Genomic DNA, 69324 nt, shown 5'->3' with positions numbered 1-69324 from the left:
GCGTGCACATGGGCACTATATGCAGAGCTGGCACACGTGTTCACACGCGTGCACACGGGCACTAATGCAGAGCTGGCGCACGCATGCACAGGCGCACTAATGCAGAGCTGGCGCACGCATGCACACGCGTGCACACGGGCACTATATGCAGAGCTAGCGCACGCATGCACATGCGTGCACACAGGCACTATATGCAGAGCTGGCACACGCGTTCACACGCATGCACACGGGCACTATATGCAGAGCTGGCACACGCATGCACACGCGTGCACATGGGCATTATATGCAGAGCTGGCGCACGCATGCACACGCGTGCACACGGGCACTATATGCAGAACTGGAGCACACATGCACACGCGTGCACACGGGCACTATATGCAGAGCTAGCGCACGCATGCACACGCGTGCACACGGGCACTATATGCAGAGCTGGCGCACACATGCACACGCGTCCACACGGGCACTATATGCAGAACTGGAGCACACATGCACACGCGTGCACACGGGCACTATATGCAGAGCTAGCGCACGCATGCACACGCGTGCACACGGGCACTAATGCAGAGCTGGTGCACGCATGCACACGCGTGCACACGGGGACTATATGCAGAGCTGGCGCACCCATGCACATGCGTGCACACAGGCACTATATGCAGAGCTGGCGCACCCATGCACACGCGTGCACACAGGCACTATATGCAGAACTGGAGCACACATGCACACACGTGCACACGGGCACTAATGCAGAGCTGGTGCACGCATGCACACGCGTGCACACGGGCACTATATGCAGAACTGGAGCACACATGCACACGCGTGCACACGGGCACTAATGCAGAGCTGGTGCACGCATGCACACGCGTGCACACGGGGACTATATGCAGAGCTGGCGCACCCATGCACACGCGTGCACACAGGCACTATATGCAGAACTGGAGCACACATGCACACACGTGCACACGGGCACTATATGCAGAGCTGGCACACGCGTTCACACGCGTGCACACGGGCACTATATGCAGAGCTGGCGCAGACATGCACACGCGTGCACACAAGCACTAATGCAGAGCTAGCACACGCATGCACACGGGCACTATATGCAGAGCTAGCGCACGCATGCACACGCGTGCACACGGGCACTATATGCAGAGCTAGCGCACGCATCCACACGCGTGCACATGGGCACTATATGCAGAGCTGGCACACGTGTTCACACGCGTGCACACGGGCACTAATGCAGAGCTGGCGCACGCATGCACACGCACACTAATGCAGAGCTAGCACACGCATGCACACGCGTGCACACGGGCACTATATGCAGAGCTGGCACACACATGCACACGCGTGCACATGGGCACTATATGCAGAGCTGGCGCACGCATCCACACGCGTGCACACGGGCACTAATGCAGAGCTGGCACACACATCCACACGCGTGCACACGGGCACTATATGCAGAGCTGGCGCACGCATCCACACGCGTGCACACGGGCACTAATGCAGAGCTGGCACACACATCCACACGCGTGCACATGGGCACTATATGCAGAGCTGGCGCACGCATGCACACAAACACTATACACAGACCTTGCAGTGTTGCTATCCCCAGTCGTGTTCAAAAGGTCATTGCTTAGGCTGGAATTCTCCATGCGGGGTACCTGCCTGTTTTTAAGTTAAAAGTTTCAGCAAATGCAGTTCAGCCGCTCCAGATAACACAGTTAGGAGAATATGCTGTTTTGCTGATGTTAAAACACCCATAGTCCATTTAAGTGAAGTTCTAGCCTCCATGCTTTGGCTCAAGGCTTGATATTTGGCCAGGGGGTCTCCCTGATCTCAGGGATCTGCCTTTTGCCAGCCCCTCAACATCTGCTCAAGTTACAAGCATCTAAAAAGTCTCAGTCTTCTCACACTCAGTGCAGACTTGTTAGTGTTTGGCAGCTGAATATTTCTCTGTTGCTCTTCCTGATCTCAAGGGGCTCAAGTGGATATGTTGTTTAAACAACTGCAAACAAACAGTGACTATTAATGGAATGATGTCAGATTGGAGGGAGGTCTCAAGTGAGGCTCCAGAGAAATCCGTTCTGGGTCCGGTGTTATTTTACATTATAGCATGGGAGGTGATGGCACTGGTCAGGCCTCAGCTGGAGTACGGTGTCCAGTTTTGGTCACCAACGTATAGAAAGGATGAAGAGAAACTGGAAAGGATCCAGAGCAACAGAAACAATCAAAGGGATGGAATTGAAGTCGTATGAGCAAAGGCTGAAGGAACTGGATATTTTAGTTTGAAAAAGAGGAGATTAAGGGGGGACATGATAACAGTCTTCAAATACTTGAATGGCTGCCATAAAAAGATGGAGAAAAGTTGTTCTCTCTTGCCAGAGAGGGCAGGACAAGAGGTGACGGGTTCAAACTCCAGCCCAGCAGATTTAGATTAAATCTCAGGAAAAACTTCTTCACTGTAAGAGCAGCAGGACAGTGGAACAGACGCCTAGGGAGGTGGTGGGAGCTCCTTCACTGGAGGTTTTCAAAAGGAGGCTGGAGCCACCTATCTGGGATGGTTTAGACACAACAAATCCTGCATCTCGGCAGGGGGTTTGATTAGATGACCCCTGCTGTCCCTTCTAGCCCTATGGTTCTGTGAGGAAGAAGAAGGACAGGCTAGGCCCAGTACTCAAAGAGGAGGGAAAGACAATAGCAGAAAATGCAGCAATGGCTGAAGAGTTAAATGCCTTTTTTGTTTCAGTTTCCACCAAACAGGTTAGCAGTTATCATACAACTAACATAGTGAACATCAGTGTAAATGGGGTAGGACCTGAGGCTAAAATAGGAAAAGAACAAGTTAAGAATTACTGAAGGCAGGTCTACACTTAAAACACTGCATCGGTACAGCTGTTGCGCTTAAGTGAAGATGCGCCTATGCCGATGGGAGAGCTTCTGCCCTTAGCGTCATTAATCTATCTCCCAGAGAGGCGGTAGCTATGTCGATGGGAGAAGTGTGGATTTTTCACATCCCTGAGCAACATAGTTATCCCAGTACAGGTCTGTAGTGTAGACCTGGCAATAGAAAAGTTAGATGTCTTCAAGTTGGCAGGTACCGATGAACTACACCCTGGAATACTTAAGGAACTGGCTGAAGAGATCTCTGAGCCATTAGTGATTATCTCTAAGAACTCACAGACGACGGGAGAGAGCCCAGAGGCCTTGAAAGGGGCAAATATAGTGCCAATCTATAAAAAGGGGAATAAGGACAACCCAGGGAATTACAGATCAGTCAGCTCAACTTCGCTACCTGGAAAAGCCAGTAAAACAGAAGGTTTATTGGACGACAGGAACACAGTCCCAAACAGAGCTTGTAGGTACACACAGGACCCCTCAGTCAAGTCTTTCTGGGAGGCAGGGAGCTTAGACTCCAGCCTTGGGGTTCCCTGCTTTTCACCAGCCAGCCCAAACTGGAAACAAACCCCACTCCAGCCGTCTCTCTCCCCTTCCCCCCAGCTCCTCCTCTCGCCTTTGTCCAGTTTCCCGGGGAAAGGTGTCACCTGGCTTCAACCCCCCTCCTGGCTCAGGTTACAGGCTCAGGTATCCTTCCTCAAGTAAAGTCACTCCCTGCTATCCCATCCCCCGGTGCAGACAGTCCCAGTAAAACCAGACGACATTCCCAGGTCAATCTGCCCCTCTCCCTGCTGCCTCACACAGTTGTCTTACCTTTGTAATGTGATGGATGTGCCCTCTCTCTCCCAGCCACAACAGCTCCCGAACTGGGGCTGGGAAGGAGCGGGGTCTCTTCCTCTCTCCCCCGCCACAGCAGCCACACAGCTGGGGAGGAGGGGGATCTCTCCCCAGCAGCCACAGCCCTGGAGCTGGGGAAAGTCGCCTCTTTCTCTGGCCGCCACAGCCCTGCACGTCCCAAATTCTCCCCACCCCCTCTTCTCACCCCACTGCCCCTCCCACCTACCCTCCTATTTTCCCCAAGGCCACCACTCACCTTACATGTGCATCTTCTCCAGGGTCCAGGCACCTAATTAGTGGAGCCCCGCCTGCACGGCTCCACTAATTAGGTGGGTGGCCCTTTACTCTCTTGTGTGTGGTCGCCCAGACGCGCACCTCAGAGGGAACGATCCACAGACCACCATTCAGGTGGTCCACGGACCACAGTTTGAGAACCTCTGGTCTAGGTAATACTGAATCCTGTCTCAGAGCGGGGGACGAGACTAAATGACCTCTCAAGGTCCCTTCCAGTCCTACATTTCTATCTTGCATTAGGCCATTCAAAGTGAAGTGGGCAGCTGACACCTCCGCAGGCACAGAACAAAGGAGTGTTAGCGTGTTACAGATTGTGGTAATGAGCCATAAATGGTCTAGTTATTATATAGTCCTGCCTTGAGTGCAGGGGACTGGACTCGATGACCTGCTACGGTCCCATCCTCCCCTACATTTCTATGATTCTCTGAGATCTGGTGTCTTCATTGAGTCTGTGATTTTCAGTGTCTAGCAAAGTTATAAATTTAAGCTTAGGCTTATTTTTAGAAGGTGCTGTGCAGGAGTCCTTTGAGGACAAGGACTGAGTGGTCAAATAAGGAGTGATCATAAGAATGGCCTTGCTGGGTCTCACCAAGGGTCTATCCAGCCCAGTGTCCTGTCTTCCAATCGTGGCCAATGCCAGGTGCCCCAGAGGGAATGAACAGAACAGGGAATCACCAAGTGATCCATCCCCTATTGCCCATTCCCAGCTTCTGGCAAACAGGCTAGGGACACCCAGAGTATGGGGTTGCATCCCTGACCACCTTGGCTAATAGCCATTGATGGACCTATCCTCCATGAATTTATCGAGTTCTTTTTTGAACCCTGTTATAGTCTTGGCCTTCACTACATCCTCTGGCAAAGAGTTCCACAGGTTGACTGTGCATTGTGTGAAGAAATACTTCCTTTTGTTTGTTTTAAACCTGCTGCCATTAATTTCATTTGGTGACCCCTAGTGCTTGTGTTATGAGAAGGAGTAAATAACACTCCCTTATTAACTTTCTCCACACCAGTCATGGTTTTATAGACCTCAGTCATATCCCCCCCCTTAGTCATTTCTTTTCCGAGCTGAAAAATCCCAGTCTTATTAATCTCTTCTCATATGGAAGCTGTTCCATACCCCTAATCATTTGTGTTGCCCTTTTCTGAAGCTTTTCCAATTCCATATATGTTTTTAGAGATGGGGCAACCAGATCTGCACACAGTATTCAAGGTGTGGGCATACCATGGATTTATAGAGGCAACATGATATTTTCTGTCTTACTGTCTATCCCTTTCTTAATGATTTCCAACATTCTGTTTGTATTTTTGACTGCTGCTGCACATGGAGTGGATGTTTTCAGAGAAGTATCCATGACTAACAGCTAATTTAGACCCCATAATTTTGTATTTATAGTTGGGATTGTGTTCTCCAGTGTACATTAATATGTATTTATCAACATTCCATTTCATCTGCCATTTTGTTGCCCAGTCACCCAGTTTTGTGAGATCCCTTTGTAGTTCTTCGCAGTCAGCTTTGGACTTAACTATCTTGAGTAGTTTTGTATCATCTGCAAATTTTGCCACCTCACTGTTCACCCTTTTTCCAGGTCATTTATGAATATGTTGAACAGTACTGGTCCCATTACAGACCCCTGGGGGACACCACTATTTACCTCTCTCCATTCTGAAAACTGACAATTTATTTTTGTCCTTTGTTTCCAATTTTTTATCCAGTTACTGATCCATGAAAGGACCTTCCCTCTTATCCCATGATAGCTTACTTTGCTTAAGAGCCTATGGTGAGGGACCTTGTCAAAGGCTTTCTTGTCCACATGCTTGTTGATCCCCTCAAAGAATTCTAATAAGAACGGCCATACTGGGTCAGACCAAAGGTCCATCTAGCCCAGTCTCCTGTCTTCTGACAGTCACCAGTGCCAGGTGCCCCAGAGGGAATGAGCAGAACAGGTAATCATCCAGTGATCCATCCCCTGTTACTCATTCCCAGCTTCTGGCAAACAGAGGCTAGGGAGACCATCTCTGTCCATCCTGGCTAATAGCCATTAATGGACCTAACCTCCATGAACTTATCTAGTTCTTTTTTGAACCCTGTTATAGTCTTGGCCTTCACAACAGCCTCTGGCAAGTGGTGAGGCATGATTTCTCTTTACAAAAAACATGTTGACTCTTCGTCCTACAAATAGTGTTTATCTATGTGTCTGATAATTCTGTTCTTTACTATAATTTCAAGCAGTTTGCCTGGTATTGAAGTTAGGTTTAGCAGCCTATAATATTCAGGATCTCCTCTGGATTGCAGAGCCATTAGCCATTATCTTTGAAAACTCATGGCGATCGGGGGAGGTCCCGGACGACTGGAAAAAGGCTAATGTAGTGCCCATCATTAAAAAAGGGAAGAAGGAGGATCCTGGGAACTACAGGCCAGTCAGCCTCACCTCAGTCCCTGGAAAAATCATGGAGCAGGTCCTCAAGGAATCAATTCTGAAGCACTTGGAGGAGAGGAAAGTGATCAGGAACAGTCAGCATTGATTCACCAAGGGCAAGTCATGCCTGACTAATCTAATTGCCTTCTATGATAAGATAACTGCCTCTGTGGATGTTGGGAAAGCGGTGGACGTGTTGTTCCTTGACTTTAGCAAAGCTTTTGACATGGTCTCCCACAGTATTCTTGCCAGCAAGTTCAAGAAGTATGGATTGGATGAATGGACGATAAGGTGGATAGAAAGCTGGCTAGATTGTTGGGCTCCATGGGTAGTGATCAATGGCTCCATGTCTAGTTGGCAGCCGGTATCAAGTGGAGTGCCCCAAGGGTCAGTCCTCGGGCCAGTTTTGTTCAATATCTTCATAAATGATCTGGAGGATGGTGTGGATTGCACCCTTAGGAAGTTTGCAGATGATACTCAACTGGGAGGAGAGGTAGATACGCTGGAGGGTAGGGATAGGATACAGAGGGCCCTAGACAAATTAGAGGATTGGGGCAAAAGAAATCTGATGAGGTTCAACAAGGACAAGTGCGGAGTCCTGCATTTAGGACGGAAGAATCCCATGCACCGCTACAGACTAGGGACCGAATGGCTAGGCAGCAGTTCTGCAGAAAAGGACCTAGGGGTTACAGTGGACGAGAAGCTGGATATGCGTCAACAGTGTGCCCTTGTTGCCAAGAAGGCTAATGGCATTTTGGGCTTTATAAGTAGGGGCACTGCCAGCAGATCGAGGGACGTGATCGTTCCCCTCTATTCGGCATTGGTGAGGCCTCATCTGGAGTACTGTGTCCAGTTTTGAGCCCTCCACTATAAGAAGGATGTGAAAAAATTGGAAAGAGTCCAGCGGAGGGCAACAAAAATGATTAGGGGACAGGAACACATGACTTATGAGGAGAGGCTGAGGGAACTGGGATTGTTTAGTCTGCGGAAGAGAAGAATGAGCTGGAATTTGATAGCTGCTTTCAACTACCTGAAAGGGGGTTCCAAAGAGGATGGCTCTAGACTGTTCTCAGTGGTAGCAGATGACAGAACAAGGAGTAATGGTCTCAGGTTGCAGCGAGGGAGGTTTAGGTTGGATATGAGGAAAAAAATTTTCACTAGGAGGGTGGTGAAACACTGGAATGCGTTACCTAGGGAGGTGGTGGAATCTCCTTCCTTAGAAGTTTTTAAGGTCAGGCTTGACAAAACCCTGGCTGAGATGATTTAGTTGGGGATTGGTCCTGCTTTGAGCAGGGGGTTGGACTAGATGACCTCCAGAGGTCCCTTCCAACCCTGATATTTTTTGAGTCTATGTGTGTGCCTCAGTTTCCCTGTGTATTGCACCAATGCGTAGGTGGTAGGAATAAGGATGTGTGACTTTTGCTGAAACCCTCAGGGACAGGCGAGGCGGCTCCAGCTGCCTGCACATAAGTGATGGATGGTGCCCTTCATAACCTGAGACCCAGGAGGGGGATGCAACCAGGTGACACTTTACTTGGGGAAGTGAGACTCTCAGGGTTCCTTCCCCACTCTGAACTCTAGGTATAGATGTGGGGACCTGCATGAAAGACCCCCTAAGCTTATTCTTACCAGCTTAGGTTAAAAACTTCCCAAGATACAAACTTTGCCTTGGCCTTGAACAGTATGCTGCCACCACCAAGTGTTTTAAACAAAGACGAGGGAAAGAGCCCACTTGGAGACATCTTCCCCCAAAATATCCCCCCAAGCCCTACACCCCCTTTCCTGGGGAAGGCTTGAGAATAAGGCCTCACCAATTTGTACAGGTGAACACAGACCCAAACCCTTGGATCTTAAGAACAATGAAAAATCAATCAGGTTCTTAAAAGAATAATTTTAATTAAAGAAAAGGTAAAAGAATCACCTCTGTAAAATCAGGATGGAAAATACTTTACAGGGTATTCAGATTCCAAACACAGAGGATCCCCCTCTGGGCAAAACCTTGAAGTTACAAAAAACAGGAATAAACCTCCCTCTTAACATAGGGAAAATTTGCATAAAACAAAAGATAAACTAATCCGCCTTGCCTGGCTTACCTCTACGGGTTGCAATATTGGAGACTTGGATTAGGATGGGTTGGAGAAGATGGATTTCTGTCTGGCCTCTCTCAGTCCCAAGAGAGAACAAACATGTAAACAAAGAGCACAAACAAAAGCCTCCCCCTGCCACCCCAAGGTTTGAAAGTATCTTGTTCCCTTATTGGTCTTTTTGGTCAGGTGCCAGCCAGGTTAGCTGAGCTTCTTAACCCTTTACAGGTAACAGAATGTTGCTCTGGCCAGGAGGGATTTTATTGCACTGTACACAGAAAGGTGGCTACCCTTCCCTTTATTTATGACACGCCTCCCAAATCACAGATAGGGTGAAACACTGGCTGTGATTTCTTCCTGGAGCTCTAGGAGAAAACAGAGTTAATAAGACATATACACGTCTAAATATACTACCAACTGTATATAGACTAACAATATTTTTCACATCTCAAGGACGATTTTAACCAGTTGACTCTGGGAAACTTTCATGGGAGAGTGCATCAGCCATTTTGTTAGAAGCTCCCGAGATGTGTTGGATGTCAAAATCAAAATCTTGGAGAGGTAAACTCCACTGAATAAGTTTTTTGTTATTTCCCTTGGCAGTATGAAGCCAATATAGCGCAGCATGGTCGGTTTGCGGGTGGAAACGCCGTCCCCAAACATATGGGTGTAGCTTTTCCAGAGCGTAGTGTGACAGGGTCAGGCCAGATGGCTACAGGAGAGTGATAGAAGGCAGATATATTAGCCCCAGGCTAAGTAGGTCCCTTTTCCCTGGGTAAGGTAACAGGGAAGGTTCCAGAACAATCAGGAACTTTCTGGAGACAATTAAGACAGACAGGCTGATTAGAACTCCTGCAGCCAATCAAGAAGCTGCTAGAATCAATTAAGGCAGGCTAATCAGGGCACCTGGGTTTAAAAAGGAGCCCACTTCAGTTTGTGGTGCACATGTGAGGAGCTGGGAGCAAGAGGCACTAGGAGCTGCGAGTGAGAACATGGACTGTTGAGGGACTGAGGGGTACAAGCATTATCAGACACCAGAAGGAAGGTCCTATGGTGAGGATAAAGAAGGTGTTGGGAGGAGGCCATGGGGAAGTAGCCCAGGTAGTTGTAGCTGTCGCACAGCTGTTCCAGGAGGCACTCTAGACAGCTGCAATCCACAGGGCCCTGGGCTGGAACCCGGAGTAGAGGGCGGACCCGGGTTCCCCCCAAACCTCCCAACTCCTGGTCAGACACAGGAGGAGTTGACCTGGACTGTGGGTTCATGAAAACAGCCAAACTGAGGGCTGCCGTGAAGCTCCAAGGCGAGCAAATCCGCCAATAAGCGCAAGACCCACCAAGATAGAAGAGGAACTTTGTCACAGTAGACAATGGCGTAACATTCCTTTTCACTGATTGACCAGTGGCTTTCCCTCTCAGACAGCTTCTTGCTCAGGAACACGACAGGATGGAACTCTTGATTCGGTCCTTCCTGCATTAAGACTGCTCCCACACCACGCTCGGACGCATCTGTGGTTACTAGGAACGGTTTGTCAAAGTCTGGGGCCCTTAGCACAGGGTCAGACATGAGGGTCACTTTAAGCTGGTTAAAGGCCTTCTGATACTCTTCAGTCCACTGAACGGCATTTGGCTGTTTCTTTTTGGTTAGGTCTGTCAGTGGGGCGGCGATTTGGCTGTATTGCGGTACAAATCGCCTGTAATATTCGGCCAAGCCTAAGAAGGATTGAACCTGTTTCTTTGATTTTGGGACAGTCCACTTTTGGATAGCATCCACTTTGGCCTGTCGGGGGTTGATAGTTCCTTGACCCACCTGGTGTCCAGGGTAAGTCACTCTGTTGAGGCCTATTTGACACTTCTTAGCCTTAACAGTTAGCCCTGCCTCCCTTATGCGCTCGAAGACTTTTTGTAGATGTTCCAGGTGTTCTGCCCAGGAATCCGAAAATATGGCCACAGCATCAAGGTAGGCGACTGCATATTCTCCCAATCCTGCTAGGAGACCATCTACAAGTCTTTGGAAGGTGGCGGGTGCATTCCACAGCCCGAAAGGGAGCACATTAAATTCCTACAGCCTGACATGTGTGATGAAGGCTGACCTTTCCTTGGCGGATTCATCTAGCGGTACCTGCCAGTACCCCTTGGTTAAGTCCAAGGTAGAGATGAACTGGGCCCGTCCCAGTTTCTCCAATAGTTCATCTGTGCGTGGCATTGGATAGTTGTCTGGGCGAGTTACAGCATTTAGCTTACGGTAGTCCACGCAAAAGCGTATTTCCCCATCTGGTTTGGGAACTAGAACCACTGGAGATGCCCATGCACTGCCAGATGGGCGGATTACACCCATCTGTAACATATCCTGGATCTCCCGTTCTATAGCAGTTTTAGCTTGAGGAGACACCCGGTAAGGTTGGACCCTAATTGGGTGAGCATTCCCTGTGTCAATGGAGTGGTATGCCCGTTCAGTCAGTCCTGGGGTTGCTGAGAACATCGGCGCATAGCTAGTGCACAGCTCCTTGATCTGCTTGCGCTGCATACGCCCAAGGGTCATGGAGAGGTTCACCTCTTCCACACCACCAGCACATTTCCCTTCGTAGTAGACACCTTCAGGCCACTCAGCGTCGTCTCCTCCCTGGGCTGTAAACTGACAAACCTTTAATTCTCTGGAGTAAAAGGGCTTTAGAGAATTAATAGGGTACACTTTAGGCTTTTGGTTGAAGGTGAGGAATGCTATGAGATAATTAACAGCTCCCAGGCGCTCCTGGACCGTGAATGGCCCTTCCCACGATGCTTCCATTTTATGGGCCTGGAGCGCCTTTAAGACCATGACCTGGTCCCCTACTTTGAAGGAAAGCTCTCTGGCATGTTTATCATACCAGGCTTTTTGCTCTTTTTGAGCATCCTTTAGGTTTTCTTTAGCAAGGGCTAAAGAGGTTCAGAGGGTGGTTTGTAGGTTGGTTACAAAGTCCAGAATGTTAGTTCCTTGAGAAGGTGTAAACTCCTTCCATTGCTGCTTCACCAACTGTAATGGCCCCTTAACCTCGCGGCCATATATAAGTTCAAATGGTGAAAACCCTAAATTGGGATGTGGTACAGCTCTGTAGGCAAAGAGCAACTGCTGCAACACTAGGTCCCAATCATTGGAGTGCTCATTTATGAATTTACGTATCATGGCCCCCAAAGTTCCATTAAACTTCTCCACCAGGCCATTTGTTTGATGATGGTAAGGGGTGGCAACCAAGCGATTTACCCCATGAGCTTCCCAAAGGCTTTCCATAGTTCCTGCCAGGAAATTAGTTCCTGCATCTGTAAGGATGTCGGAGGGCCAACCTACCCTGGCAAAAATGTCTGTTAGTTCCTGGCACACACTTTTAGCCCTGGTGTTGCTTAGAGCCATCGGGTGGCAAAATCCATGAAAGTCAGTATGTACTGCTTTCGTCTGGGTGTCTTTTTCAGAAAAGGACCCAGAATATCCACAGCTACTCGCTGAAATGGAACTTCAATGATGGGGAGTGGCTGAAGAGGGGCTTTGACCTGGTCTTGGGGTTTTCCCACTCTTTGGCACACCTCACAAGATCAGACATAGGCAGAAACATTCTTGCCCATCCCTTCCAGTGGAATGACCTCCCCAAACGGTCTTTGGTCCTGTTCACCCCAGCATGGCCACTAGGATGATCGTGGGCTAAGCTCAAGAGCTTTCCCTGTACTTAGTTGGAACTACCAACTGTCTCTGAGGATGTCAGTTTTCCTGGTGCCCACCAGAAAGAGTTTCCTTGTATAAAAGTCCTCTTTCTACAACAAACCGGGATCAATTAGAAGAGCTGAGAGGCGGTGGGTTGCTCCGTGCTACCGTCCAAGCTCTCTGGAGGCATTCATCTGCTTCCTGTTCGGCCTGGAACTGTTCCCCTGATGCTGGAGACATCAGTTCCTCACTGGATGGTGGACCTGGGCTTGGTGCCTCTGGAAGCGATGCAGGTGATGGGGCTGTTTCCGTGGATGGTGAACCGCTCTCCGCGGGTGCACTGTGGGGTATTTCAGGCTCTGGCTGAGTCTCTTGTGCAGGATCATCTGCTGCTGCTGCCAGGGCGGGCTCGGTGGTGCCCTCTGGTGTAGGAGCTGTAGACGGGTTTGCAAGAGCTGGACTCAGGGCTGGCAGTGGTTCTGGTGCTGGTTGCTTCGCCAGTTCCGGTTTTGGGACTGGCTTTGGTGGGGGTCTCTGGGACTGGATCCACTACAGCCGTTGCAGTCGTTGGCAGGGGATCCAGTTCCACCACCTCCATCTGGGTCTCTGGTAACATAGACGGGGCCGTGGTGGAAGGCGCAGGAACAGGGATAGGTGTGGAAGCTGGCTTAGTCTGGCTGCGGGTGTCCATTCCCACCCTCTTGGCCAGCTTTACCTGGTTGGCCAAGTCTTCCCCCAGCAGCATGGGGATGGGATAATCATCATAGACTGCAAAAGTCCACGTTCCTGACCAGCCCTTGTACTGGACAGGCAACTTGACTGTAGGCAAATCAAAAGAGTTGGATTTGAAGGGTTGAATCATCACTTGGGCCTCTGGGTTGATTCAGTTTGGTCCACTAAGGATTGATGGATAGCTGACACCTGCGCTCCAGTGTCCCTCCACGCGGTGACCTTCTTCCCGTCCACACTCACAGTTTCCCTTTGCTCTGAGGGTACCTGGGAGGCATCGGGGCCTGAGGACCTTTGGTGTGACCCTGGTGCAATGTGCTGTAATCTGTTGGGGTTCTTGGGGCAGTTGCCCTTCACATGCCCCAGCTCATTACAGTTAAAACATCGCCCAGCTGACGGGTCACTGGGGCGAGGCAGGTTGCTGGAGAATGGTGTGGCGGGACGATAAAGTGTCTGGGGTTTTCCTTGGGATGTAGGTGGGGCCTTGGGTGGCCCCCAGTGATAAGATTTTGTTTCAGGTTGCCCCTTCTGATATTCGCCCCCACTGCTACTAGGTTTTTTTTTTTTCTGCCACCTCCACCCATTTGGCTCCAATCTCCCCCACCACGATTACAGTTTTGGGCTTCCCATCTAGGATGTACCTTTCTATTTCCTCAGGAACACCCTCTAAGAACTGCTCCATTTGCATTAGGAAGGGCAACTCTTCTGGAGATTTAACACTTGCTCCTGATATCCAGGCATCCCTATGTTTCACAATGTGGTAGACATGTCGGGTAAATGACATGTCTGGTTTCCAGCTTAGGGCTCTGAACCGCCGACAGGAATGCTTGGGTGTTAGCCCCATTCTGACTCTCGCCTGTGTTTTAAAAAGTTCATAACTGTTCATGTGTTCCTTAGGTATTTCAGCCGCCACCTCTGCTAAGGGTCCACTGAGCTGCGGCCTCAGCTCCACCATGTATTGGTCTGTAGAGATGCTGCACCCAAGGCAGGCCGTTTCTAAGTTTTCTAAGGAGGCCTCGGTATCATGATTTAGTTGGGGATTGGTCCTGCTTTGGGCAGGGGGTTGGACTAGATGACCTCCTGAGGTCCCTTCCAACCCTGATATTCTATGATTCTATGATCTTCGCCTGCCTTGTAGATGGGGAACTTTGTGGGATGGGAAGCGGTACCTGGAAAAGGATTGCTAGGGTTGGTCGGTATATTCTGCTGAGCCCTTGCCTTCTCCATCTCCAGTGCATGCTTCCTCTCTTTTTCTTTCTCCTCCATAGCTCTCTTGTGGGCAGCTTCCTCTGCCTCCACCCTGGCTTTTTCTGCCTCCATATCCAAGCGCCTTAAGGACATCTGTCTATCATGCTCTTTTTGTTTCTCTTCAGCTTCAAATCTGGCCAGCTCTAGTTTATTAGCTGCTTCACTGATAGTCATTTTCCTGCTTTCTTGTGCTTAACTCTAGCTATACCAGAGAGTTGGGGGTGGGGGGGGAAATGTGTGAATTTCTTTGCAGGAGGTTAACTACCCTGCCTTTAGGTAGAGAAAACTCCAGCTCAAAAAAGAAAAATCCCTTTGTAAAAAAACTAACACCTCTGTCTCCAGGCAAATAGACAGAAAACCCTCTAGCTGCTCTCAGCTTAAAAAAAAAAACCTCTTCAGGTCCGTGCTTTTGGTTCAAAATGATCCCACCGCTCTTGCACCATGTCAGGGTTCCTTCCCCACTCTGAACTCTACGGTACAAATGTGGGGACCTGCATGAAAGACCCCCTAAGCTTATTCTTACCAGCTTAGGTTAAAAACTTCCCTAAGGTATAAACTTTGCTTTGGCTTTGAACAGTATGCTGCCACCACCAAACGTTTTAAACAAAGAACAGGGAAAGAGCCCACTTGGAGACATCTTTCCCCAAAATATCCCCCCAAGCCCTACAGGCTTGATAATAATCCTCACCAATTTGTACAGGTGAACACAGACTCAAACCCTTGGATCTTAAGAACAATGAAAAATCAATCAGGTTCTTAAAAGAATAATTTTAATTAAAGAAAAGGTAAAAGAATCACCTCTGTAAAATCAGGATGGAAAATACTTTACAGGGTATTCATATTCCAAACACAGAGGATCCCCCTCTGGGCAAAACCTTAAAGTTACAGAAAACAGGAATAAACCTCCCTTTTAACACAGGGAAAATTCACATCAAACAAAAGATACACTAATCTGCCTTGCCTGGCTTACCTCTACGGGTTGCAATATTGGAGACTTGGATTAGGATGGGTTGGAGAAGATGGATTTCTGTCTGTCCTTTCTCAGTTCCAAGAGAGAACAAACATGTAAATAAAGAGCACAAATAAAAGCCTTCCCCCCCCCCCCCCAAGATTTGAAAGTATCTTGTTGCCTTATTGGTCTTTTGGGTCAGATGCCAGCCAGGTTAGCTGAGCTTCTTAACCCTTTACAGGTAACAGGATGTTGTCTCTGGCCAGCAGGGATTTTATAGCACTGTATACAGAAAAGTGGTTAGCCTTCCCTTTATTTATGACAGAGACAAAGACCAGGAGGAGGGGCAATGGCAAGTTGGAGGTCGGGTCGCTGGAAACTGGGCAGTCTCCTGTTTGGGACTCAGAGGGGGGAGTCCAGGGCATCCAGCCTAGGGTCCCCCCAAGGTGGACTTGGCTGAAAGTCACTGATTTCTGTGCTAACAAACTCTGTTCTACGCTGTATTCCTGTCAACTAATAAACCTTCTGTGTTACACACTGGCTGAGAGTCACGGCTGACTGCTGAGTTGGGGTGAAGGAACCTCTGGCTTCCCCAGAGGTCCCGTCCACCAAGGGGAAATGCACGGTGTGAATAGGGATGCTGAATGCTCCAAGGTCAGATCAGGAAGGCCATAGCCAAGAAGGCTTTTTGTCCTGGACAGTGTGCCCTAAGGGGAGCCATGCTACCCCAAAGTCCTGGCTGGCTTCATACAGAGCAGTTCCAGAGCATTGGACCTGTGACTCTGTCATAGAGGGAATGAACAGAACTGGGCAATTACTGAGTGATCCATCATCTGTCATCCATTGATTGGCTCATTTCACCTACGCAGTAGTTATTGGGGCATTTAGTGCACTGGATGAGGAACACCAAGTTCTAATAGGCATGTGTAGGACGGTAGCGAGGCGGTGTGGTTCCCCGCCGCCCCGGAGAGAGATGAGTCCCTCCAGACACCAGAGTGAGCGGAGCCAGGGAGATCTGAGCCCACCCCCCAGAGGGTCAGGTGTGGCTCCAGAAGTATAAAGGCCTGACCCCAGAGCTCACTAGGAGAGCAGCTGCTGGGGAGGCCAGATACCTCTGGCCTAGCTTGTGATTGGGAAACCCCAGCGGTAAATGTGAGGACGGACCTGACGTGCCCCGCGCCAGCTACCGGGAGGAGTTGCTGAGTCTACGCCTGGCCAGCTATCCTGAGGAACCCATGGTCATGGACTCTCACGAGGACACCATCCCAACCCAGGTACCCTACGAGGGGGAGTCCGGAAGTAGCCTGGGGGCAGCCGACCCTAGTCTGGCTGCAGCACTGCCAGAGCCCTTGTCAGTGTGTTGCGGCTGGGATCCCCACTGACCCAGCAGCGGGCCTTCTGCTGCTGCTACTAGGGCCATGGGCTGGGAGGGCCTGCGTCCCCCGTGCCTCTTCCAGGTGGCAGTCTCCCCCTCTCCCAGGCCCTTAGGAGCCAAGGACCTGGGCTTACTGAGCACCTGACTCACCATTGCTCCGCCCTGACCTAGGGCCTGGGCCTGCTGTGTTTATTTTGGCCTTCACAAATTCCCCACAAGATATCTTCCCCAAACTTAGTGAGGTGTTGTGTTTCCCCACCACCCCGGAGAGAGACAAGCCCCGGCTAGCCTCTCTGCAAGGACCCATAGATCTTGAAAGGTGTGGTGTGGGTGGATTGATCGTCCTAGCAGTGGAGATGTGTCTGCTGGTTTTGCATCTGTTGTTATGGCAGGTTCTGGTGCTGCTTTCCTGGTCCGTGGGGAGCTCGCTTCTGATGATCAGCTTGGTGAGGCTGGGGGGTTGTTTGATGGCCAGAAGAGGGGGTTTGGGAAAGATTTCTTGCAGGATGGGGTCCCCATTGAGTATGGGTTGTAACTGTGTTACTCCTATTTGAGATTGGTCCTGGGTCCCACAGCATCACTCTGGGAGCTCATGTTCAGCTGTTTATTTATCCACAGTGACCTCCAAGTCCTTTTCAGTCACTGCTTTGCAGGATAGAGTCCCCCATCCTGTCCCCCAATCTTGATCTGCAGCCCCCTGCTATCCCAGCCCTGGGATCCCTGCCCCAGCTCTGCTGGTGCCCCCAATCCTGACCTGCCACAGCCCCCCTGCTGTCCCAGCCCTGGGCTCTCCCTCCCCTCGCGTTCTAGTAATGAATCACAGGGCTGTGGCAACCTGCCAACATGTGCTAGGAATGGGCCCTGGCACCCTGGGAACATAGCCTCGTCTCTCTTCATTGCTTCTGTGACTGACCCTGTTGCAAGGAATGACAGTGAGTTTCATTGTTACTTACATAGCACCACAGAGCAGGGATTTTCAGAATGAAGAGAGACTGACTCCCTCACCCAGACAAACTGGTACAAACGTTAGAAAACCCCCGGGGGGAGAAGCATCTAAACTAGGGTGAGGGGACAGAGCTGGGGTGAGGGCAATGGGAGCCCTGTTGTTATCTGCCCTGCACTCTAGGGCACCCCACCTTTACCCTTCCATGGGTTAATTTAGGCATCCCCATCCTTTCCCAGTTCCTGGGGCTCAGAGCATAATCTTCTGCGGGGCCTTTTACCAGTGCAAGAGCCTTACCTGGTAATATCCTTAACTTCTAGTTATTAACCATCACCTAAACAGAATGCACACTCTAAGCAGACAATGCGTGCCATTCCCCTAAGGCAGACAAACTTTTCCTGCTGGCCAGGCAAGATCAGGTCAACCAGGGCTCCAGCTTCTGCACAATATAGTTGGAAGGATGTTGAGGTCTGGCAGCTCTGTTCTTTGGGCTGTGTCCTGGAATTGATTCCAAATAACTTCCTTTTGGACCCCAGTTTATATAGTGAAACTTGAGTCTTGCTTAGCTGTACTGTAACCAGTCATTGTAAACTAATGTCCTACAAAACTGTATTTTTCATCCATCCTAGCCCATTACAAAACACTACTTTGCCCAATCACACCCACCACCTTAGTTGATTTAATTATGTAACAGACAAACCAAGAACCAGAGAGACCATACAGACAAACCAGAGAGAAGTGGGGACCATAAAGGCAAAACAATAAGGAAGTAGGGATTTCACACTCACAGCTGTTGATATGTGGTTCCTTGCCAGACAGAATGGAAAACAAAATTTTCTTTAAAGGTCTTAAGCTCTGTTTCTTTGTCCGGTGACAGTGGGTGCTCTCAGGACAGGAGCGTCTCATAGATTCATAGATACTAAGGGTCAGAAGGGATCATTATGATCATCTAGTCTGACCTGCACAACGCAGGCCACAGAATTTCACCCACCCACTCCTGCGAAAAACCTCTCACCTATGTCTGAGCTATTGAAGTCCTCAAATTGTGGTTTAAAGACTTCAAGGAGCAGAGAATCCTCCAGCAAGTGACCCGTGCCCCATGCTACAGAGGAAGGCGAAAACCTCCAGGGCCTCTTCCAATCTGCCCTAGAGGAAAATTCCTTCCCGACCCCAAATATGGCGATCAGCTAAACCCTGAGCATATGGGCAAGATTCACCTGCCAGATACTACAGAAAATTCTTTCTGGGTAACTCAGATCCCACCCCATCTAACCTCCCGTCACAGGCCATTAGGCCTATTTACCATGAATATTTAATTACCAAAATCATGTTATCCCATCATACCATCTCCTCCATAAACTTATCGAGTTTAATCTTAAAGCCAGATAGATCTTTTGCCCCCACTGCTTCCCTTGGAAGGCTTGGTCCCTTGGTCCCAAAACTGATACTTGAGGAACTCCACTGGTAACCTCCCTCCAGCCTGACAGTTCACCTTTCAGTTGGACCCGCTGTAGTCTCCCCTTTAACCAATTCCTTATCCACCTTTCAATCTTCATATTGATCCCCTTCTTTTCCAATTTAACTAATAATTTCCCCATGTGGCACAGTATCAAATGCCTTACTGAAATCTAGGTAAATTAGATCCACTGCGTTTCCTTTGTCTAAAAAATCTGTTACTTTCTCAAAGAAGGAGATCAGGTTGGTTTGGCACAATCTACCTTTTGTAAAACCATGTTGTATTTTGTCCCATTTACCACTGACCTCAATGTCCTTAACTACTTTCTCCTTCAGAATTTTTTCCAAGACCTTGCACGCTACAGATGTCAAACTAACAGCCGTGTTAGTCTGTATTCGCAAAAAGAAAAGGAGTACTTGTGGCAGGAGTACTTAGAGACTAACCAATTTATTTGAGCATAAGCTTTTGTGAGCTACAGCTCACTTCATTGGATGCATAAGTGGAAAATACAGCGAGGAGATTTATATACACACAGACCATGGAAAAAATACACATTGTAAGGAGAGTGATCACTGGAGATGAGCTGTTACCAGCAGGAGAGTGGGGTGGGGGGAGAGAAAACCTTTTGTAGTGATAATCAAGGTGGGCCACTTCCAGCACATTTCCAGGAGTTAACAAGAACGTTTGAGGAATATAGGGGGAGGAGGAATAAACAAGGGGAAATAGTTTTACTTAGTATAATGACTCAACCACTCCCAGTCTCTATTCAAGCCTAAGTTAATTGTATCCAATTTGCAAATTAATTCCAATTCAGCAGTCTCTCGTTGGAGTCTGTTTTCGAAGTTTTTTTGTTGAAGGATACTCACTTTGAGATCAGAAATCGAGTGACCAGAGAGATTGAAGTGTTCTCCGACTGGTTTATGAATATTATAATTCTTGACATCTGATTTGTGTCCATTTATTCTTTTATGTAGAGACTGTCCAGTTTGACCAATGTACGTGGCAGAGGGGCATTGCTGGCACATGATGGCATATATCACATTTGTAGACGTGCAGGTGAACGAGCCTCTGATAGTGTGGCTGATGTGATTAGGCCCTATGATGGTGTCCCCTGAATAGATATGTTGGCACAGTTGGCAACGGGGTTTGTTGCAAGGATAGGTTCCTGGGTTAGTGGTTCTGTTGTGTGGTTGCTGGTGAGTATTTGCTTCAGGTTGGGGGGCTGTGATCATAGAAGATCATAGAAGATTAGGGTTGAAAGAGACCTCAGGAGGTCATCTAGTCCAACCCCCTGCTCAAAGCAGGACCAACACCAACTAAATGATTCCAGCCACGGCTTTGTCAAGCCAGGCCTTAAAAACCTCTAAGGATGGAGATTCCACCACCTCCCTAGGTAATCCATTCCAGTGCTTCACCACCCTCCTAGTGAAAAGTTTTTCCTAATATCCAACCTACACCTCCCCCACTGCAATTTGAGACCATTGCTCCTTGTTTTGTCATCTGCCACCACTGAGAACAGCCAGGCAAACTCCATCCTTTTTGGAACCCCGCTTCAGGTAGTTGAAGGCTGCTATCAAATCCCCCCTCACTCTTCTTTTCTGTAGACTAAACAAGCCCAGTTCCCTCAGCCTCTCCTCGTAAGTCATGGGCCCCAGCCCCCTGATCACTTTCATTGCCCTCCACTGGACTCTCTCCAATTTGTCCATAGAATCTCTCACACTGAAGACAATGCTTGTTGACAGTCCTATAATAAACTATAAAAAGATTTTATTAAGAAAAAAATGAGTTATTTACAAGATTAAAGTGGTAAACATGATGGGGTATACCAGGCTCAGAAGCTCCCTGCTGGAGACCTCAGGGTCCTACCACACCCCATTTCAGAAAGGGGCGGAGGAGTTGAGTCCTCCAAGCAGCCAAGAGAGGCTGCATGGGAAGCAGTCAATTGGAGAAAGGCTGCAAGAAGCAGCCAGTCAGGGTCCAGGAGGGCCATATAAAAGGAGCTGCAAAGCTAGAGAAAGATAGTTTTGGTTTTTTGTGTGCTGGAGTAACAGGAGTGCAGATGGTGCTCCTGGTTGGCCCAAGGGATCTGTAATACCATAGACAGGGACTGGGGGAGAAAGAAGGAGCTTTTGGCTGGCTGCTGGGAGTGAGTACAAGACTTCAACCCTACGGTAAGGGTGAAGCATATGTGAGTGAAGGTGCTGTGGCTTTGGGGAAGTGACCCAGGGAACTGTAGTAGCATTGGGAGTGGTCAAAAGGACACAGTAGCATGTGGCTGCTAGTCATAGGGTCCCTGGACTGGGACCTGGAGTACTGGGTGGGTCTGGGTCTCCCCCACTGGCTGCAGGTGGAGTGGATCCACTTCCTGAGAAAGGAGTTGAACCTAACCCTAGAGAGGGGAATGAAGATTCTGAAGAGGGTCAGCAATTTACTGAATATTGAACTAGGATATGTCTCTGTCTGTAGGCAAGGACTGGCTTGTCTCCCAAGATTTGTGAGAGTGTTGGTCATCCTTCAGGATAGGTTGTAGATCCTTGATAACACGTTGGGGGGGTTTTAGTTGGGGGCTGAAGGTGACAGATAGTGGCGTTCTGTTATTTTCTTTGTTGGGCCTGTCCTGTAGTAGGTGACTTCTGGGTACTCTTCTGGCTCTGTCAATCTGTTTCTTCACTTCAGCAGGTCGGTATTGTAGTTGTAAGAATGCTTGATAGAGATCTTGTAGGTGTTTGTCTCTGTCTGAGGGGTTGGAGCAAATGCGGTTGTATCGTAGAGCTTGGCTGTAGACAATGGACCATGTGGTGTGGTCTGGGTGAAAGCTGGAGGCGTGTAGGTTTCCGGTATAGGGTGGTGTTTATGTGACCATTGCTTATTAGCACTGTAGTGTCCAGGAAGTGGATCTCTTATGTGGACTGGTCCAGGCTACATAGTGTGCTTCTGCCAACATGCACGGCCTGAAATTGTGGAAAAGCAGCATCACTTGCCCCATAACCTCAGCTGTGCAGAACACAATGCCATCCACAGCCTCAGAAACAACTCTGACATCATAATCAAAAAGGCTGACAAAGGAGGTGCTGTTGTCGTCATGAATAGGTCGGAATATGAACAAGAGGCTGCTTGGCAGCTCTCCAACACCACTTTCTACAAGCCATTACGCTCTGATCCCACTGAAGGTTACCAAAGGAAACAACAGCATTTGCTCAAACTCCCTGGAAAAAGCACAAGAACAAATCTGCACAGACACACCCCTGGAACCCCGACCTGGGGTATTCTATCTGCTACCAAAGATCCATAAACCTGGAAATCCTGGGCGCCCCATCATCTCAGGCATTGGCACCCTGACAGCAGGATTGTCTGGCTATGTAGACTCCCTCCTCAGGCCCTACACTACCAGCACTCCCAGCTATCTTCGAGACACCACTGACTTCCTGAGGAAACTACAATCCATCGGTGATCTTCCTGATAACACCATCCTAGCCACTATGGATGTAGAAGCCCTCTACACCAACATTCCACACAAAGATGGACTACAAGCCATCAGGAACACTATCCCCGATAATGTCACGGCTAACCTGGTGGCTGAACTTTGTGACTTTGTCCTCACCCACAACTATTTCACATTTGGGGACAATGCATACCTTCAAATCAGTGGCACTGCTGTAGGTACCTGCATGGCCCACAGTATGCCAACATTTTTATGGCTGACTTAGGGGACGAGAGCTGAGGAAGTGTTGCTCTAACGCCCCTACTCTACTTGCACTACATTGATGACATCTTCATCATCTGGACCCATGGAAAAGAAGCCCTTGAGGAATTCCACCAAGATTTCAACAATTTTCATCCCACCATCAACCTCATCAACTATATAAATCTCCTCACTGTATTTTCCACTGAATGCATCGGATGAAGTGAGCTGTAGCTCACGAAAGCTCATGCTCAAATAAATTTGTTAGTCTCTAAAGTGCCACAAGTACTCCTTTTCTTTTAACAGGCCTGTAGTTACCTGGATCTCTTTTTTTTTTTTTTCTCTTTCTTAAAAATAGGAACTGTGTGCAATTCTCCAGTCATACAGTACAACCCCTGAGTTTACAGATTCATTAAAAATTCTTGCTAATGGGCTTGCAATTTCGGGTGTCAATTCCTTTAATATTCTTGGATGAAGATTATCTGGGCCCCCCAATTTAGTCCCATTAAGCTGTTTGAGTTTCGCTTCTACCTCAGATAGGGTAATATCTACCTCCATATCCTCATTCCCATTTGTCATGCTACCATTATCCCTAAAATCCTCTTTAGCCTTATTAAAGACTGAGGAAAAGTATTTGTTTGTTGTTTGATATTGGGCCATGCCTAGATTATCCTTGATCCCTGCCACTCCACCAAGAGATATTACATGGACCGTGAGGCTGTGATTTTCTGCATCTTAGCTCAGGCTGCTGCCCTGCTGTGGCTGCTGTTGCTTACTGTAGAAAAAGGCCCTCATCCTTAGACGGTGGCACTTGGGGGGCAGCTCTCAGTAGCAACCCTTCACCTAGCATAGTGAGGCCTGAGCCCTCCCCCCTCATCTGGGAGGGGCCCTTGTTACCTGATGCTCCTGGGGTGAGAGGGCCCGGGCAAGACGGGGGCGCTTCGACCCTACAGTGATGAGGGACAATCAAACTGCAGCAGAAGCTGAAGTGCAGAAGCCCCCAGACCCATCACAGGGGAATTCCATAGGCAGTGCCTGCCCGGGGTGGGGTCTGTGGGGCTCTTGCCCCCCCCCCAACACGCCCGGCCCCTGCCCAGGGTGGGGTCTGTGGGGCTGCTGCCCCCCCCCCAACACGCCCGGCCCCTGCCCGGGGTGGGGTCTGTGGGGCTGCTGCCCCCCCCCCCAACATGCCCGGCCCCTGCCCGGGGTGGGGTCTGTGGGGCTGCTGCCCCCCCCCCCAACACGCCCGGCCCCTGCCCGGGGTGGGGTCTGTGGGGCTGCTGCCCCCCCCCCAACATGCCCGGCCCCTGCCCGGGGTGGGGTCTGTGGGGCTGCTGCCCCCCCCCCAACACCCCCGCCCCCGCCCGGGGTCCGACCTGCGCCCTCCCGCTGCCGCCCGCTGGCGATGGGGTTTGACGCCGGCTCCCGCAGCGCCCAGAGGCCGCGGTGCGGGGCGGAGCGGGCGGGGCGCGGCCGGGCCGGTCCCTCCCGGGGGCCCCGCGCTGGCCGGCAGCCGCTCTCCGCAGGGCTCCGGGGGCGGAGAGAGGGGCCGAGCTGGCCCCACCCAGCAGCGAGCGCAGGCCCCGCGGAGCAGCCCCGCAGCCTTTCGCCCTCAGCGCCGGCCGGCCGGGACAGGGGCGCCAGGTAACCCCCCGCCGGGGGAGCGCAGCGCAGCGCAGCGGCCCGGGCTCCCCGTTAGCCAGTCGCTGCCGTCTCTGTGCTGGTGCCCATCGCCGCGGTGTCGGACCCCACAGCCCCCGGGCGGGCTGAGCCCCGGGCCGAGCTCTCGGGCGGGGAAGGGGAAGGGGAAGGGGGGGCCCTGCTGGGTTTGTTTCCCTCGGTCCTGAAGCTTGGCCCGTTTTACTGGAGAGGTTGCGGAGGGGGAGGGTTGTGTCCGGGGGTCGGTGGACAGTGTGGGGGGGTTGGGTTGTGTGTTGAGGGGGCTGTGGACTGCGTGTGTGCCGTTGTGTACTGGGTGAGGGCTGTGCGGCACACTTGTGCATTGTGTGTGGGGGGGCGCGGACAGAGTTGTGTAGCAGGGGAGTTGTGCGGCTGGGAGAGGGGCTGCGCAGCGGCGGGTGCGGGGGCTGCGGGCTGTGCGTTGCGGGGGATGTAGAAGGCTTGGGGCTCGGCAGTTAGGGTCACCGAGGGTGTGTGCGGGAGGAGAGCAGTGTACAGTGCGGTGTGGTTGTGTTGCTGGGCGCTGCGTGCTCTGCTGGGCTTGCTCAGGGTTTGCAGCACAACGGCTTGTTTGTTGAGTGTGGTGCAGTGTAGGGTTGTGTAGCTGTCCTGCCTTGGGCTGGCTGCTCGGGCTCCTGGCGGCCAGCGGCTTGTTTGCTGAGCTGTAATTTACAGCCCTCCGAAGGGGACGCGGAATTTCCACAGACGCTGGAATTTGCGGCAGCTCCTGGAGGAGCCTGTGTGGGGAGGGGAGGGTGGACCCAGGGCGGGCTCCTTTTATCCTCCGGGGGAGTCTGCCTCTGGGTGGGTTCAGACCTCCCCTGCAGCAGCGTTTAGTAAGGCGAGCGGTGGCTAGTGGGGCAGGGTCGTTGCCCCTGGGGAAGCCAAATGGAGCAGCCGGTGCCCCGGTGGCACTTGGCAGGGCTGTGCCCGGCGGCCGTCTGGGGCTGGCTGGCAGCAGCTCACTGTGGAGGTTGCAGACGGCTGCAGCTGTCCAAGTGGCTGCATGTTAGGTCTAGGTCACTTTCTGCAAACAGGCTGCCTGTTGCTGTTTTCTGAGCCCCAAGCGGACCCCAAAGAACCCGCCCCAGCCAGGCAAGGGCTGTGCTGGCATCCCCCACGCCAGCCGCGCCCTGGCCATCCCTCCTCCCTGGCTCTGGTACCCGTGGGGGCACTGGGGCCTGCAGGGGCAGAGGTACGCTGGCTGTACTGAACTCCCCAGCCTCTGGGGGCGGCAACAGCTTTGGGAAAGGAGCAGAAATCGGCAGCTTTAATGACTGGTGGCCTCCCATCCCCTGGCTGCCTCATCGCTGGGCTCTGCGCCTCCCAGTGAAAGGCAGAGCTCACAGCGCAGGCCGGGGTTGTGCTCCAGCCCCTCTGCTGAGCCAGGGGCCAGAGTGAGAGAGACTTTGTGCTGGGGAGGAGGTTACAGTACCAAGCAAGGAGGAATGGACTAGTGGGTTAGAGCAGCAGAGCTGGGAGCCAGGGTTCTATCCCCGGCTCTGAAACGGGAGTGGGGTCTAGTGGTGAGAGCAGCGGGGCTGGGAGCCAGGACTCCTGGGTTCTAGCCTCATGGCTGGGTGAGTCCTGCCTTGGAGCTGCAGCTGCCTCTGCCTATCCATCAGCGCTTGTGGGTCACAGTCTCCTCTGCCCTCCCCCTGCTTTTCCTTGGGGCTGAGCTCCATAGGGCTGCATGGTTGTTACCTAGTCACACCCGCTGCAGCCATTGCAGCGCAGGGAAGCGGTTCTCCTTGGAATGGGTCACAGGCTCCTGGGCTGGGATTGCTTTTGCCTGGGGCTGCAGCCAGCGCCTAGATGGGTATTCTTGCCCTGATCAGCAGGGTGCCCCAGTGCACCCAGCGAGGGAGATGCTGCAGGGAGTACTGGTGTGAGCAGGGCTGGAAAAGGGGCTGTGCCCCAGGCTCGGCCAGCATGTGTGAGTGAGGGGCTCTTGCAAGGGAGCTCAGGCACAGAGCTGAGCTTTGGAGCATAGTGGTCTCCTCTCCTGTGGCAGTGAGTTCCAGAAACCAGGGCAGGCTCCCAGGACGGTTCTGTCACCTGTTCTCACAAGCCCCTGGCTGTCCCCCATGCGGCAACCAGTTCGTTGTCCTGGTGATGTGGTTGTCATCATGGCCACAGGCATCTCTTGGGGACCCAGGTATCTTGGGGGCTTGGCAGCAGGCCAGAGGCCCAGAACCAGGCTCTGTATGCAGTGGGGAGCCCAGGCAGAGAGCAGGACCCTGGGGGACATGCTCCTGGAGCCCCGTGTGCTTGTTTCACCAGATGGAGCTTTCTCAGGCTAGGGGGCCTTGTGATTGGCTAAGAGATTTCTGAGCCTGGGGTCAGGCTGTGCCCCACAGGACAGGGCCCAGTTCTGCAGTAGCTAGAGGAGGGAGCATATGCTGCTCTGGCTGTTTAGCCACCAATAGCCGAGAGATGCCCAGAAAAGCCCAGGTCAGCTTTGTTTCCACAGTCTGGAGGGGACTGAATTAATCTTTCGGACAGGGTAAGGATCAGAAGTGAGGCAGTTTTACTATGAGTACCAGGCTAGACCCTGGCAGCCAGACATCCCTGTGTTAACGCCAGGGCAGCGGCTTGTGTCCTGTCCCATTCCAGGGCTGTGGGCTTGGCCCCGTCCCCAGCACAAGCTAGGGAGCCCCCAGAAATACCCTGTTTCCACAGGATTGCCTTGGCCGCACTTCCTCCCCTGCACTACCTCTGTGGTGCCAGGCCCCACTCCTCGTGTGCACACAGACTCGTGTCTGTAGTGGGCAGAACAGTGCCCCTGGCTCTGACTGGCACCGGGGTTACCAAAATCCGTGTCCCAGAGGCCCAGCTGCAGCACTGGGCGCTGTTCAGCTCCCCAGAGAGGAGGGAGGTGGAGGCTGAGATAGCACGGGTGCCCCCTGGCCCTGGCGTTACTCAGAGCACAGACATGGCTGTAGGTCACTCTTTCCCCCCAGTCAGCAGGAGAGACCAGAACTGTTTGAGCACCTGACCCAGCTGCAGCCCCTTTGCGGAGGCTGGGCTGTCTGGGGCCACAAGCCCATCGTGGACACGTGGAATGGAGAAGGGTGGCTGAGTTGAACCATAGGCAGGGCTTCTGCACAGGTAGGACTCTGCTGGGGCCTTTACGTGGCCCCCAGGTAGTGGGCAGCCTGGCCCCTGGAGAGGGACTGATGGAGCCCCTAAGGATTCTCCAGCTGTGGCTTTTTCTCTTAGCAGCCTTGCCCAAGCTGTATCTGGCCTGCGTGTCTGGGCTTGGGGCACTGGAGTTTGTCTTTGCCCATGGTAGGGCCGCAGCCCTTCCTGGTGCCACCTGGGAATGTCACCACCATTGGTTCCCCCAATGCATCTGGCTCCATCCCTGCCCCAGGCTCTGTATTAGCAAGGAGCGTTTCCTGGAAGCCAGGTCACCTGCCAGGCCCACAAGCTACATCACTGGCAGCACCAATGCCTCCAGACAGTCAGTGGGGACTTCCTTGCTTTCTGCTGTGTCATTTCAGGAGGGAGCTGTTGGGCTCTGGAATGTGAACTTGCAGACAAGGCCAAGTCACCCTTTAGCCTACCCTTGGATTGAGCTGCTTCAGGGTCTTGCTGCAGGGCTGGTTTGCCAGGCCTCACATTGTTCCTGGAGCTCTTCTCTCATCCCTTGCCTAATGGTCCACATCCCTTCTGGAGCGCACACTGACCACAGCAGAGGGTGGGCCAGGGACCAAGGGCCACAGGCTTGGTGCAGGGGAAGGAGGGCCACTTGGAGCATGGGGCGGGGTGGGTGTCCCAGCGGAGGGGAGGGAGAAAGGGAGACAAGCAACAGGAAGAGGAGGCAGGGTTCAGCCATGGCCTGGATGAGCAGGTGAGGGAGGGCAGAGCTCCAGGGGTGCTGTCAGCAGAGATGACAGAGCAGAGCAGGCCACGTCCTTGCTGAGCTCTGCAGAGCTTGGCCCCGGCTGCCCAGGGACACTCCCCAATGCTAGTGCTGGTGGAAGACTCCCTGAGCCCCGAGGTGAGGGGACAACCGCGGGGAGGGTCTGAGAAGGGGCCAGCATGGAGGTGGGCAGGTGTGGGAGGATTGCTGAGTCCCCATCCTTGCCCCCCTCTCCCGGATTCTGCAAGGCCTCTCATTCCTCTAGCTGGCAGTGTTAACTCCTTCCTGCCCCCGCTCCTGCGAGGAGGTGGCCTTGGCCCATTCATTGGCACTGTCAGTAAATTCCTGAGGTTTCCTGAGCAGTCACAGGGAGCTGGGCTCTCTCTTAACTGCCTCCCTGCTGTTTGCTTAAGGCCTGTCAGTCCTTCCGAGCCCTTTCCCCAAGGTCTCTGAGGCCCATTCATGCTGGGGAGGCAGGCACGTCTGGCTCGGTGCGGGGTGGATCAAATGTCCTGCTCTGGGTAGGGACCCCTCGCACACAACCCCAGTTAGAGGAAACCTTGTCTCTGGCCAGAGTGCGCAACCCAGGCTCCCGAGCCGCTGGAGTGGCCAGTCGGGATCACACGAGGCTCCTGTACGACAGCTCCTGTCACCAGCTGCTGCAGCCCTTGAGAGCCCCTCCTGAGCAGCCTGCCCCAGGCTGGAGGCTCCAGCTGACTGCGCTGGCCAGCTTGCGCCGTGGAGGGTTACAGCCTGGCTGAATTTTTGGTGCTCTCCAGTGTAACTCTGTGTGGCTCCATTGTCCCTGCAAATGTCTGAGCCTCGTGACTCCTGAAGAGACCTTGGCCTCAGTGATACTTTGTGGCAGTGAGTTCCACAGGCTAATTATATGTTGGGTGAAATATGTTTCCTTTGCATTGTGAATGTGCTGCCTGGCAGTGTCGGGGATGTCCCCTCATGAGGTGAGTAGCCCAGTGCTCCGCCCACCTCTCCACCTCAGCCAGCGTGTCGGACCCCTCTGCCCTGCCCCTCTCAGAAACACCCTCTTCTCCCCCGACCTTGACAGAACTTGGCTGAGTGCAGGGAGGAGCCTCCCACAGCCAGGGGGGCCCCGAGAAGAGGCATGAAACGCCCGTTCCATTCTCAGGTTATCTAACCCGCTGGTGCCAGAGTGCTGGCGCCCCTTCCTGGCATCCCCCGACCTCCCAGCCCTGCAGAATCCAGCCCCTGGCCACTGCTCAGGTCTTGCCTCTTCTCTCTCCTTGTGCCCTCCCTACCCTGGCGGACTCCCAGCAGAGCTCTCAGGGTGGCTGGGTTGTTTGGGCTGCTGCACGTGCCATGTGATGGGGGGCTGCCTGTTCTGCTGTGCCACATTGGGCTCCCCGCCCAATATCCTGGAGCCTACGGGAAGGGGCAGTGGGCTGGGACTCGGGAGTCCCGTGTGGCTGCTGTCCGGGTTTCTGTGCAGTGCCTTGCACTGAGCGAGGCCTCAGATCCTGCGCATGGGCAGTCGCGGCTCAGCCTGTCGTACCGATGAGGCACCAAGAGGCTGCACAAAGGCGCTTTTGGCAGAGCTGGAGCCAGGGTGCAGCTCTCAGCTGCTTGGCCACACTGCTTGGCTGCCTCTGCTCTAACCATGGGGCAATGCTACCCTCCCTGAGCCAGGATTAGAACCTGGGAGTCCTGCTCTGTAGCAGAGGTGTGTGACTGACTGGCAAAGTGTGTCATGTCCCCCTCTGTGGCTGCTCCCCTAGGGATCAATAGTTATTCCTCCACGTCATGTGACAGAGGCCTATCCTGGGGTCCTTAGGGTCTCAGGAGCAAATCCAGCAGGCCATCAGTGGGTGGGTGTAGGATGAGGGTGTTGTGAAAACTAGAATTTGTGTCTCTGGTTTTTCCTTGCTGGTTTGCTGAATTCACCTAGAGAGAAAACGTCCTTCAGACAGGGCGAGAGTTGCAGCCCGTTCCCCAGAGAGAGAAAACACCCCTTGAATGGTTTTATATTTTCTTCCAAATCATGGATAAAGATATTGAAAAGCATCAGGTCAAGAACAGATCCCTGTTAAGACCCCCACAGAAACACCCTCATTGGATGACTATTCTCCATTCACAGTTACATTTTTAGCTCTAGCAGTTAACCGGTTTATCCATTTACTATGGACTACAGTGATTTTGTGAAGTGCTGATCTTTTTATCAGAATGTCACGTGGGATAAAGTCAAATGCCTTCTAGAAGTCTGTCTATTATGACAACACATTTCTTTTATCAGTCCAATGTGGGATCTCATTAAAATCAATAACACGTTTGTTTGACAAGACCCATTTTCCATAAACCCCTGGTGACTGGCATTACGTGTGCTGCTATCTTCTAATTCTTGACTCGTTGCCTCCCATCTCAGCCTGTCCATGACTTTTATTCTGGACCAATGTCTGGCCATCTGGCCTGTAGTAACCCAGGTCATCCCATGTACCCCTTTAAAATACTGGCACACCATGAGCTCTGTTCCACAGAATTTCCCCTTGTTCCCAGCCAAGTTGAAAAATATCTAATGATTCAGAGAGCTCCTGGGCCAATGCTTTTCATACACTGCGGGTGCAAGTTATCCGGTTCTGCCAATGCAAAGCTGTTTATTTGTAGCAGCTGCTGTTTAACACACTCCCTTGTTACTGACGGACTGGAGAGCATTTCATTATCTCCAAGATGTGGAAACCTCACTTTGCTTCTTTCCAAACACAGAACTGAAACATCTGCTGTCTCTCCATCATGCTGGACTATGTTTCTGTTCCTGTCTCACTTCAGAGCTCTGCCCTTGCTCATGGGGGAAGAAGGAGGAGAGCTAGCTGTGAACAGGGGATGGCGTGGGGAAGAGAGGGAGAGTCCCAGGCTAGGGGGGTCCCAGTGGTTCCAACTGCTCCCTGCCCCAATCCGGGGTGCTGCAGTGGGTGCTTCAGCCCCTCCGAGTCCCACTCTTGTCTCCGTGAGTTTACATGGTGTTGAAACCCCGCCCCCCCCCAATATTTCCATTGTGTGTGAGCTAGTCCCTCTGCTCCCCTGTTTTTGTAGCCCCTTTGGCTGAGGTCTCATGCTGGAAGGTTTGAATGTTTGGGCCCAACATGCCCCAGACTCCCTGCCTTCCATTCTCGAAAGGGTCAATAAAACTCAAGTGCCCTCTGCTGAGAAAGAGAGAGAAAGGTCAATAAAACCCACTGCTCTGTGTCCCCTCTCCCTTTGGGCAGCTCAGACTGTGAGCTCTGCAGTACTGGGACTGTGCTGCCAAGGTCCCAGCTGCTGGGAAGTAGCCAGTCACAAAGCCCAGAACAGACTGAGTCCATTAATGGCTTTGGAGATCTGGACCAAGGGGGCTCTCTGGGGACGAGCACAGGCCTGATGTGTACAAAGCAGCCTAGCCGGTGATGCAGGGAATGTCAGTGCTCCAGGTGCGGGGGAGCAGTGCCCGGGTCTTCATTCAGCAGGAAGGGCTGGCATGTCTTGGCAAGCTGCAGGTGAATGATGGCGTTTTTAGTCCTGATCCTGCGGGGTCAGCGAGATGCAGTGATGATCTGACCTGGTGAAGGGGCAGATGCCTTCCATGGGGGCGGACTGCGACCTGGCCAGCTCTGCAAAGCCTTTTCCTGCTGCGTGCCCATAAACAATTTCCCAGCTGGGTTTGGTTCTGTTCTTGCAAACCCAATCTGGCCATTGAGGTTTTGGGAACCAGCCATGTCCCGTCTGATCAGAGTCTGCCATTCAGTGTGCCCTGTGCCCCTCATGCCTGCACTATGCTCAGAAACAACTGCCCAGTGCCAGGGACCCCTCTCCTCCCCTGTGCTGGGGCTCTGCATCCCCTATTCCCTCTCCCGCCCATTCCAGGGGCTCTCTGCCATCCCTAACTTTCCTCCTTTTTATTCAATTTCTCTCTAACACGGTACACTGCATTGGGGGGTGGGCAGAGCTGACTGGGTGGTGGTTATGCTGGGAGGTGTCGATGGTGCCATCAACTGGTTCCTTGATCTGCAGACAATTACACAGGTGGCTGAAGCTGCCAGCTCTGCTGATCACATGCCGGGGCTCTGTGTCCCCCCAATTTTCACCTTCTGGTTTTCCTACTTGTCATCAAAATCAATAGGATTCTTGTATTGATCAGATGCTGCCTTCTGAAGTTATTGTATAATATCCAAATGATGAAATGCCATCAAGTTGAATGTAAGGATAAACATTTTAAAATCAGCAGGCCTGGATAACTTGCACGCAAGAGTCCTAAAAGAATTGGCTGAGGTGATCTCTGACCAGGTGATGTTAATTTTTAATAAATTATGGAATACTGGGGAAATTCCAGGAGTCAGGAAAAGTGCTAATGTTGTGCAAATGTTCAGTAAAGGCAGACAGGATGACCCAAGAACTATAGGCTGGTTAGCCTGATATCAGTCCTGGGCAAAATAATGGAAAAGCAGATACAAGATTCAGTTAGATAATGAAAAATTAAAGAATAGGAATATAATTAATGCCACTCAGCCTAGTTTTGTGGGTCAAACAAACTTGATTCGTACAGGGGCCATAGTGGACAAGCAAAGCAATATGAGCTCCCGGTGCAATACTGTGGGTGAAAGGGCTAATGTGATGCTTGGATGTATGACAGGGGAGTCATGAGTAGGAGCACCAAGGTGAGTTTCCCTCTGTATATGGCAGTGGTGAGGCAGGTACTTGGAATATAGCTCCCATTCTGGTTCCCACCTTTTAAAAAGGATGTTGAAAAACTGGAGAGGGTGCAGAGAAGAGCTCAATCCACTCAGCTTAGCAAAAGGAAGATTGCAAGGTGACGTGAGTACAGGGTGTGAGGACTTGATGGGGAGAACATGCTGGGCACGGAAAGGACTGCTGAAGCCAGTGAAGAAAGGTGGAACGAGAACCATTGTCTGGAAGCTGAAGCCAGCAAAACTCCTCTTAGAAGTTAGGAAGATAGTTGTCAAGTGAGGGTGATTAATCGTTGGAACAAACTCCCAAGGGAAGTGATGGCGTCTCCATCTCACAGAGTCATTGGTTCATAGATAGCAAGGCCAGAAGGGTCCACTGTGGTCATCTGGTCTGTTCTCCTTCCTAGCACAGGACATGGGACTTCCCGAAATTAATTCCTGTTTGAACTAGAGCAGATCTTTTAAAAACCCCACCCAATGGAGATTTAAAATCTCCCAGGGATGGAGAATCCGCCACGACCCACAAGAAGTTCTTACAATCATTCATTACCTTCGCTGTTTTAAAAAAATTGTCTTATACAGAGATTGAGGTTTTCTAGCATCAACTTCCAGCGACTGGGCATTGTTACATCTTTGTTTGCTAGACTGAAGAGCCCTCTATTATCAAATTTCTGTTTCTCACGTAGGCATTTGTAGACTGATGAAGTCACCCTGAACCTTCTCTTTGTTGAGCTGAATAGATTGAGCTCCTTGAGTCTGTCACTATAAGGCAGGCTTTCCAATCCTTTAGTCATTGTTGTGGCTCTTCTCTGATGCCGCTCCAATTTGTCAACAGCCTTCTTCAATTGTGGGCACCAGAACTGGGCACAAGAGTCCAGCAGCGGCCGCCCCAGTGCCAGATACAGAGGGGGAAATCACTTCTCTTCTCCTACGTGATAGTCTCCTGTTTATGCATCCAAGGTGCCCTCAGTGCTGCCCACTGGGGCTCATACGCCCTGCCCTGGTGCTGCCCTAGGCAAGGATCCCTGCCCTCTCCATGGCTCTGCCACCCTGGCCCCTCCATGCCCCTTCCTCTGCTTCCTCAAGCATGTCAGGGCCCAAGTGGCAGGCAGGCACCCAGCTCAGTTTGACCTCAGCAACGTTCCTATTGATTAGTGGCTTGAAAGCAGAGAAAAGCAGGAAATAAAGGCCAGTTCCAAACCAGCTGCCCCACCTGGCCCTGGGTAGCTGGGCACTGACTGGCATGTATCCAGCAAGGAGAAGTGGCTTGGCCTGGCCTCGCAGCGTGGGCCCAGTGGGAGGCAGCTGCAGCAGCAGGTCAGGCTGCTGGGAGCGTCTCTCCACGGTGCTTGGAGGCACCAGCCCGCGGCATCATGGCTGAGATGGGGCGGATGGTCCCAGACAGAAGGTTGGGAACCCACCGGGGGCCTTGGCAGCAGCCTGGCACCATGTCCTCCCGGGCAGCCGGTGGCAGACTGGACAGTGTAGTGCGGCGAGTGGCACTCTGGGTCTGGGTGGGGCTCTGGGTCGGCTGTGAGGCTCGAGGGGATCGGGCACCTTGGATGAGGTCTCACGGGGTGGTGGGCAGGGTTGTGGCACCACTTACCTGCATTTAGGAATTTGTGGAGTTTCCTGGCAGACAGCGATGTTGGGGAACCCCATGGCGACCTGGCTGGCAGGAGGGGGAGCTGCCTTGGGGACGGGGCCTTTAGTGGCTGGTTCCCAGGGCAGGTACTGTGTCTCTCCATGTTCCCAGGGAGTGCCCAGCACGCTCGGTGGCCTGGTAGCTACCGGCGAGTGGGAGGAGGTGGTGCTGACCCGCCAGGAGGCTCTGCAGGGGCCGCGTCATTGAGGAAATTCTCCAGCCAAGTGTGGAGCTGCAGCTGGGACTGAGGCTGGGTGGCAGGTCTCAGGCTGTGGGGCACCGGGGTTGTTCGAAGCGCCCCCAGGGGGCAGTGCCAGAAGGAGGAGCCCCTGCCTCAGGGCGCACAGCCTATGGCCATATCTATGCTACAGATTATGTCGGAGTAACACTTGTCGCTTGGGGGGTGAATAACCACCGCCTCCCCACCCGCAGCCACATAAGTCCCATCGACAGAAGCGTCCGGATGCACAGTGCTGTGCGGGCAGGAGAGCGTCTCCTGCCGGCCGCCGTAGCTCCTGCGGCTCGCGGAGGTGGTTTTATGCCGACAGACGCGCGCTCTCCCGTCGCACAGAGGGTCTTCCCTGGGCAGCGCAGTGCTGTACGTCCAGGTGTGCCCTAAGGCCGGCCGGGACCGGCCCTACCCTAGGCGCTGCAGGGGGGCAGAAGGAGCTGCCTGGGGCCGGATTGTTTCTGTGACCCCATGTGGGGCCTGTCTGCTGAGGGGCAGAGTGGATGGGCGTGGGGAGGGCCCAGGGCCTGCTGCAGGGGTGAGAGGAGCCGGCATTATTGGCAGGGCGGGACGCTGGGTCCCAGTGTGGGCCAGGTGGACACTCATAGAGGACGTGACATTCAGCCACTCGGCAGGGTAAAGGGCAGCTGGCGACAGGCAGGGCGGGTGAGCGGCCATGGCAGGGCGGTGGGGGAGGTGGGAACCAGGGAAGGGACCTAGTGTGGGCCTGGGCAGGGCTGGCAGGGGCAGAGAGGAAGGGCAGGGGAACATCACCCAGACAACCTCCGCCCTGTGCTGGGCCTCCACCCACAGACGTAGTTCCTCCCACATGGGCTCCCTTCACCCCCACTGCAGGGCTCCTCCCCGCCTTCAGCCCACTGCCTGGGCTCCCCTTTACCCCGCTCCCCCCCAGCTGCGTGGGCAAGGGCACTTGGGTCTCTCTCCACTGACTCCTGGCATCAGAGTCTCTGCTGTTCCGTGGGGCTGTGCACCAGTCCACGAGCATGGGGGCCTATTTGACCCCATCCCCCCTTTTTTTTTCAGGCCCGTCTCAGCCATGAGAAGCAGCAGTGCCTGGGCATGGCAGGAGTTGCTGGCCCTGCTCTGCAGCGTCTGGCTCTGGGTGGGTGCTGCCCAGCGCACCGGGCCCACGCCCACAGCGCAGAGCCAGGGCCCCAAGCTGAAGTTCCGCCTGGCTGGGTACCCCCGCAAGCACAACGAGGGGCGCATCGAGGTCTTCTACAATGAGGAGTGGGGCACCATCTGCGACGATGACTTCACGCTGGCCAACGCCCACGTGCTATGCCGCCACCTTGGCTTCGTGGCCGCCACAGGCTGGGCCCACAGCGCCAAATACGGCAAAGGCGTTGGTGAGGGGCGTGGCTGGCATGGCCCAGACTGCCAGGGCCAGCGTGTGGGGGGGTGGGGAGGTTGCACGTGGTGGGGCTGTGTGTGCGCAGGGGGACTGTGTGTGTCACTGAGCTTATGGGGGAGTGTGTGTGCAGTGGGGCTGGTGTGTGTGCGATGGGGTTGTGTGCTGTGTCTGCGCAGTGGGGCTGTGTGTGTGTGTACAGTGTGGCTGGGGCTGTGTGTGTGCAGGCAGGCTGCACAGGTGCGTATGTGTGTATACGTCTATGTGCGTGCAGGAGGCTGTGTGTGTGCGGGGGGCTGTGCGTGTGCTGTGTCTGCGCAGTGGGGCTGTGTGTGTGTGTACAGTGTGGCTGGGGCTGTGTGTGTGCAGGCAGGCTGCACAGGTGCGTATGTGTGTATACGTCTATGTGCGTGCAGGAGGCTGTGTGTGTGCGGGGGGCTGTGCGTGTGCTGTGTCTGCGCAGTGGGGCTGTGTGTGTGTGTACAGTGTGGCTGGGGCTGTGTGTGTGCAGGCAGGCTGCACAGGTGCGTATGTGTGTATACGTCTATGTGCGTGCTGGGGGCTGGGTGTGAGTAGTGCAGTTGGATGTGCGTGCAGGGGGCTGTGTGTGCAGGGGGCTGTGCTTGTGCAGTGAGGCTGTGTGTGTGCGGGGGGCTGTGCGTGTGCTGTGTGTGTGTGCAGTGGGGCTGGGTGCGTGTCTGCACGCTGGGGGCTGGGGGCTGGGGGCTTGTGCAGTGGGGCTGGGTGTGTGCAGGGGGCTGTGCGTGTGCAGGGGGCTGTGTGTGAGTAGTGCAGTTGGATGTGCGTGCAGGGGGCTGTGTGTGTGCAGGGGGCTGTGCGTGTGCTGTGTGTGTGCAGTGGGGCTGGGTGTGTGTCTGCACGCTGGGGGCTGGGGGCTGTGTGTGTGCAGTGGGGCTGGGTGTGCGGGGGGCTGGGTGTGAGTAGTGCAGTTGGATGTGCGTGCAGTGGGGCTGGGTGCGTGTCTGCACGCTGGGGGCTGGGGGCTGGGGGCTTGTGCAGTGGGGCTGGGTGTGTGCAGGGGGCTGTGCGTGTGCAGGGGGCTGTGTGTGAGTAGTGCAGTTGGATGTGCGTGCAGTGAGGCTGGGTGTGTGCGGGGGGCTGTGCGTGTGCTGTGTGTGTGCAGTGGGGCTGGGTGCGTGTCTGCACGCAGTGGGCTGGGGGCTGGGGGCTTGTGCAGTGGGGCTGGGTGTGTGTTGCTGTAGATTTGCACACACAGTGGTGGGGGGTGGTGCATGTGAAGTTTTTGCAGGTGGGGAAACCCCAGGCTGCAACCCCTATCCCTGGGAGCTCCCCAGGAAATCACCTTTTGGGGGGTGAGGTTCACATTTCTTCTGACTTCTTTTTGAGTTGCATTGCCCTGCCCCACACTGCCACATATGCCCCAAAGACACCCCCACACCTTATATACACCCCCTCCAGCCTGGCCCCGGCCCTGCCCATGACCCCTCCCTGGCCTGGTGCTTCTGCAGGGCGGGTCTGGCTGGACAACGTGAACTGCGGGGGCAGCGAGAAGAGCATCGTGGACTGCAGGTCACGAGGCTGGGGGAACAGTGATTGCAGCCACGAGGAGGACGCGGGTGTGATCTGCAAGGACGAGCGCATCCCGGGCTACGTGGACTCCAACATCATCGAGGTGAGTAGCTGCAGCCCTGGGGTCCGGGCCCCACGCGGTGGGGCTGCTACCACCTCCCTCCCTGGGTCCCACACACTGGGGCTGCCCTGCCCTGCCCTAGCTCTCGCTCCTGCCCAGGCTCCATCTCCTGGGTTCTCCTGAGCCTGGCGCGGTCTCTGCATCCCCGTCATTGGGGCTGGGCAGGCCGGGCAGGTTGGTGTGGGTAAGTTGGCGCGGGGCTGGAGCTGGGGCGGGGCAGGCTTGGAGGGCTGGGTAGGCTGGGTGAGCCGGGCAGGCTGGTGCCGGGAGGGCTGGGCATGCTGGTGCTAGACAGGTGGGGCAGGCTGGCGTGGGGCTAGGTGTGCCAGGCAGGCCGGTGCTGACCAGGCTGGCTCGGGGGTGGGATGGCTGGGCAGGCTGGTGCTGGACCAGGTGGGCTGGAGAAGCTGGCACTGGGCCGGGTGTTGGGACCTGTCCGGTGGAGCTCAGCACCCTGACCGGGCTCTCCCCTGCCAGGCCGAGCAGAACCAGGTGGAGGAGCTCAGGCTGCGGCCTGTGGTCTCTGGCGCCAGGAAGCGGCTGCCGGTGACAGAGGGCGTGGTGGAGGTGCGCTACAAGGAGGGCTGGGCACAGATCTGCGACGAGGGCTGGAACCACAAGAACAGCCGCGTGGTCTGCGGGATGATGGGCTTCCCAGCCGAGAAGAAGGTCAACAGAAACTTCTACAAGTGAGTGAGGGGGCTCGAGGAGAGCCACACCGATGGGGTGGGCCTGGCACTACCCGGTGGGACCTGCATGGGTGCCAAGGAGGGGTAGTCCTGTGGGGCTAGGGAGGGGAGCTGGGGCAGGGCCGTGGGGGGTGGGAGGCATGGCGGGGCAGCCCTCAGGGAGCTGGGGCAAGGCACGGGGAGCTGGGTAAGGCTTGGGGGCCCCATGGTGGGGCAGCCCTGGTGATGGCTGGGTCAGTGCCACCAACTCTCATGATTCTGTTGTGACTCTCACGATGTTTGGTGTTTTTCCTAAATCCCCAGCTGCTGGAGTCAGGTGACTGTGAGGGCGCTGTATACCGTGTGACTAAGCTGGTCAGTTGGGTGGGACGCGGAGGTGGAACCTGATGGCTCAGACACAGGACGAGGGCACGGACCCTGCATGGGCCTTGTTACAAATTCCCAGCCTTTGGGGCACCGACCCTGGGTCCGTGCCTGCATCCGGCGAGCCCTGGAGTGCTCCCATATTGCCAGCCACATCCAGCCTGGCCCAGCCCTTGTCCCCGGAAGTGTCTGCCCAGCCCTCGTGGTGCCTGGGTGGCCCGAGGTGCTCAGACCTGGCCGGGAGCCTGGGCAGAGAGAGGCTGGGTCTGGTCCAGGAGGCTGTAGGTACCCAGCCCTGCAGGGATCTAGCACCGTGGAGCTGAGCGCCGGTGGCCTTCCTCATGCCCTCCCAGGCCCCACGCTGGCCGACCGCCCCAGCCTGGCTCTGCCATGGCTCCCAGGGAGCTGCAAGCCTTGTGGGCTGTAGCCCTGGGCATCTGCCAGCCCCTCACCATCCTCTGACTGGCGGGTCACCATTTCCTTTCTACAGGCCATTAAAGCGAGCAACCAAGATAAAGAGCCGGAGCCCAGGGCTGGGTGCAAGGTAACAGGGTAGGGCCAGGTCCACATCCTGGGGCCGAGTCTCCCCAGCAGGTCTGGGGCTGCCGAGTCCCTCTGGATGGTAGAAGCTGCCCCTGCCTTGGCCAGTCTCTTCTGCCATCAGGGCTGGATTCTGGGCTGGGCCCTGGGAATCCAGCTGGAGCCATGAACTTCACCCTGGGACTCAAAGGCTGTCTTAGGCAGGCGGGCTGAGCCTCTCACTGCACAGCTCCTGCAGGGCCTTTGCATTTCAGTGGGTGAGGTTCATTTGGCCATGGATGGGATGTGAGGCCTGGTCGGGGTCTGACCCACCCCTGCATGGAGCTGGGGCTTCTGCTTGAGTTCTGCGTCCTCCAAGAGAAATGGCTCTTTCTCCAGGGCCTAGCATTGCATAGGGTCCTCACGCCAGCCCTTCAAAGGGCCGGGCAGGGAGGGGGCTGTGCCCAGGTGGGGTCTGATCTGGTCCCTGGACTGGGAGCGCCATGCCCACTACCGGCTGGCAGGGGCACCGTTCTCAGGGGGACACGCTGGGGATCCCTATATGGGTGCCATTGCCACAGAGATGGGACTGTTGGTCGTCACCCCCCCTCCCCCCAGCAGTGGGTTCAGTGGCCATCAAGGTCAGCCCAGGGCCCTGGAGCGGAGCTCTCTCTCCTGGAGGTGGACGGAAGGGCTGGTGGACATGGGCCATTTTCTGAAGAAAATGCCAGTGGGGCAGCTGAGCTGGCTGTGAGTCCCCCCGCTCCCCACCCGATTGTGCCCACACCGAAGCCATGGACCTGGCAGACTCGTCTGTGGCAGCAGGGCCTGGAGACTATAGTGGGAGCAGCCCAACATGGTAGCATTTAATTTCAGGAAGGGGGACTACACAAAAATGAGGAAGTTACTTAAACAGAAATTAAAAGTACGGCACCAACAGTGAAATCCCTGCAAGCTGCATGGAAACTTCCTAAAGACACCATAATAGAAGCTCAATTTAAACGTATACCCCAAATTAAAAAACATAGAGAACGAAAAAGTGCCACCGTGGCTAAACAACAAAGTAAAAAAAGCAGTCAGAGGCAAGAAGGCATCCTTTAAACAGTGGAAGTTAAATCCTAGTGAGGAAAATAGAAGGGAGCATAAACTCTGGCAAGTGAAGTATAAAAATACAAGTAGGAAGGCCAAAAAACAATTTGAAGAACAGCTACCCAGAGACTCCAAAAGTAATAGCAAAAAAACATGTAAGTTCATCAGAAGCAGGAAGCTGCCAAACAACCAGTGGGGCCACTGGACGATCGAGATGCTAAAAGAGCACTCAAAGACGATAAGGCCATTGTGGAGAAACTACATTAATTCTTTCCATTGGTCTTCACAGCTGAGGATGTGAGGGAGATTCCCAAACCTGAGCCATTCTTTTTAGGTCACAAATCTGAGGAACTGTCCCAGATTGAGGTGTCATTAGAGGAGGTTTTGGAACAAATTGATAAATTAAACAGAAATAAGTTGCCAGGACCAGATGGTCCAAGAATTTTGAAGGAACTCAAATGTGAAATTGCAGAACTACTAAGTGTTGTTTGTAACCTAACATTTAAATCAGCTTCTGTACCAAATGACTGGAGGACAGCTAATAGGACACCAATTTTTAAAAAGGGCTCCAGAGGTGACCCTGGCAACTACAGGCCAGTAAGCCTTGCTTCAGTACTGGGCAAATTGGTTGAAACTATCATAAAGAACAAAATTGTCAGACACACAGATGAACATAATTTATTGGGGAAGAGTTAACATGGTTTTTGTAAAGGGAAATCATGCCTCACCAATCTACTAGAATTCTTTGAGAACAAGCATGCGGACAAAGGAGATCCAGTGGATATAGTGTATTTAGATTTTTAGAAAGCCTTTGACAAGGTCCCTCACCAAAGATTCTTAAGCAAAATAAGCAGTCATGGAATAAGAGGGAAGGTTCTCTCATGGATTGGTAACTGGTTAAAAGATAGGAAACAATGGGTAGGAATAAATGGTCAGTTTTCAGAATGGAGAGAGGTAAATAGCGGTGTCCCCCAGGGATCTGTATTGGGCCCAGGCCTATTTAACATATTAATAAACAGTCTGGAAAAAGGGGTAAACAGTGAGGTGGCAAAATTTGCAGATGATACAAAACTCTCAAGATAGTTACGTCCCAGGCAGACTGCGAAGAGCTACAAAAGGATCTTTCAAAACTGGGTGACTGGGCAACAAAATGGCAGATGAAATATAATGTTGATAATTGCAAAGTGATGCCCATTGGAAAGCATAATCCCAACTATACATACACAATCATGGGGTCTAAATTAGCTGTTATCACTCAAGAAAGAGATCTTGGAGTTGTTGAGTGGATGATTTCAGAGAACTATCCACAATGTGCAGCAGCAGTCAAAAAAGTGAACAGAATGTTGGGAAACATCAAGAAAGGGATCGATAATAAGACAGAAAATATCATGTTGCCTCTCTATAAATCCATGGTATGCCCACATCTTGAATACTGCCTGCAGACATGGTCGCCCCATCTCAAAAAGGATATGTTGGAATTGGAAAAGGTTCAGAAAAGGGCAACAAAAATGATGGTATGGAACAGCTTCCATATGAGGAGAAATTAATAAGACTGGGACTTTTTATTTCGGAAAAGAGACAACTAAGGGGGACCATGATAGAGGGTGTGGAGAAAGTAGATAAGGAAGTGTTATTTACTCCTTCTCATAACAGAAGAACTAGGGGTCAGCAAATGAAATTAATAGGCAGCAGGTGTGAAACACACAAAAGGAAGTATTTCTTCACACAAGGCACAGTCACCTGTGGAACTTTTTCCCAGAGGATGTTGTGAAGGCCAAGACTATAACAGGGTTCAAAAAGAACTAGATAAGTTCATGGAGGACAGGTCCATCAATGGCTATCAGCTGGGAATGGGTGACAGGGGATAGATCACTTGTTGATTACCTGCTCTGTTCATTCCCTCTGGGGCACCTGGCATTGGCCACGGTTGGAAGACAGGACACTGGGCTGGATGGACCCTTGGTCTGACCCAGTCTGGCTGTTCTTATGCTGTACGCACACAGTGGCAGTCCCTGCCCTGAGATCTGGGTCTGGTCTGACCCTTCCCAGCACTGGCTGAGGGACAGAAGCCAAGGTTAGCAACTGCTCTGCGGCCAGAGCTACCCTGCATTGTTCCAGGTCAGAGCTCAGGTCCTGGAGACCCTGGGGGCAGTTGAGGGACCAGAGAGGAGCTGGGCACGCACTGAATTCTCTGTTGTTCTCCCCGCTAGAGAAGGGGACTGGGGAGTGCATGGGGCTGCCCAGGTCTCTGTGGGTTGGGCTGGTGGCTGTACTCCCTTTGGGGCCCTGCCCAGCCCGTTGGCATTGCCTGGAGGTATGAAGGAGCGGGGGCTTGAGACAAGTTCTCACCTGCCAGTGCTCCCGTATTGCAGGGGACCATCCTCAATCCGCTGCTTTTGGCCTCTTTCCATACCCGCCCTAGCTCCAGGTTGGCAGCAGAACCCTGCCAGTGATGAGGTGGAGCAGAGGGGGCCTAGAGGGGGAGGAGGATGGGGTGGAGTGCATGAGGGGATGGAGGTGTACCTAGGGGGAATGGATGCATGGTTACATAGGGGGAGGGGTGGGTGGCAGGGTGCATACAGGAATGGATGGAGAAATACATGTGGGGATGGCTGGCTGGGTGCACTGAGGGGGATACACTGGACAGGATAGAGGGGTAGCACAGGACAGACTGGAGACCAGGGTTTGGGGCAGTGTTTGCACGGGTGGTGACAGCGATGCTGCCTGTTACAGCTCTGTTTGGAGCAAGGGTGTTGAATTACGGCCAGCGCAGGAGCGAGCAGAGAGTCTGAATTCCAGCTTTCCTTCCCGACCCAGACACGCCGAGCACTTCAACTATGCTGGGGCAGGCTGATGCTGCATCAGGAGGAGTGGGGCTCCTGGCAGGGCTAGGCACAGTGCCTTGGGGGAGACAGCCTGTAAACTAACAGTTTACAGCCTGTAAACTAACTAGTGATCAATGGCTCCATGTCTAGTTGGCAGCCGGTATCAAGTGGAGTGCCCCAAGGGTCGGTCCTGGGGCCGGTTTTATTCAATATCTTCATAAATGATCTGGAAGATGGTGTGGATTGCACTCTCAGCAAATTTGCGGATGATACTAAACTGGGAGGAGTGGTAGATACGCTGGAGGGGAGGGATAGGATACAGAAGGACCTAGACCAATTGGAAGATTGGGCCAAAAGGAATCTGATGAGGTTCAATAAGGATAAGTGCAGGGTCCTGCACTTAGGACGGAAGAACCCAATGCACAGCTACAGACTAGGGACCGAATGGCTAGGCAGCAGTTCTGCAGAAAAGGACCTAGGGGTGACAGTGGACGAGAAGCTGGATATGAGTCAGCAGTGTGCCCTTGTTGCCAAGAAGGCCAATGGCATTTTGGGATGTATAAGTAGGGGCATAGCGAGCAGATCGAGGGACGTGATCGTTCCCCTCTATTCGACATTGGTGAGGCCTCATCTGGAGTACTGTGTCCAGTTTTGGGCCCCACACTTCAAGAAGGATGTGGATAAATTGGAGAGAGTCCAGCGAAGGGCAACAAAAATGATTAGGGGACTGGAACACATGAGTTATGAGGAGAGGCTGAGGGAGCTGGGATTGTTTAGCCTGCAGAAGAGAAGAATGAGGGGGGATTTGATAGCTGCTTTCAACTACCTGAAAGGGGGTTCCAAAGAGGATGGCTCTAGACTGTTCTCAATGGTAGCAGATGACAGAACGAGGAGTAATGGTCTCAAGTTGCAGTGGGGGAGGTTTAGATTGGATATTAGGAAAAACTTTTTCACTAAGAGGGTGGTGAAACACTGGAATGCGTTACCTAGGGAGGTGGTAGAATCTCCTTCCTTAGAGGTTTTTAAGGTCAGGCTTGACAAAGCCCTGGCTGGGATGATTTAACTGGGAATTGGTCCTGCTTTGAGCAGGGGGTTGGACTAGATGACCTTCTGGGGTCCCTTCCAACCCTGATATTCTATGATTCTATGATTCTAAACCTGCCTGGCCCCCTGCAGCTAGGTCCCCACCCAGGGCACCTGCCTGCCAGCCAGCCCCTGCCTGTCTGTGGCATTACACGGGAGAGGGTGAGGTTGTGAGCAGTGCAGGGCGCTCATCCCCAGGGGTCGCCTGGGTGGGGAGCATGCAGCATGCATGTCATGGCCATAGGGCACCGGCCGCCATGCATGCTGCATTCCAGGGAGCATGTGCTTGCCTGTGGGATGTGGTGGCTGGCGTGACACAGGACATGGCTGCGTCACGCCTGTCATGGGCCGTCAGGTGGGAAATGAAGTCACTCCAGTGGGTGACTGATTTCTGGCCATGAGGTGGGAGAAGCTATCGCTGGCAGCAGCTGCCCTCCTGCTGTGAGCCCTGCCTGAGGCCTGGTGGAATGGGTGGCCCCTGGGCCCTGTCCAGGTGGCTCTGGTGCCCACAGGTCTGGATCTGGCCAGGGCCCTGGAGGCAGCTGGGCAGCCCCGTTCCACCTGGCTGGCGTTGGCAGGCAGAGCCAGGGCAGGACGTTGGTTGCAGGCCTGGCCTCCGAACTCCTTGACTGTTGTTTTCTGTTTTCCAGGCTGGTCTCCAAAGCTCGCCCCAAACACAAGCACAGGGAGGACTTTGGGGGCCCCAAGAGGTAAATGGGTACCCAGCACCAAAGGGTCCCAGAGTCCAAAGGCCTGTGGCCTGCTCTGGGGTTCCCTGGTGAAGAAGGAGTGTGGGCCTCACTGGCTGGGGCCGTGGGGGGGCGTGCTGCAAGGGACTGGGCCATGGAGTGACAGTCTCTCTCTTCCCTGCTGATTGGCGTTAGGGTCATGGATGGTGAGAGTCTCTGAGCTGGGCTCGGCGCCTGGCACCCCACTGCCCCTCCTATGCCAGGCACTCACGCTCTGCTCTCTGCCTGGCAGGTTGTACCTGGAACGGCAGCAGCTCAGCTACCGGCTTCACTCGGTGGCCTGCACAGGGAACGAGGTACACATCTCCATGTGCCCCTTTGAATTCTACAAGGGCAACGCCACTGCGGCTTGCAAGGGCGGGATGCCTGCAGTGGTGAGCTGCAAACCAGGGCCCCTCTTCACCACGGGCAGTGCCCCGAAGAAGAAGAAGCAGGGGCAGCAGCAGGGCCAGGTAAGCGCTCTCCGTGGGTTCAGCATGGGGCACGCAGATTGTTTTGCTCCACCCACTGGGTATCAGGCAGTGATGCCAGCAGCTGGAATAGGGGGCACCCAGTGTCAGTCACTGGGCTGGGGCAGCCTATCTCCCAGGGCCTAGTGGGGGCAGCAGGAGCCCTAAGGTGCCCCTTGGTTCTGGGCCTGGCAGAGGGCAAGAGCGTTGGCTGTCCCGTGACATGTCTACCACGCTCTCGCAGCAGCGCGTCCGGCTGAAGGGCGGAGCCAAGGCCGGGGAAGGCCGGGTAGAGGTGCTGAAGAACAGCGAGTGGGGCACCGTCTGCGATGACCGCTGGAACCTGCTGACAGCCAGCGTGGTGTGCCGTGAGCTGGGGTTCGGCAGTGCCAAGGAGGCTCTGACAGGAGCACGCATGGGCCAAGGTGAGCTGGGTGGTGAGGGGAGAAGGTCTGGGGCAGCCCTGTGCATATGTGGGAGCATGTCAGAGCATGCCGGGGAGCCCATCAGGGCATGAATGTGGGCACGTCTGCCCTCTGGGCGCTTGTTTGAGCCCCTGAGCCTGTTGCTCTGCAGGGGAGAGAACCTGGCTCGAGGGGGCTCTCCCCGCATTGGGGTGAGCCTGGTGCTGAGCAGCTTCAGCTCTCAGTGAGCGCTCTGCAGTCTGGGTGCCCTCGCGCCCTGCCCCTGCCCTTTCTCTGCCAGCCTCTCCAAGGGGACTCCAGCCAGGCAAGCTGCAAGGGCTGGGAGAAATTCAGCCTCCAAGGGAGAGCCCAGCCCCTGCAAGGCCAGCGAAATGCCTGACGCCAGCCCCATAGGAACCGATCAGGTCTGAGGAGACCCCGATATGTGTCCAACAGGAGGGAGGGTTGGGGCGAGGAGTGCTCCTAGGACTAGGGTAGGTATGGGGATTTCCTGGGGCACTGTCTGCCTGCCTCCCCATCACCCTGGCCCCTCTGCTCCCTGGCAGGGATGGGTCCCATCCACATGAACGAGGTGCAGTGCACAGGCTCGGAGAAGTCGCTATGGAACTGCCCTTATAAGAACATCACGGCGGAGGACTGCAAGCACTCCGAGGATGCCGGGGTCCGCTGCAACATCCCCTACATGGGCTACGAGACCATGGTCAGCACCGCACCCTGTGCAGGGGGGCAGCCCCCAAGGGCTGTGGGGAGGGGCCTGGCTTAGAGGCTCACTGAGCGTGGGGAGCCCAGGATCTGCTGCTCTGCCAGAGCCCCAGGTCCCTGCCCATCTGCTAGCAGAGTGGGGGCCATCTCTCCTGGCAGGGCTCACAGGTCCCAGCCCTCTGCCAGCAGTTCCTCCCTCATGTTCCACGTCACACTGAGAGCTCCTGGGCATGGAGGGGGCAGGAAAGGTGGCCCTAACACCATTTGTATGCCACCTCCGAGACACAGGTAAAGTGGGCATTGCCGCCCCCCAACAAACAGGGTGCTCGTGCCGACTAGAGCCAGGCGTTACTGCAGTGGTGTGGAGCCATGGGACCCAAATGGGAACCCCGCACGTGCACAGCGCTGTCTGACTGCCCACAGGGAAACCCGGCATGGTAACGCTTTTCACGGGCAACCCACGAGACCCTGGGGTAGCCCCCTGCTCGGGGTGTGTGTGTGTCATGTGCCAGCTGGGGTAGCCCCCTGCTGTGGGGGGCCATGTGCCAGCTGGGGTAGCCCCTGCGAGGGGATGGGGGGCACATGCCAGCTAGGTTTTACCACCCAGAACATATGGCAGAGACCCCAGTGCTGCCATGGTTCTTGCTGGTCCCATCCTAGGTGCCAGCTGGTGAGGCTGAAGGGAGACGATACCCAGGCTGGGATGTGGGAGGACTGGTCATACGCTCACCGCTGGGCACTTTGTGGAGCAGTCGGGCATGGGAGGGGACCCTCAGCGCAGTCCCTGTTCCATTTCCTGTGCTCCCCAGTGGGTTGCTTCCCCATTCCATGGGTCCCAGTAGTGTCCTGGTGCCCCTGCCCCCAGGCGTCTCTCTCCCATGTGGGTTGGTGCTGGCCAGGGGCTGTGATGATGGGAGGTGTCTCACACGCCCAGGGTCTGTTCGATTCACAGCCTGCACTGGAGTTGTTTCTCTGCCCCTGGGCGTGGCACCCCGCAGTGCTACCCCAGGTCTGGGGAGGAGAGGAGCACCCGCCCACGGAGAGGGGAGTCCTGAGCCCCCGTCAGGATACTGCTGCTTTGCACTGCATGCTCCCTGCATGCTCATGGGGCCTGGGCACCGAGGAAGCTGGGGGCACACAGCTCCCCCCTCGGCACGCTCCCACCTTGTTCCCCTTGAACAAGGAGCTGCATGTGCTGCGGGTCTCTGCTGATTTCACTCCCCGTCTCCAGGCCCCCAGCACGAGCCTGGGCGAGGATGTCGGCGCCTGCCCGGCAGCTGGACAGGGCTGGAGTCACGTGGCGCGAGCTCTGCCCTGGTTCTGCCGCACTGGCCAGTGGTGGGTTGGGAGGGGCAGCTTGGGCACATGTGCCCCCTGGAGATGAAGTGACTGCAAATCAAAACAGCAGATGGGAGGGGCCGTCTGGGCTGCAGGGGGATCAGGGCTGGGGTGGCAGGATTGGCTCCCCAGGCCAGCTCTGCAAGGGCACTCCCTGGGCAGACAGGACCGGGTGCTGCCCGGGCTGCACCTGCTCTGAGATACAAGGTTCAGGCTGTAGGGGCTGCCCCACTGGCCCCTTCCCCAGCGCCAGTCCAGGCCCCAACCCCGTGGGAAGAGCCAGCTCGTGGCTGTGTGGGAGGCTGCTGAGGGATGTGGGGCATCTGTAGCTCTGCAAGTGGAGCCCTCAGGGACCCAGCTGGGCCCTGCCACCAGCCCCTCCCATGGCTCCCCGCTAACCAGGCCTTGTCACCTTCTCTCTGCAGATTCGCCTGAGCGGGGGCCGGAGCCGCTTCGAGGGGCGGGTTGAGCTGGCGCTGGGCACTGGGAGCAATGGGCGCCCCGCCTGGGGCCTGATCTGTGGCGATGGCTGGGGAACCCTGGAGGCCATGGTGGCTTGTCGCCAGCTGGGCCTGGGATTCGCTAACCATGGCTTACAAGTAGGTGTTAGTGCTGGCTTGGCTAACCGCGTCACGCAGGGCCCAGGACTCCTCCGTGGCAGGGCGAGGACAGCATGCTGGGTTCACAGGCTGGCTGGCTGTGGGGCGGGGCTGCATGCTCACGGCCCACAGGGCTTCTTCACAGATCCGCATAGTAGGAGGAAGGACCCCAACCGAGGGCCGCGTGGAGGTGAAGCGAGGCAGTAAGTGGGGAACGGTCTGCAGTGAGGGCTGGACCACCAAGGAAGCCATGGTGGCATGTCGCCAGCTCGGCCTGGGCTACTCCTTGCATGCAGTGACGGTAGGTGCTGAAGGGGCCCAGGCCTCAGGGCCAGTGCCCGCTCCACTGGGAGTGTGGGGAGCAGGGGTTGCCCACCGGGACCGGCTCAGGACTTGCTCGCAGGGCCCAGGCAGTGGGGGAAGGGATGCTTGGGGGCTTGGTCTCTGGGAGCTTCTGGAGGGGTTAAACTCACAGATGGCATTTGGGCCCGTGCCAAGCAGGCAGGAAGGTACGCACAGGTCCCACCGCGGGTGGGGAGGGGGAATGGCACGGACACGGCACACACAAGTGTGGGGTGGGAATGGGGCACGCCCGGGGCTCGGTGCCTGGCTTGCTGTGCAGAGGGGCAGGGGGCACACGGGTCTCTGACCAGCCCGGCGTCTCTCCCAGGAGACGTGGTACTGGGATGCCAGCAACGTGACGGAGATGGTGCTGAGCGGCGTGAGGTGCGCTGGCCACGAGATGGCGCTGAGCCACTGCCAGCACCACGGCAACAGCCTCAACTGCAAGAAGATGGGCACCCACTTCGCCGCCGGGGTCATCTGCTCCGAGAGTGAGCTGGAGCGGGGGGGCGGGAGCTCTCGTCACCCTGGCCCGGCTACTAGCAATCCCTCTGAGCCAGTGGTTGTGCCTCGCAATGCGTTATGTGGGCCGCAGGTTGAGAACCACAGTCCCCTGTGCCCAGCGTGGGGCCAGGAGTGGAGCCCTGAGCGTCGGCCGGGCAGCCAGAACCCAAATCCTGCTGCCATGCAGGGCTGGGCAGCAGCCGGCACCCCCAGCACCGGGCCAGGAGCGGAGCGCCCGGGGGGCCAGCAGCCAGGACCTGACAAGGGGGGCCAGGAGTGGAACCCAACGTAAAACCTGGGGCAAACCCCTAGTTCCAAGAGACCCTCCCCACAGCCTGCCCCCAGACCCACTCTCCCGCCCACTGGGGCACTCACCAGCCCCCTGCTGGTGCAGGTTGCAAGACCCTGTCTCCCCGTCAGCTAGCTCCATCCCCTGCCAGACCAGATCAGCAACTTTTGAACTTTGTTTAGCACAGCTGGGCGCTACCTGGTGGCATCCCCTTGTTGAGAACTGCTGCTCTGAGCCACCCTTTCAGCCCTGGCCCTGTGCTCTGATTGGCTGCTCTCAGGCCCCCTGCTTTGATTGGCTCAGACCTCATCATCATCCCTGCACTTAAACCAAATATGGCCTTGACCTCCTCTGTCCCCCCGCCCAGCACTGAGCAGGCCCCCCGTGTCCCCCAGAAAGGAGCAGGTGCCCCCGCATCCTCTGGCCCCCAGAACTGAGCGGGTCTCTTTCCCCCCAGCTGCCTCGGACCTGCTGCTGCATGCCCCGCTGGTCCAGGAGACGGCCTACATCGAGGACCGGCCCCTGCACATGCTGTACTGTGCGGCGGAGGAGAACTGCCTCTCCAGCACCGCCCGCAATGCCAACTGGCCCTACGGGCACCGCCGGCTGCTACGCTTCTCCTCCCAGATCCACAACCACGGCCGTGCCGACTTCCGCCCCAAGGCCGGGCGCCACTCCTGGGTCTGGCACGAATGCCATAGGTAAATGGGGGGCTCGCCATGGCACAGGCATGCAGGGGCATGGGCCAGGGCCAAGCTGGGAGGGAACCTCAATTGGGCCTATATGGGAACAATGAAGGCCAAGGTCCCAGGGGAGGCCGAGGTCCCAGGGGAGGCTGGGCCGGGACCAGGGGAGGCCGAGGGGGGAGGAGGCTGGGCAGAGCCTGAGGGAGGCCAGGGTGGTGTGGGGTGCTGCGCTCTGGGGAGTCAATGGGCCATGCTGGTGTCTTGCCCGTGGCTGCTAGCCAACTGCTCAGTCACTGCCTGTCTGCCACAGAGTGAGGTGCTGTGGGAGTGGCAGTCCTGGGGCTGGACCCCGCCATGCTCAGTCTCTGGGCCAGCCTGTGTGTCGGGGGTGGGGTTGGGGGGAGCCTTGCAGTTACTGAAGGAGGTGGAAGTGAGGGGTAGCACCTTGCCACCGCGTGACTCTTTGACCTAACATCGGCCCCAGGAAGTCCTGGCTCCAGGCCTTGAGGGGTAGCTGAGTGCCCAGGTCGTCCTGTCCAAGCCATGGCCAGTCTCCTCTTTGCTCCATGGAGTTCAGTCCCGCTCTGGGGGGTCTCCCAGCCTGGCAGGGGAGCTCTCGGGGGAAGGACCATGGGAGAAGGCTGGGGGTGGGGAGGAGGCTGGGCTTGGAGATGGGAGGGGGAACCCTGGGGGAGGCTGCTGTAGGGCAGGTTATGGGAGCCCTGAGGGAGGGGGATCTGTGGGCTCCAGCGGCACAGAACTCGCATGGAGACATAGTGGGGCTGTGAGCACTAACGTAGGGGGACCAGGGTCCCTGTGATCGCCCATTCTGGGGTCTTTTCCTTGCTCCCCTCTCGTTCTGCATGACAATGCAATTGCAGCAGGTGCTGGAGCGGGGCCAGGGCTCTGTGCAGGGCTGCATGGGAAAGTGCTTGGAGGTATGACTGGGGCCCCACTGGGGGTATGTGTCTGAGCAGCCTCCCAGTGCCTCTCTGGGACAGACAGATAGATACATGCCCTGCCTCCCCTCCCACTCCATGCCTCTCTCCGGGCTGCCCCTTCCCCAGGGCCACGTCCCCAGGATATTCCCAATATGCCGCCCTCATGCATATCTCTGGGCCGTTCTCCCTCCTCCACCCTCCCAGGCCTCCCCCTGGCTCGCACCCCACCCACTGTGTCTGTCTCTGGGCTCCCCCCTCCCCCCCGCTGCAGCACACCTCTGGGATCCCCCCGTCTCCGCCCCGCCCACTGTGGGTGCAGTGCCTTTGGTTTGTGTCTCTTTCCAGGCACTATCACAGCATGGACATCTTCACCCACTACGACCTCCTGACCCCCAACGGCAGCAAGGTGGCCGAGGGCCACAAGGCCAGCTTCTGCCTGGAGGACACAGAGTGCCAGGAAGGTGGGTGCAGCGTCTTGGCACTGCCAAGAGTCGTGCTGGAAGCGAGGGGAGAGCCCAGGGGTGGGGCTGTGTCTGCCCACTGATCTCTCCTTCCTCTGGGGCTGCCCCATGGGGAGCTGCTGCCTGTCTCGGGCTGGGCTCGCTGTGGGGCGGAGGGAGGGCCAGGGTTAGTGACCTCACCCCCGTTCCAGACGTGGCCAAGCGATATGAATGTGCTAACTTCGGAGAGCAGGGCATCACCGTGGGCTGCTGGGACCTGTACAGGCACGACATCGACTGCCAGTGGATCGACATCACCGATGTCCGGCCCGGCAACTACATCCTGCAGGTACGTGGGGCAGAGGCTGCTCCGCCCTCCCCATGTGTGTGTGGGCAGCTGCCGGGTACCTGGAGCCCCAGCTGCTGCCGGCTCTTCTCTGCCTCCCGCTTCCTAGCCCGTCAGAGCTTGCTTTCCAGAGCGTGTGTGAGTGGGGTGTGTGTGGTCGCGTGGAGTGGCTGTGTGCCTGAGTGGGATCGGGTGTGCACCTGGCGGGAGGGAAGGGGTGGCGTCTGGGCTGGGACGGGCCAGTCTCGGAGGGATGAGTTTATTGGTAGGTGCTGTCCTAGAGCTGAGGTTGCATTTAGTTTGTGGCACGATGGGGCCATGGGCTCTGCTCATGTGGCAGTGAGTTCCACAGTCCAGGGATGGCCTCCAGGACGGTTCTGTCTCCCACTCTCCCCACCTTGGGCTGCCAGGGTCAGTGTCCTGGTGATGTAGCAGTCAGAGAGGTGTTTCTCAGGGAGGGATCCCCAGGGCGTGGCTAGCAGCCCAGAGGCCTGGAGCTGGATTCTGTACTCAGGGGTGAGGCTGTTCAGAGCCGGGCCCTGTGGGGAATGTGGGCCCTGTGCTGCTGGGTGTGTACCAGATGGAGCTTTCTCAGGCCAGGAGCTTTGTGTATAGCTGGGCCAGCTGCTGAATGTGTGTGTGCGTGTGCGGGGGGAGGGACACACATCATAGGGAATTAGGATTTAAATTGCAGCTGCTTAATCACATATTTAAAATCCTGGCTAACGAAACCTCAGCATGGGGCAAGAACTGGGGCGGCTGCCGTTCTAGCCAGAGAGGGACACGGGTACATGGAGCCCTGGCCGGAGGGGACGGAGGAAGGGACACGGGTGTGGCGGCCAGGCAGTCCCTCAGCCCCAGGTTGGTGCCCTTGGCAGGTGGTGATTAACCCCAACTACGAGGTGGCCGAGAGCGACTTCACCAACAACGCCATGAAGTGCAACTGCAAATACGACGGACATCGCATCTGGGTGCACAACTGCCACATCGGTGCGGGGCCGCGCCAGAGCCCTGGGAGAAAGGGGGCAGCCTCACCCGGCACAACGGGGGGCAGGGCAGCAGAAAGCGGTGGGGGTGGTGCAGGCAGGCGGGGAGGCACCGGTGTTGGGCACCTCGGGTGATGTGGGGGGTAGGTTTGGGGGGAGGGGAGGTGACATTAGCGGCGGGTGCAGGGCAGGCTGGTGCTGAGGGCGGTGAGGGGTAGGTTTGGGAGAGTGGGAAGAGGGGGGTGTTGAGGGCATGGTGGTGGGATAGGTTTGGGGATGGTGGGGACTGGGGGGCCCACTGGCTGGGGGTATGGGGCAGGGAGATGGGTGGGAGGGGAGGTGGCACTGGGTGCAGGGCAGGCTGGTGCGGAGGGCAGCGTGGAGTAGGTTTTGGGGAGGTGGCATTAGCTACGGGGGCTGGGCAGCGCTGTGAAGTAGGTTTTGAGGGGGTGATGGGGACCGCGGGTGGCAGGGGGGCATTGGTGGCAGGGCAGCATTGGTGGCAGGGTAATGCTAGGGGCAGGGAGATGGGGAGGTGGGATTGGCTTTGGGGGCTGGGCTGGGGCAGGGGTCTGCTGGGGGTGTCTTCCCTCACTGGCGCCTACATCTCACCTCGTACTTCAGGTGACGCCTTCAGCGAAGAGGCCAACAAGCGGTTTGAACAGTATCCAGGACAGCTCAACAACCAGATTGTATAGTGACCCGCTGTCCCCTCCCACGCCCCCCGGAGACGGCCATCTCCCCCACCGCTCCCCCACATGCCGGGTGCTCCAAGGAGGAAGCAGTTTGTCCCGGGCTGGCAGAGTCACGTCCCCAGCTGGCTTGCGGGGCTTCGCGGTGCGAGAATCTGTGCCCAGCAGCAGCTGCTCCATGCCAGGTGCAGCCTCTGTCCCGGCCTGGCCGGGGAGTCCTCAGGTGTCTCTGAATCTCGGGCAGGATTTTCTTGGGCTGAGGTGGCCACCAAGTTCTTGTCTGGCTGTGCAGGGCCTGATAGGAGGTAGGCGCTGGGCACTGCACCCCATGGCACCCAGCCCTGCTCAGGGAGAACTGTGGACTTCTACCACCGGGCAGTATGGGGGCTTCCCCACCTCCTTGTGGGGCTGAGGTGCAGCATGACACCAAGCAGGGCAGGGTTAGAGCCGGGGCCAAATCTAGCAGCTTCCTCTCCCTGGGAGGGTTGGAGAAGTGTGTGGATGGCCACCTGGTGCCTCCAGCTCTTGCCCCCCATCCTCTCCTCCCACCGCTGCCATGCTCATCCTGCCCCTCCGCCCCACTGGCCTTGACCAGCACCCACAGCCCCAAGCCATTCTCCTGCCCGGCTGACACAGGAACCTCATGGAGGAGCAAGCAACGGCTCCAGGCACCTTACACAGCATCCCTAAGCCTATGCCACCTGCAGGGCTGGCCGGGTCTGGGCCCTGTCACGTCTTTCTCTGTACAGTAGCTTGTCTATGTACTTGAAGAGCTAAACCATGTCAGGCAGCCCTCGGCCCTGCTTCCCCGACTGTGGCAGGGATGCCCCCATTTCTTAGTTGTCATTTTATTTTCTATATAAAAGTGACGGTCTGTTTCCCTGCGTGCTACTGGCTGGTTTTTCCCGAGCTACAGGCAGGGGCTTCCTGCCTGGCCAAGGGGAGAGCCTGGCCTTGAGACAAACCAGGGCAGCATAGGCCTGCTGCTCATGCCCACAGCTCCCAGCAAGGGTAGGTGGCCGCATGGAGAACATGGGGATGGGGGCTCAGCTGCCGTGCACATGCCAGCCCCAGCCCCAGCAGTGAAGAGCAGAATGGCTTTGCCCTGTCCCTGTCAGGGACGCCTCAGGAGGGGGAGCCCAGTGCTCCCTGGGCCACAGGCTGGGCAGCTGCTCCTGCAAAGGGTGGGGTAGGGCTTGCTGCCCCACAGCCTGGGGGTGTGGGAATGCCACCCAATGAACCTGAGGCAAACCCCAGGAGGGCCAATGCCCTGAGGGCTTGAGCATGGCTGGAGCCACTGAAAGAGGCAGCTGCAGGGGACCTCTGCCTGCGAGCTGGGATGTGGGGGGTCAGCTGCTAGGAGATAAAGGAAGCCCAGGCTGGGGGGCAGAGCTGGGCCTGGCCCCAGGGAGTGGGGTTTGTTGGTGCAACAGGAGGGGCAGACCGCAGAGCTTGCGGGGGGTGGCGGAAGGAGAGAATGGGGTGCCTGGGGCCAAACTGCCCTGGACCAATGCCCAAAATGATTCCAACACAAGCCCCTGGCTCCAGCAGTTTGCCTGTGGCCCCACCAGACACGGCTTGGCAGCCCCAGAACTGCTGAACCCTCCCCCTGGACAAGGCGTGGCAGCAGGAGCAGCTGGGGCCTGGAGCCAGCCCTCTGCCCCCAAATGCATGGGGCTGTTGCTGGCTGGGCCCAGCCTGCAAGGAGGCGCTGGGGCCAGCTCACAGCTGTCAGTGGGCCCCTCATGCACCACTGAGGCAATGGCCCAGCCTGGCCTTGCTGCAGCAGGACTGCAGGCAGGCTGAGCCTCAGGGCCATGAGATGCAGGCGCATGGCAGCCCAGCACCTGGACCCCAAGGCACCAGAACTCACCTGGGCAGGGCATCTGGTGTGCATGGCCCAGCATCCTGCACCCAGGCCTAGGCACCCATGTCCCAAATGGGCATGATCAGGGCAGGAAGCCTGAGAAGTAGCAGCAGGTGCCACTGCAGAGGCCCAGGGCCGGCCCAGGGCCAGCAAGAATCAGAGGCAAGTTGGTTGGGCTAGGAGAGCAGGGCCCCGAGGTGGGTATCCCAGGTGCCACCACTGAAGCTGGACTGAGGAGGAAGCCAGGTCAGACTAGTGGAGATCACTCACACAGGAGAGGTGAGGGCAACATAAGCAACTGCATGGGGAGCTGCCTGGGCTGGGCGAAGGTGCTGGCTCCTGGCTTTGGAAAGAGCCCTGGCATGGCTGCTACCACAGCTCTTCCCCCCCCCCCCCCCCCGCAAGCAAGTGCCCCTCCTCCCTGGTTGGGGTTTGGTGTAGAACAAATTCCACAGGAGGGGCCAGGGCCAGGACTGGCTGTGAAAGGAGGCCTCTATGCTGGGCTGTTTTTCCTCAGTCTGGGAGCGAGCCGCCGTACTTCAGAGCTGCCTCCCCACCCAGTACTGAGCTCCTTTCATACGTTAAAGCAGCCACATGGCAGGGCAGCCCAGAGCCCCAGCCCAGCCATACAGCTGCTCTCCTGCTGGCAGCATTTCCCTGCCCTGGGCCCAGCTGGCTGCTCCCTGGCGCAGGAAATTCCAGGAACTGGGGAAGAGCATGGAGCTGCTGGTTCCCAGAACGCCACGCTGGGAGCTCCCTGCTGCAGGGCGCAGGGACAGGAACAAACAGCCCAGCCAGCAGCAGCAGGGCAGTGAGAGGCAAGCAGGTCCCTGCTCCCCAGCCAGTGCATGCAGGAGACCAAGGCAATCCTGTGGCTGTTGCTAGGTCAGGCAGGGAGTCTCAGCCGCACAGCTAAGGAGAGCACATCCAGGGGGCCTGCCCCAGCAGCCCCTGTGCCACCCTCCCTGAGCCCTGAGGGAAGCAGCAGCCTGGGAGTGAGTGGCGCAGGTCTCCCTTTGTGAGGAGCTGGGAGGGGAGCACTCCAGCCACCAGTGATCAGGCAGCTGGCCTTGAGGCTCCAAGGGACAGGTCTAGGCCCAAGGGAAGAGCTGGCCAGGACTGACACACACATCCCCTTCCTGGCAGAAGCCAGGGCTCAGTTCAGACCCGGTACTGCAGCCCCTCTCACCATGACCTGAGAGCAGCAGAGCCTGGAGACCCATGCAGCGACTGGAAGTGATCCGAGCAGAACACTGCCTGCCGAGTCCCAGAGCATGAACTCCCCTCGCCCCCCCAGAGCAGCAGCAGCCGTAAGCAGTGCTGGGGCAGGCTCAGCCTGGGTGCAAGAAGTGCTGACATCAGCCCTGGCACTTCCCCCTGGCCCCACGCCACAGCCACGCGGCCCTAATTCTGTGACGACGGGAGCCCCTGCAGCTCAGGAGGGAGATGCCATGTCCCTGAGCAGCAGTCAGACCACAAACCCCACCGTGATCCCCGAGTGGGGCCAGAGCCCAGCCTGCCCTCCTCAGTGCATGACTAAAGCAAGCGGATCAGTGGCTGGGGGCCTGCATCTCCAGGATGCCCTTGGCAAAACTCCGTCACCTGCCCTTGTCCGGCTCTGACTGCAAGAGGAGAGCCCCCACCCTGCCAGAGCCGGGGGTACCCATCCCAGGAGTGGCCCTAGCTGCAGCTGGATGCAGGTTCCCAGCCTCAGGAGGGAAGCAAGGGCCATGGCTGAGTGTTCCCCAAGAGAGGTTTAATGTGGATGAGGGAAGCAGACAGCAGCCGCCCTGCCATAAGCCAGTTCCAGGACCAGCCCTGCTGGCTGGGGCGTTTCAGGCTCTTGCGAAGGCCCTGAGTCTCCTCTGTGCTGCCCTGTCTGGAAGCACAGGACCTCCTGCCTGTCACCTCGAGCCTCTCACTCGGTTTGTGTGCTTCAAGCTAAGGCCCAGTGCCCAGGCCAAGTCCATTGCGCCCCCTGCCAGCTGGGCAGCTCTCTACTCCGTGACCTCAGGGCTGACGTTCACCAGCAGCACGTCATGGCCTCGCCGCACCAGCAGGGTCAGGCTGTTCTGCATCCGCACAGCCTCGTAGATGTCCTCTGCGCGCCGCACCGCCTGCCCATTGATCTCCTGCACAACATCACCCGCCTTCAGGCCCGCCCTGTCGAGAGAGCAGACATCAGCATGCTGGGGGTCCGGCAATGATGTATGCAGACACTCTCCCCCCCCCAGAGCCCTACCCCAGGCAGATAGGGATGTGGAAGTCTGGCCCTGCCTAGAGCAGCTGGCTGGCTCTGGGTTGTGGCTCCCCTGGGAAAGCTGCAGTGTACTGAGGTGAGTGCAGCCCTCCCAGCCCGGACAGGTTAATCTCGTCAGGAACACACTGGCTGCTGGTGCAAGCTGCCTGGGGGCAGGGGATGTGCACCGAGTCCACAGTGAGCACCCTGCTTTCTGGCCCCCAACCCCCCACAGCAGCTAGCGTCAGGACCTTCCTTGTAAGCAGCACTTACTGATGGGCTGGGGAGCCAATGATCACCTTGTGGATCAGGACCCCATAAGAGACATCAGGGAAGCTGGAGTCTCGCAGCTTCAGCTCGGCCAGGATACTGCAGAGAGAGAGAGAGAGAGAGAGAGAGAGCGTGCGCATCACTGAAACACCACCCAGCCAGAGGGCCCTGGCGAGGGGCTGAGGACACCATGTCCCAGCACTGCAGCAGCCTCACCGGGCAATCAGCTCCTCATGGGGAACAGAGCACGAAGCCACCAGGTGGGACTTTGCCTGGCCCTACGACCTGAGAGAGACCCCAGCAGCCAAGCCTGCCTCGCCCCCAGCCACACCGAGGGGACAAGGAAGCAGAGCCGCTGCCCATCCCCATGTGCCCCTGACACACAGCAGTCCTCCAAGGACAAGGCAGCCGGAAAAGAAAGTGGGAGATGCCAGACAGGACCAGAGCCAGCCTGCACCCAGCCCAGTTGCCCATCCCTGAGAAAGGCCAGCAGTAGACGCTCCAGCAGCAGCCCTGCCATAGGGGGGCCAGGTCAACCTGCCCCAGGAAAGTCCCCTCCTGACCTGGCAGCAGGCAGGTTCTAGCTCTGCCACACATGTGCTATTCTAGCTGGGCCATTGTCTCCTGCCCCTCTCCAGGACTCAGCCCTGCTCCCCCAGAAAAAGCAGACTCGCCAGCACACGGGCGCCATCTCCTGGACACCAAGAAATGCAGTTTAAGAAATCAACCACCACCATTAACCCCGATTCAAGGAGACACGGGTGGCATCTCCCCTTCCAGCACCCCAAGAAGGGGATGTAAAAGACCAAGGGCACCAAGCAGTAGGATCCCCAGGCCTACCTGGAAGCAGGACTCAAGAGCAGAGCATAAGCTCATAGCAAAGGCAGCAGTACCTGTCCCCGTTCCCAGAGAGTGCTCGGGGGAAGATGCCTGCTGGTTCATGCCATGGCATTCTTTTGTTGGACCACCGCACTACTAACCCCACTAACAGACTGAGCTCCGAGAGTCAACTAAAGATACATCCCAAGGCCCAGCCAGCCAGAGACCCACAAAGTCCCTTATGCAGCTGAGCCTGAAAGCTCCAGCCAGCCAAGACACTTCAAGGCTCAGTGGATGCCCTTCAGTGCACTGCCAGGGGCTGCCTGACTAGGACATCCCGGAGCACATCATAAAGCAGCGTGTAGGGAATGCAGAACTCTGGCCACCTGCCATGGAACACAAGAGCTAACTTTTGTTACTGTTGCCTGGCGATTTCCCATTACCCCAAATGGGCCATTTGCATTCCTCCGGAATGACACAACTTCTCCATAATTGCTGCGCAAGACCATGCTGGCCTGCGGTGACACAGTAAATTTCAAGATGCCTGGTGTTGGGCAGAGATGAGAATAGCTCTCTCTGTCCAACTCAGCTAAGAGACGGCTGGGAAGGCGTGATGGGAGACTGAATCTCCCTGGAAACTCATCTGCCAGGGCGAGGGCTGGGCGACTGCAGCGAGCACAAGTAAACTAATTGGCCTGGGGTGAGGTGGGACCCACGGGGGCTTTTCCAACTGCAGAGTGATTCTCTGTCTGGGTTCCTGGAGTTGGGGGGTGACAGGTTCCCCTCTCCAGCTTGCTTTCCTGAGAGACTCTGGCCCCCAGGAAAGCTCTGGAAGCATCACCCGGCCCCAGACTCAGGACACATACCTGGGGGTCAGTGTTAGCATCATCACCCCAATGTAGCGGCGCTTCATCTCCGTGCTGCCAAACCAGGAGCCTGTAAGAGGAAAGGAAACCAGGTCTAGAACGCGCAGGAAGGGACCTGTGTGAGCATGCTCCCTCACCCTTCACAGCACAAGGCCAGTCCAGCTGGGTCACTGCTCAATCACCTTACAACACAGGGAGGGGCTCCAGCCCAGGAGAAAACCATGCTCTGCCCCCAGGCTGCCAGTTCCATCCCACGCATCCACCCCCTACAGGGCAAGTATCACGTGGGGAAACAGCGGCTGGGAGAGCAGGGACACCCCAGATCATTGCCAACATCCTAACTGCAGCTGCTCTGCCATTCGGACCCACCACGCACAGACTGGGGCTGCCGTTGTGTAGAGAGCCCAGATTCTGGTCAAGGCCCTGAGTAGATCCCCAGAGCACCCTGCCAACCCATAGGCAGAGAGAGGCCCAAAGTCAGAGTTTAAGGCCAGAAGCGACCCTCAGATCAATCTAATCTGACCTCCTGTACATCACAGGCCACTGAATTTCACCCAGGAAGCCCTGCATTGAGCCCAAGAGCTTGTAATTACGAATGGCTACTGAGCCAGACCAACGATCCATCGAGCTCAGTATCCTGGGTTCTGACAGTGTCTGGTGCCAGACGCTTCGAAGGGAATGAACAGAACAGGGCAATTAGCAAGTGACACATCCCCTGTCATCCAGTCCCAGCTTCAGGCAGCCAGAGGCTAGGGACACCCAAAGCATGCGGCTGCGTCCCTGACCATCTTGGCTAATAGCCATTGATGGACCTATCCTCCAGGAACTTCTCTCTTTTCTGAACCCTGTTATACTTTTGGCCTTCACAAAATCCAGTGGCAGCAAGTTCCACAGGTTGACTATGTGCTGTGTGAAGAAGGTACTTTATATTTGTTTTAAATCTGCTGCCAATTAATTTCATTGGGTGATTCCTGATTCTTGTGTTATGTGAAGGGGTATGTAACACTTCCTTATTCACCTTCTCCACACCAGCCATGATTTTATGATCTCTATCACATCCCCCTCAGTCTCATCTTTTCTAAGATGAACAGTCCCAGCCTCTTTAATCTCTCATATGGAAGCAGTTTCCATACCCGTATGTTGACCTTCTCTGGGCCTTTTCCAATTCTAATATATTATTTTTTAGATGGGGCAACCAGAACTGCATGCAAGCTGTGGGCGTACCATGGATTTATATAGAGGCAACATGGTATTTTCTGTCTGTATTTACTGTCTGTCCCTTTCCTAACCGTTCTATCACCATTCGCTTTTTTGACTGTCGCTGCACATTGAGCGGATGTTTTCAGAGAACTATCCACAGCGACTCCCAAGATTTCTCTTTAATGGTAACAGCTAATTTAGACCCCATCGTTTTATATGTATAGTTGGGATTGTTTTCCAAGGTGCATTAACTTTGCATTTATCAACTCTGAATTTCATCTGCCACTTTATTGCACAGTCACCCAGTTTTGTGAGATTTTAAGTTTGTAACTCTTCAGTCTGCTCTGGACCCATCTTGAGTAATTTTGTATCATCTGAAAGCTTTGCCACCTCACTGTTCATCCCTTTTTCCAGATCATTTACGAATATGTTGAATAGGTCTGAGCCCAGTACAGACCCCTGGGGAACACCACTATTTACCTCTCTCCATTCTGAAAACTCACCATTTATTCCCATCCTTTGTTTCCTATCGTTTAACCAGTTACTGATCCATGAGAGGACCTTCCCGCTTATCCCATGACAGCTTACTTTGCTTAAGAGCCTTTGGTGAGGGAACTTGTCAAAGGCTTTCTAAAAAGCCAAGTACACTATATCCACTGGATCATCCCTTGTCCGCATGCTTGTTGACCCCCTCAAAGAATTCTAATAGATTGTGGAGTCATGATTTCCCTTTACAAAATCTGGTGACTTTTCCCCAACAAATTGTGTTAATCTCTGTGTCCGATAATTCTGTTCTTTACTACAAAAAGAAAAGGAGTACTTGTGGCACCTTAGAGACTAACCAATTTATTTGAGCATGAGCTTTCGTGAGCGACAGCTCACTTCATCAGATGTTTACCGTGGAAACTGCAGCAGACTTTATATACACACAGAAATCATGAAACAATACCTCCTCCCACCCCACTGTCCTGCTGGTAATAGCTTATCTAAAGTGATCAACAGGTGGGCCATTTCCAGCAGTTTCATCCAGTTTGCCTGGTACTGAAGTTAGGCTTAATGGCCTGTAATTCCAGGATCGCCTCTGGAGTCTTTTAAAAATATTAGTATCACGATGGTAATCCTCCAAACATCTGGTACAGAAGCTGATTTAAGCAACAGGTTAGATACCCCAATTAACAGTTTTGCAATTTTGTATTTCAATTTATTCAGAACTCTTGGGTGAATTTTGTCCTGGTGACTTATTACTGTTTAATTGATCAGTTTGTTCCAAAACCTCCTCTATTGATACCTCAATCTGGGACAGTTCCTCAGATTTGTCATCTAAAAAGAATGTCTCAAGTGTTGGAATCTCCCTCTCATCCTCAGCCATGCAGACCAATACAAAGAGTTCATTTAGCTGTTCGGCAATGGCTTTATCATCCTTGAGTGCTCCTTAAGCACTTTGATTGTCCAGTGGCCCCACTGATTGTTTGGCAGACGTCCTGCTTTTGATAGGCTTAAATTTTTTGCTGTTTTTGAGTATTTGCTAGTTGCTCTACAAATTCTTTTTAGGTCTGCCTAATTGTACTTTGTGTTTGTCAAAGGCATCTTCCAGAAAGGCATCGCATCTGGATTTAAAGAGATCAAGTGATGGAGAATCCACTGCTTCCCTTGGGACTTTTTTTTAAATCTGAATTTGTCTGGCTTCAAATTCCAGGCCCCGGTTCCTGTTCTGCCTGTCTCTGCTAGATTAAAGAGCCTGTTAGTGCCCGGTATTTGCTCCCTGTGTACGTGCCTAGCCACTAATCAGGTCACCTGTATTTCATAGAATCATAGAGTATCAGGGTTGGAAGGGACCTCAGGAGGTCATCTAGTCCAATCCCCTGCTCAAAGCAGGACCAATCCCCAATTAAATCATCCCAGCCAGGGCTTTGTCAAGCCTGACCTTAAAAACCTCTAAGGAAGGAGATTCTACCACCTCCCTAGGTAACGCATTCCAGTGTTTCACCACCCTCTTAGTGAAAAAGTTTTTCCTAATATCCAATCTAAACCTCCCCCACTGCAACTTGAGACCATTACTCCTCGTTCTGTCATCTGCTACCATTGAGAACAGTCTAGAGCCATCCTCTTTGGAACCCCCTTTCAGGTAGTTGAAAGCAGCTATCAAATCCCCCCTCATTCTTCTCTTCTGCAGGCTAAACAATCCCAGCTCCCACAGCCTCTCCTCATAACTCATGTGTTCTAGACCCCTAATCATTTTTGTTGCCCTTCGCTGGACTCTCTCCAATTTATCCACATCCTTCTTGTAGTGTGGGGCCCAAAACTGGACACAGTACTCCAGATGAGGCCTCACCAATGTCGAATAGAGGGGAACGATCACGTCCCTCGATCTGCTCGCTATGCCCCTACTTATACATCCCAAAATGCCATTGGCCTTCTTGGCAACAAGGGCACACTGCTGACTCATATCCAGCTTCTCGTCCACTGTCACCCCTAGGTCCTTTTCCGCAGAACTGCTGCCTAGCCATTCGGTCCCTAGTCTGTAGCTGTGCATGGGATTCTTCCATCCTAAGTGCAGGGCCCTGCACTTATCCTTATTGAACCTCATCAGATTTCTTTTGGCCCAATCCTCCAATTTGTCTAGGTCCCTCTGTATCCTATCCCTGCCCTCTGGCGTATCTACCACTCCTCCCAGTTTAGTATCATCCGCATATTTGCTGAGAGTGCAATCCACACCATCCTCCAGATCATTTATGAAGATATTGAACAAAACCGGCCCCAGGACCAACCCCTGGGGCACTCCACTTGACACCGGCTGCCAACTAGACATGGAGCCATTGATCACTACCCGTTGAGCCCGACAACCTAGCCAACTTTCTACCCACCTTATAGTGCATTCATCCAGCCCATACTACTTTAACTTGCTGACAAGAATACTGTGGGAGACCGTGTCAAAAGCTTTGCTAAAATCAAGAAACAATACATCCGCTGCTTTCCCTTCATCCACAGAACCAGTAATCTCATCATAGAAGGCGATTAGATTGGTCAGGCATGACCTTCCCTTGGTGAATCCATGCTGACTGTTCCTGATCACTTTCCTCTCATGTAAGTGCTTCAGGATTGATTCTTTGAGGACCTGCTCCATGATTTTTCCGGGGACTGAGGTGAGGCTGACTGGCCTGTAGTTCCCAGGATCCTCCTTCTTCCCTTTTTTAAAGATTGGCACTACATTAGCCTTTTTCCAGTCATCTGGGACTTCCCCCGTTCACCACGAGTTTTCAAAGATAATGGCCAATGGCTCTGCAATCACAGCCGCCAATTCCTTTAGCACTCTCGGATGCAACTCGTCCGGCCCCATGGACTTGTGCACGTCCAGCTTTTCTAAATAGTCCCTAACCACCTCTTTCTCCACAGAGGGCTGGCCATCTACTCCCCAGGTTGTGATGCCCAGCGCAGCAGTCTGGGAGCTGACCTTGTTCGTGAAGACAGAGGCAAAAAAAGCACTGAGTACATTAGCTTTTTCCACATCCTCTGTTACTAGGTTGCCTCCCTCATTCAGTAAGGGGCCCACACTTTCCTTGGCTTTCTTCTTGTTGCTAACATACCTGAAGAAACCCTTCTTGTTACTCTTAACATCTCTTGCTAGCTGCAGCTCCAGGTGCGATTTGGCCCTCCTGATTTCATTCCTACATGCCCAAGCAATATTTTTATACTCTTCCCTAGTCATTTGTCCAACCTTCCACTTCTTGTAAGCTTCTTTTTTATGTTTAAGATCCGCTAGGATTTCACTGTTAAGCCAAGCTGGTTTATTGCTTTTATAAAGAGCTCAGTTTGTTTAAGTCTCTTGCTGCAGGGCATGTTCTCCAGCCCTCAAACCATCCGTGGCTCTACTCTGCACCAGCTCCAATTTTTTGATGTCCTGTTTAAAATGTAGGCACCAGAACTGAATGCAACATTTCAGTATTGGTCCCAGCAGCCCTTCTGGAGCTCTGAGGTGCCAGTTATCCAGTCTGCTGCTTTGAAAGTGGTTCTCCCTAGCAGTTGCTGTTTAACATCCTCCTCACTGGTGAGTTAAATCTTGGAGGAGTTGCACCCAGACAGTGTCTCTTTCCTGTTGTACCCCATAGGCCCCAGGGAGCAGATGGGCACTCATGGCCTCTTACCGCTCAGTCCCCTCATACCAGGATAGGAGAGCTCCCTGGCCCCTTTGCAGTTAGGGACGCAGCTGCTAAAGCCTGAACCGCAGAACTGCACTGCCTTCCCTCAAAAGACAGATGGGCCCCGGCTCCCTTCTCCAGAACCCAGCTGTGCTCAGGCACCTCTGCCTGGCTCCATCCCTTCTAGCCGCCCTGCTACCATAGCTGAGAAGAGGAGAACCAGCCTGCAGTGGAGGGGGGCTGGGGACAGCCCAGGGAAACTATGTCTCTGCCTGGAAGGGTCCCTCAAGGGGACAGGCTTTTCCCTTGGACTCTGACATGCCGGGGACAGGTTGAGACCCGGTCCTCTGCCAGGGATAGATGAATGACAGCCCCAGCAAGAAGTCTGGAGTGGGTGCTCCTATCCCCCACGCCCCCCAGCTCTGCTCCACTCCCTCTGCCTGTATCTCCCCTGCACCAGCACACTCACTTTTGCGCTGTTCCCCTTTCTGCAAGAATTCCCGCAGCCGGTCCGATGGGATGGCGAAGGAGATACCTGAAGTCACCTTCATTGTGTTCACCCCAATCACTTCGCCGTCCTGCCGGGAGACAATCACCATACAAGCCAAGTAGAGTACCAGCCATCCCTCCTGACCCACAGTTTGCCCCCTTGCAAGGAGAAGAAGGACATGGCACTAGGCAGGACTCAAGCCCAGCCCATCCAGGCTTCCACCAATTTGCTCCCAACACACACTTGGCTGGGGGTGGGTCAGGCAGTGGTACTCTCACAGGGGCGAGCAAGTCGCACTGGCTGTGGGGGCCACGTAGCCCTTCTTCTGTGCCTTATAAGTACCAGACCCCAGACCAGTTACCCCCAGTTTTAGACTGTGGCTCGGTTCAGGTCAGAGTCCCCTGGGCTGTGGGCAGGGCCTGGGAGATGAGCATCTTGGGTCAAGCTCCTGCCTCACCTGTCCCACCAAGGGTCTGATTCAATGCTCCCAGTGGAATATGAAGGGTCCCGGCTGCCTCATCTCTGTACTCCCTGCTGGCAGCATGAGGTGGGCACCCCCCTTCCACAGAGCAAATGAGACAGGGCTGGAGCACCCAGCCCAAACGGGCACCACATTCCCTCCCAGAAATGGCTAACGCCCAAATGGCAGCACTTACCAGGTTGACGAGGGGGCCCCCTGAGTTCCCGAACTGCAGCAGGAGAGAGAGGGGGAGAGTCAGGCCCCAGCAGCGACATTCCCACCAGAACACAGCCCCTGGGGAAAACAACCCAGATCCCCTGCCTCGCACCCCCTCCTGCTTTCCAGCTCATCCTACAAGATGCCCTCTGAAACCTCAGTACATGCAGGCCCCCTTCCCTGGCTCCACCCACCACCCCAAACAGCAGTATGGTGGCTTCAGCCAGGCCCCCCACTGCCCTCCCCAGCCCCCGATTGCCCTGCCCCCCACTCCCCTTACATCTATGGCGGCGTCGGTCTGGATGTACTCCATGTTGGAATCGGCCAGGCCCAGCTCCTGGCTGCCCCGCTGGGCAGAGCTGACGATGCCAGAGGTGATGGTGTTCTGTAGAGCAAAAGGGCTGCCCATAGCCACAACAAACTCACCTTGGCGCACCTCTGAGGAGCGGCCCAGGGGCAGCGTGGGCAGAGGCTGCTGTGGGGGGAGAGAAAGACAGGTCAGCGCAGGGGGCATTGGAGCAGGCTGAGAACTCCTAGCCTTGTGGGCAGATGAGGCCAAGAAAAGGCTGCGCGCCCCTAGCTGCGCACCTGGCTCCCCACACACCTTGGGGTTGATTTTGATAGTGGCAATATCTGCCACCTGGTCAACCTCCCGGACCACAGCATCGTAGAGCTCCCCGCTAGCCAGCTTCACCCGCAGCCGCCGCCGATTCGCCACCACGTGGGCGTTGGTCACGATGAGGCCATCCGGGGACACCACAAAGCCAGAGCCGTTAGAGATGGGCACTTCCCGGCCCGAGAAGGGATGCCTGCGGGACAAGAGCCAGAGGCAGCTGTGGGGAGAGCCAGGGTCAGCGCGGGGGGAGGCACCCACCTCCATAATCGGCAACCCCTTTACTGGAGACACAGGCCCCCTTCCTGCCCATCGGCCACCTCTCCCGTGGCCAGGGCGCCCGCCTCTGCCTCCTTCTGACCAGAGCACCCAGCGGGGCCAGGCCCCTGCTACCAATCAGGACCACTACCTGGGAGGGCCGGGGGCGGGGACACGGGCGGTACCTGCCCAGGATCTCGATGAAGACCAGCATGGGGGCGGGGGGTCCGGAGAAGGGCAGGCCAGGGGGTGAAGGGTCGGGGGGTGGCCGGCGCTGGGTGTGGGCCGGGCGGGGCCAGTACCTGCCCAGGATCTCGATGTAGACCAGCGTGGGGGCAGGGGCCGGGGGGGGGAAGGGCCGGGGGGGGTCGGCGCTGGGGGCCGGAGAGGGAAGGGTCGGGGGGGGGCCGGTACCTGCCCAGGATCTCGATGTAGACCAGCGCGGGGGCGGGGGCCAGAGGGGGAAGGGTCAGGGGGGCCGGCGCTGGGGGGAAGGGCCGGGGGGGGTCGGGGGGGCCGGCGCTGGGGGGAAGGGCCGGGGGGGTCGGGGGGGCCGGCGCTGGGGGGGGCCGGCGCTGGGGGCCGGAGGGGGAAGGGTCGGGGGGGCTGGAGGGGACCGGTACCTGCCCAGGATCTCGATGTAGACCAGCGCGGGGGCGGGGGCCGGAGGGGGAAGGGCCGGGGGGGGTCGGGGGGGCCGGCGCTGGGGCCGGGGGGTCCGGAGGGGGAAGGGTCGGGGGGACCCAGGGGGGGCCGGTACCTGCCCAGGATCTCGATGTAGACCAGCGCGGGGGCGGGGTCCGGAGGGGGAAGGGTCGGGGGGGCAGGCGCTGGGGGCGGAGTCCGGAGGGGGAAGGGCCGGGGGGGGGCGGCGCTGGGGGCCGGAGGGGGAAGGGTCGGGGGGGGGGGCCGGCGCTGGGGGCCGGAGGGGGAAGGGTCGGGGGGGCCGAGGGGGGGCCGGTACCTGCCCAGGATCTCGATGTAGACCAGCGCAGGGGCGGGGGGTCCGGAGGGGGAAGGGCCGGGAGGGGTCGGGGGGGCCGGCGCTGGGGGCCGGAGGGGGAAGGGTCGGGGGGGGCCGGCGCTGGGGGCCGGAGGGGGAAGGGCGGGGAGGGTCGGGGGGGCCGGAGGGGGAAGGGTCGGGGGGGGGCCGGTACCTGCCCAGGATCTCGATGTAGACCAGCGCGGGGGTGGGGTCCGGAGGGGGAAGGGCCGGGAGGGGTCGGGGGGGCCGGCGCTGGGGTCGGGAGGGGGAAGGGCCGGGGGGGGTCGGGGGGGCCGGCGCTGGGGGCGGGGGGGCCGGAGGGGGAAGGGCCGGGTGGGATCGGGGGGGCCGGCGCTGGGGTCCGGAGGGGGAAGGGCCGGGGGGGGCCGGCGCTGGGGTCCGGAGGGGGAAGGGCCGGGGGGGGCCGGCGCTGGGGGGCCGGAGGGGGAAGGGCCGGGTGGGGTCGGGGGGGCCGGCGCTGGGGGCCGGAGGGGGAAGGGCCGGGGGGGGCCGGTACCTGCCCAGGATCTCGATGTAGACCAGCGCGGGGGTGGGGTCCGGAGGGGGAAGGGTCGGGAGGGTCGGGGGGGCCGGCGCTGGGGGGCCGGAGGGGGAAGGGCCGGGTGGGATCGGGGGGGCCGGCGCTGGGGGCCGGAGGGGGAAGGGCCGGGGGGGGCCGGCGCTGGGGTCCGGAGGGGGAAGGGCCGGGGGGGGCCGGCGCTGGGGGGCCGGAGGGGGAAGGGCCGGGTGGGGTCGGGGGGGCCGGCGCTGGGGGCCGGAGGGGGAAGGGCCGGGGGGGGCCGGTACCTGCCCAGGATCTCGATGTAGACCAGCGCGGGGGTGGGGTCCGGAGGGGGAAGGGTCGGGAGGGTCGGGGGGGCCGGCGCTGGGGGGCCGGAGGGGGAAGGGCCGGGTGGGATCGGGGGGGCCGGCGCTGGGGGCCGGAGGGGGAAGGGCCGGGGGGGGCCGGCGCTGGGGGCCGGAGGGGGAAGGGTCGGGAGGGTCGGGGGGGCCGGAGGGGGAAGGGTCGGGGGGGCCGGCGCTGGGGGGCCGGAGGGGGAAGGGCCGGGTGGGATCGGGGGGGCCGGCGCTGGGGGCCGGAGGGGGAAGGGCCGG

The 69324-nt window shown here is 55.9% G+C and overlaps 2 protein-coding genes across 4 annotated transcripts in view; one reads left to right on the top strand and one right to left on the bottom strand.

The window, feature by feature from the left end:
* The first annotated feature begins 23981 nt into the window (after window positions 1-23981).
* Window positions 23982-54667, top strand: LOXL3 (lysyl oxidase like 3). Of its 3 annotated transcripts, XM_073343162.1 has the most exons (14): window positions 23982-24220; window positions 35734-36059; window positions 37552-37715; window positions 38211-38422; window positions 45283-45502; window positions 45744-45924; window positions 46470-46624; window positions 48390-48563; window positions 49234-49396; window positions 50156-50399; window positions 51671-51786; window positions 51978-52114; window positions 52990-53101; window positions 53722-53886. In XM_073343162.1, the coding sequence occupies exons 1-14, from the start codon at window positions 23982-23984 to the stop codon at window positions 53793-53795; spliced, it is 2517 nt and encodes an 838-aa protein (XP_073199263.1). In that variant the 3' UTR covers window positions 53796-53886. The 3 variants fall into 3 exon arrangements, with proteins under 3 accessions (XP_073199263.1, XP_073199262.1, XP_073199261.1); XM_073343161.1 differs by lacking the exon at window positions 52990-53101 and having other exon boundaries at window positions 45747-45924; window positions 53722-54667; XM_073343160.1 differs by lacking the exon at window positions 52990-53101 and having other exon boundaries at window positions 53722-54667.
* Window positions 54668-57391: 2724 nt separating this feature from the next.
* HTRA2 (HtrA serine peptidase 2) overlaps window positions 57392-69324 on the bottom strand; it is a 12363-nt gene continuing 430 nt past the window's right edge. Inside the window, exons 2-8 of the mRNA XM_073343154.1 lie at window positions 66957-67161; window positions 66633-66827; window positions 66333-66365; window positions 65656-65764; window positions 59851-59920; window positions 58169-58264; window positions 57392-57819 (exon numbers count right to left, since the gene is read on the bottom strand). Of these exons, the coding sequence (XP_073199255.1) occupies window positions 57654-57819; window positions 58169-58264; window positions 59851-59920; window positions 65656-65764; window positions 66333-66365; window positions 66633-66827; window positions 66957-67161 (874 nt within the window). The 3' untranslated portion in view covers window positions 57392-57653. The remainder of the gene's footprint in view (window positions 57820-58168; window positions 58265-59850; window positions 59921-65655; window positions 65765-66332; window positions 66366-66632; window positions 66828-66956; window positions 67162-69324) is intronic.

The sequence above is a fragment of the Lepidochelys kempii genome, chromosome 4, assembly GCF_965140265.1.
Source record: "Lepidochelys kempii isolate rLepKem1 chromosome 4, rLepKem1.hap2, whole genome shotgun sequence".
Lineage (NCBI taxonomy): Eukaryota > Metazoa > Chordata > Testudines > Cheloniidae > Lepidochelys > Lepidochelys kempii.
Note: the sequence above shows the minus strand (reverse complement) of the source record. Positions and strands in the feature narration are given on the sequence as shown.

What these genes read in the sequence shown, in the direction of transcription:
- LOXL3 (XM_073343160.1), top strand. Translation starts at nt 23,982, where the DNA reads ATGGGGTTTGACGCCGGCTCCCGCAGCGCCCAGAGGCCGCGGTGCGGG. An exon ending in TCGCTAACCATGGCTTACAA is followed by an intron (nt 48,564 to 49,233) that starts GTAGGTGTTAGT and finishes CGTCTCTCCCAG; the next exon opens with GAGACGTGGTACTGGGATGC. An exon ending in GTCTGGCACGAATGCCATAG is followed by an intron (nt 50,400 to 51,670) that starts GTAAATGGGGGG and finishes GTCTCTTTCCAG; the next exon opens with GCACTATCACAGCATGGACA.